At 44.1% G+C, this 72,089-nt stretch overlaps 2 protein-coding genes across 2 annotated transcripts in view; both read right to left on the reverse strand.

Annotated features, from left to right (window-relative positions):
* Positions 1-9,303: 9,303 nt before the first annotated feature.
* Positions 9,304-55,506, reverse strand: hs2st1b (heparan sulfate 2-O-sulfotransferase 1b). Its single transcript, XM_062556241.1, has 7 exons — positions 55,130-55,506; positions 16,657-16,898; positions 12,616-12,701; positions 11,952-12,090; positions 10,427-10,524; positions 9,841-9,998; positions 9,304-9,554 (listed from the first exon to the last, which is right to left on the reverse strand). Exons 1-7 carry the CDS (start codon positions 55,251-55,253, stop codon positions 9,328-9,330), a joined length of 1,074 nt encoding a protein of 357 aa, XP_062412225.1. The 5' UTR covers positions 55,254-55,506; the 3' UTR covers positions 9,304-9,327.
* A 13,367-nt stretch (positions 55,507-68,873) lies between these two features.
* Positions 68,874-72,089, reverse strand: part of ano8b (anoctamin 8b) — a 29,562-nt gene continuing 26,346 nt past the window's right edge. The window contains exon 19 of the mRNA XM_062556460.1: positions 68,874-72,089. This exon is cut by the window's right edge and continues 744 nt beyond it. Within this exon, the coding sequence (XP_062412444.1) occupies positions 72,078-72,089 (12 nt within the window). The 3' untranslated portion in view covers positions 68,874-72,077.

Below are 72,089 nucleotides of genomic sequence, written 5' to 3' on the forward strand. Positions count from 1 at the left end.
GGTCTGGTCTGGTTGTTTCGTCTGGTGTGGTATGACCTCTGAACAAAAAAAAAGAAAATACATGTGAGCAAAAGGGTGGTAAAAAACAGCACTAATTGGAAAAAAGAACACTACAATGTTTTAAAAGTGGTGGGCGATGTGGGCCATCAACCTGCACCTCGCTAACCGCCAAACAAAGGAAAGAGGCAACAATAATGAAAAAAGGGAGAGAGGGAAGAGAGGATGGGAGGTGGGGGAGAGCGAGAGAGCGAGAGAAGTGGTAGATAAATAATTTACTCTATTATCTGCTCCACAAAGCTCATCAGTGAAACCCCACAATGGCCACGATTGAATTGCTGATTGTGTCTCTCCCCCCTTCTCTAAACTTCAGCCCACTAAGCTGAAAAGCATGCTATCAAAAAAAAAGGCGGTTCTGCCAAGGTCGAACTGCCATATACAGATCTAATTAAGTGTGTCATAGGGCTGCCGGTTGTCTGAGGGTCAAACTGGTTGTGTTGCCAGGCCTGTGTGTCGTGGTCACTGATTGGACTCGTGTCCAGCGAGGGATGATTAAAATTGATTTTTCTTTGGTCTTCCTTTGGACAGGCTCATCCTCTTTACAGAACCATGAACCAAACGAAGAAACTTCCAGGGCTCATAAAAGGTGGCACATAGAGTAATAACACAATGACTTTAATTGCAATGCTTTTTCTAATGATCTGTGCTGTGTAGTGCTGCAGTTTACCTTGAGCGGTTCAGCACAAGGGGGGACAAATGATTGCAAAGCGGTGAAGGCTGAAGTATGTGTTTAGCTTTTGTTGGTCATGACTTACACTTCCGCCAAGGCTATTTCTGTCTCTCTTGGTCAGGGTATCTGGATAGCCCCAAGTATGGAAATAACATGCAAGTTTTCCTTGGCTTACCCTTGTGTTTGAACTTGGGGAGTCATTTTCTGTCTCTATTTTTTTTCTAAAAACAAAAGAAAAACAAGGCCCTTCCGTATTTAGATCAGTAGATTTCCATGGGCATTTAGGTTTTTGTGGTGGCGAAAGTGACGGCCCTTTGGCCAACAGCTCTGAGGTCCTGCCTTCTGTCTGAGGGAGTGGGGGGTCACTGCGTCTCTGGTCTGCTCTGTTTATTTTATGGAGCACAGGTTTGATCGCTCTGAAGCCTCTGTAGTGTGCACAAATGTGAAGGTCTGTGTAGGCTGGTGTGTGTGTGTGTGTGTGTGTGTGTGTGTGTGTGTGTGTGTGTGTGTGTGTGTAAATTGGTCTGTAGCCGACCAATCCTATGGTCCAGAAGGGGGGGAAGTAGCGAGAAAGAAAGAGGGAAAAAAATGTGCCTGCCCTAACTCCACAGGGTTATGGTTGTTAAAGTCCGCCAGCATTCATTAGTTAAATGAGGTCATTATTTTTTCTGTGATTCAAGGGCTATTTCTGTGGGCCTGTGTACTCCCAGATGTAATTGCAGCTAGAGCTACTGGACCACAAGACAGAAACAGTTGTGTAAGTCCAAGTGAAGTTCCTCCTGAGACAGCAGGCGACAGACAGCCTTCAAAGGACGCTGCCTATTTCAGTTTCCAAAGATGCTTGTTTGTCAGAGGGCATGTTCCCCTGCATGACAAATGGGGATACATCTTAGACCTCCACCATTAACATCTTTATTAGGCTACCTAGCTGCGACACCATTGTCTGGTAGACCCAGGAGGGAGAACATGCTCCTTTGAGAGCAGGGCAAGGTGTGCTTAAAATCACCTTTCTTTTTCTATGCCCCAAGCATGCATTGTTAACACCCCTGTTAGCATGAAGACCAACATGGCGGGGGTGCCATTTACGCTCCGCGAATTAAACAGTCAGGGTCATTATGCAAGTGCAGGGAGAGTGTGGCACAAATTGTCCCGGGCCGGGTAAAAAGCCTTATTTATAGCCGACAGAAGGGCTCAGAGCCAGGCGGCTCTAATAGTGCAATCTGTATTCCTAATGGTCCTGCCCCGCATCGCTGTTCCATTTGGCTTGGTACAGGTGCATTAATGGGGCCTTGTTTTAGTGTTACGCTCGATCTACTGCCCAGACCAGGCTTTGACATGCAGAGGTAGCGCAAGAACGCTCTCTACTGGACATAACGGGTAGGAAAAGTTCATGTCGGGGGTATTCTATTATAGCTAGAATTACTTGAACTGATGACAAATAATATCCTTGGTTGTGGGATGAAGTTCTTTCTGTGGTTAATTTTTCTTTGATTGAGCATCATACACAAACATACGACATAAGATGAATTTCTCTCATTGAGTAAATTATTGGTTCAAAGACACTTCAGTCTGACATCAGTGCAACTAATCTGGGGGACACGTCCATGGGAGGGCCCACGTTTGGAATGTCCATGGCACAGATCTGTCTTTTCCACGGCAAACAAACAGTGACATTGCTGGGGGAAGGAAAGAAAAACTGTTGTTCATTAAAGCGGCTGTTCCAGAATGTTCTGCTCCCAATTAACCTTCAAGCTCATCAGTCACAATCAATATGGAGTGCAGCCTTGTTTTTTTTTTTGAGAAGTGGTAATTATCAGGCTGTATTCATCTAGTTAATGAAACAATGTTCCAATATGCCTGCAGCTAAAAAGTTAATTGAGTTCTATTTTCTGAGACAGGCAGGACTCTCCTTGTGGCCAATGCCAGAACGTCAGATTGGGCCTGGGCCCGTGTGGTGTCCCTGAGCTGTGCTAGCCATGGGTGGCATGAGCTAGTGCGGATTGGAACCTCTCCATCTCCCACACCCTATTGTGGTAGGACGAGCTTATGATAGAATTCAGCCTTGCATTACGGTCCTTGCTGTTGGCACATTTCTCTGGTGTCTTATCTGTCTTGTTAATTAATACAGCTATCGATCAGTTCACGCTGATTTTGAACTACAGTAGGCAGGAGACCTGTTTAGTTCCCTTTCTCTTGCTAAAGCCTACAGAATTGTGATTTTACAGTGTGTGAAGCAGTGTCTCTATAACATCGGCCTTTTGCAATTCCAAATGATTTATTAATATGTTACAATATCAACAATGTCAATAATACCGATGTGGCAAAGGTTATATGCATCTTGCCTAATCATACCTGATGTTATACCTTACTGTAAGACGACATACTCTGTAGTACCTGCATTGATATTTAGCACAGTGTTGTACAAGCAATCAAGATAATTTCACTTGAAAACGTTCACTTCATTGATACAGGCCATCATAAGTTTCACAATATGTCATGTTGATCAACAATTTGATCATTACAAGTCAGCAACTTTGGGAATTTTGAGGAATTTTCACATATGTGGAAATATGAGGCTTCAGTCTAATTGCAGTCCAGTCAGATGTTGATGAGCTAGTAATATGCATTCAGATATGTATAGGAACATATGCATTGACACCATTACACCTATAAATGTGCATTATTCTCATAGTCATTGTTCTCGACCATAAAATTATCTGAAGGTCTGAATGGAAATGGGAAAAAGATAGATTTGAGATATATTAGGCTGTTAGAAAAGCTAGGAAAGACTTTGCACCGAAATCCAATCACCACAATAGGCCCCGGGACTTCAGTCGTTTTCTTAACCTTTCTACTGGGTGCACAGCTTCAGTATTGACATCAGAATCCATGTATTATGGTTGGATAGAGGAATTCAGCTGTTATGTGTTCTTTCACATCCCTGCTGAAAAAGAAATCAGCCTGACCAGCTTAAAGAGAAACTGCAGGTATGGTGATTTCTTCTGTGTTTTCTCATTTTAATTCTGCTCCAGCATATTCACATCCTCTGACTCTTTAAGGTCTGGCAAGGGCTTTAGCTTTTAGGCTTTTATTGTTTTCTCATAAATACATTTTCAAATCAAAGTGTGAGATTTTAGTGTTATTGAACCAAAATTATGGAAGTCTTCCATTTATGTGAGATCAGCTGGACACTTTTACAACCAGATTGCAAACTTACTTTTATACGCTGGTTTTCTGTGGATTATAACTGGTGATATTGTTTTGCTGCATTTCGTCAGTCTAAAGTTATTCACTGCAACAAGATAGCACTTATTGCAGGTATAAGTGTTGCTTTCAAATATGCTTTATCAATATTTGTGACTTGACTTCAAATTGTAGTATTTATTTAGTTGCCGCTTGAAGTTCAGCCTTTTTGTGTGCAAGTCATTTTATCAGTTGGTAATGCTATCAATAACCTCTCTTTCTACAAATTCCACCTTCAGTCTCTCCTCCTGTGCATGATGGAAAATCTCCTCGCTGACAGAAGCCATCTGCAGGATGAAAACTCGCTCAACGGCTCAAGTTTATTTATGGACGTGCTTTCGCCAAAGACATTTGTCACTTCACATCCAAAACACTGCTTTTAAAACCATTGTGAGGGACTCCATCTCAGCTGTACAAAAGAGGCTATGCTCACATTCAGACAATTCAGATTTAGAATAGAATAGAATAGGAGAATAGAATATATACTTTTTTGATCCCGTGAGGAAAATTCGTTTCTCTGCATTTAACCCAATTTAACCGAATTAGTGAACACACACAGCACACAGTGAGGTAAATCACACACTAACCCAGAGCAGTGAGCTGCCTGCCCAACCAGCGGCGCTCGGGGAGCAGTGAGGGGTTAGGTGCCTTGCTCAAGGGCACTTCAGCCGTGGTGGACTGGTCGGGGATCGAATCGGCAACCCTCCGGTTACAAGCCCGTAGCCCTAACCAGTACACCACGGCTGCCACAATTTAAGCCGTATTGGTCATGCTAAAAGGGTAATATCTTTTGCCAGCCGGTCTAGTCGCAAGAACTGGTCCACCAATGGTAATTACAATTCATTGGTAACAAAGTCTTTGCCACTTTCCAGGTGAAACAGGTCAAATTGGTCAAAGTAGCTGGTCAAACACCTCTATGAAGGGGTACAGACTTTTGGGGGTTAGCTACATCACATTAGTCTTTTTTTTTTCTTTTCTCACACTTAGGGTAGCTCACATATTCATGGATTTTGTTGTCTGTGATCACTAGTGGCTCTCAAACAATCTCCTCGATCCTCGGTCCTCGAGGGGCGTTCCCACTGATGTACAGTATAACTAACATTGGATAGACTATCCCATTGAAGGGAGGGTGTATAAAACACCAAATGAGAGGCACCCATGGTGAGCCCATTCATGTCATGTCGGGTCAAATTGGTGCCATGGACAGGATCAAATGGAATGCAACAGAACAGGGGTAAGGATGTTTTTATGAGGTCTAATGGTATGAGTACACTAGCTATGTTAGCTGACGTAAAGGAGAGAGAAGTTAAAGTTTAAAGTGGACTGGTTCGAGCCCGACTACTCCTGACCCAGTAGAAGTGACACTGTGCAGACACTGAACCCCAAAGGGGTACCATCAGTGTATGAATGTATGTGTGTGTGTGTGTGTGTGTGTGTGTGTGTGTGTGTGAATGCCAAACTTATATATGAAACCTAACATCACCATGCATGCATTGCCAAAAGCTGAATGCTGTGGACAAGTTTACCTACCTTGGCAGAACTCTCTCCCGTAACATCATCATTGACGATGTAGTGAGTGCCAGGATTGCAAAACCAAGCACTGCCTTCGGTAAGCGATATCAAATAGTGTGGAACCAAGCAGGTATCACCCTGCAAACACAACGTAAAGTACACAGGGCCGTCATTATTCTCACACTCCTCCATGCCTGTGGCCTCTAAAAATACCAACATCTAACAAAGGTCCTAAACATCAAGTGGCAAAACAAGATCTTCCCTGACACAGAAGTTCTTTCCAGAGGTCCTTCTTGCAGTTCTTGCAGATCACCCAAGCATTCATCCCAGACACAGCTTCACTAGGCAGGCCATGTAGTCTGCATGCCAGACCATTGTCTTCCCAAGCAACTCCTTTTTGGAGTTACTCCAGGAGAAACGTCGTAAGGGAGGGCAAAAAGATGTTTCAAAGACTCCCCAAAATCCCACCTGAAAAACTTTAACATCAACCCTGAGAGACCACTGCCCGTATACTACGGTGATAGTCACTTCAAATAGGAGCAGCAGCCTATGAAGTGGCCAGGTCAGAGGTCGCAGAAAAGCGAAGAAAAGCCGAGAGAGCGCATCAACAATCCTTTCCCCTAATACTCATGCCATCCTCTGCTCTCACTGCTCCAGGACCTTCCGAGCTCAAACTGGACTAATCAGTTACCTTCGCACCCACCATTAGCCCCAACATCCAAACCTCCTGTGATGGACAAAATAAGAGTGTGTGTGAATAGGTGAAATTGACACATGAAATTGTAAGGCGCTTTGAGTGGTTGCAGTAGTAGAAAAGCCCTATTTAAATGCAGGTCATAGGTTCCTGACCCCTGCTATAGAACAATAAGAAGTATACTGTACTAGCATAAGGAACCGGATGTACTCAATTTGTGAGTGTGCTCACTCTAAAAAGTGCCCTTAAGAGTGTTAGAGAGTTAATGCATTATGAATGTTGCTTCTGTTCCAAATCAGGCATTGGGTCAATGCACTCACATATACAAACTTGATTCAAAGCTTACGCTTAGAGATTCATCAGGAGATTTGAGTTTGTTTTACTTTCTCATGTCACATTAACATCTTGCCAGCTTCCAAGTCTCCATCCATCCTAATCTGGGTCTTGCTCAACATGGTGAGGCCAGGGCCAGGATAAATGAAACATTTCGCCACCTCAGGTCTCGCCAACATTATAGTCTACAAACCCTCATAAATATGGTGCTTGGCCTCGAAGATTTCCCATTGGTTCAATTAATTAAAGTGGAAATGTCCAAACTGTCTACATAAGTCACAGAAGTTGGTCACAAACCTTATTTGAGCCTCTTCAGTAATGAGCTTTGGGAAACGTAGCTCTTCACCTCCAGTGGTGCTGGACTGTAACCCTGTTCAACTTTGATCAGTGCATGACAACATCCTTGGAGTGGTAATTGTCCTGTCTGGACAATCAGTGGCCTATGGCATGTGGCTGATCCTATTAGTATGGTTTTTTTTATTATTATTATTTTTTTTAACAAACCTCATTCACAACTTCACCAACATCAAAACTGATGACAATTGAGAATGTGAAAGTCAGTCATCTAGTGATGCTAGAGGCTGCTGATTTGCCTCTGATCACACAGTGGGAGCTATAGGACAATTGAATAGTACAGACCAACCCAGAAGTCCTAAGAGTTTAACATTTATTTGAAATTTCTCAGACCATTTGGAACAAGAAAAAAAGGAATACAACAATTCCAACAGAACATAAAAGCTGGTGGCATAAAATAATGATAAAAAGGTAAAAGCAAGAGTTAAACATTTTGGCTAAACATTTCGAGGTGATGGAAACAAGATGTCAAGATTACCATGACTGCTGTACTATGAAGGCACTATCAAGTATTGAGCTAATGTATGCCATCTCCTTGCTCCTTGTACTTTTACAATGTCTCTCAAAACACAACCCTGTGACCTAGAAACACATTCAGACAACTGTTTTTGCAGATTCAAACCCTAACCATGATTGTGTGTCATGCTATGACGTCTTGGATGACTTCATGTTGTGTGAAAATATCGGTCTTCGTTACCAACACAGCGTGACCGGTTCTTCTTCAGTTGAAAAGTAGTTAACAAAGCATTGGTTTGAACAGTGGTTAGGGCTGGAACTACAGGACCCACGCACAAATGACACAATCTTTGTCTCCATGTTGGGATGAGTCTGGTCCGATGAGCAAGAAGTGGAAAGCGCCCGCCTTGATCCTCGATCGTCATAGCTATGATGACTTGTCCAAATCAGTCTGTGGAGTTTCCTTATTCATGCCATCAAGGATTGTTGCCAGGCTAATAATGCTAACACTGTTGTAGTCACCGAAGTAAGTTGTCCATGCACCGAGGGGTTATAAAGGAAACCAAATATTTTAACAAAATGCTATTTTTGCAATGGGGCTAAAATGTGAGTGATTTATGGAAATACTGTCTAAATATCTTTAAAAACATTAATCCTGTTTTTTTTCTCAAATGTCATACAAATAGTATCTGACTGTTCACTCCAGCTGGTTGGATAGTGTTCTATATTCATCTTCAACAGTATGTGTTCTTTTCTTACAACCCATTTGGTCCAAATACATAAAATATGTATTGTATGTGTAGATACAATATGTACAGATTTGGATTTGAGTTCACTGTTACTTTCATATGTATTTGCCCCTTTCTAAGCCCCAGTCTACATCTGTAAACACTGTACAATGCATTCTAGCAAGAAAGAAAAATATATTACATATACACTAAATGCAAAACCGAGAAAAATCACAAACGCAGAGTCCCGGTCATTAGTAAAAAGAGTTGCTACTTTTTCATGATAGCATTTCTCTGGCACCCTGGTCATGTCCTTCCCTTCAGAGTACTGTAGTCTTAGTAAGTTGTATGTAGTATGATGTCGTTTTTTTTTTTTTTTTTTTTTTTTCAAACTCCGTCTGGAGAAGCAAGCTTCTCTCTCTCTCTCTCTCTCTCTCTCTCTTAGAACCTCTGATATACATAACAGCTTTCACACACATGATAACATTACCCTCTAGAGATGCTTAATTACAAAAAAATACAAATAAAAATGAAAATAAAAAAAGAAAAGAAAAATCAATTCAAACAAGAGAAAATGGTTATGGACTCATCTTCAAACGCTCTAAACCGTTCTTCCTCTCCAATGTACCAGTCGCTTCAGATCTGAAGTCCCGAAGCCAGATCTGAAGTCTGTGAGATCAGAAACCACAGTGCAAGTCAAGAAAGAGGAGGGCGTGGGTGGATGGGCTCTGGCCTACATCTGCTGAGCGAGGCCACCGCACAGGAAGTCTGCTCCGCTGGCCTTGAACCAGCAGTGGGAAAGCTACAGTATGAGCGCATGGGGGAGCTGACGGAGCTGGCGATGGATGACCTTACACCTCGACACCTGCACCCCACCCACCTACCCACCCACCCACCCTGGCCCCAAAACTGAGCTCTAACCATTCGAGTGACTGACGTGGGGTCACTCGAATGAATTATGGGGTTTTTATGTGAACAAAGCAAAAGGCAGACATACAAACAATTGCTCCCATACCCGAGCCTTCAAAGTTGGCAGTTGGCTCCAGACCATGTCGAGTGCGTACCCTCATAGAATTGTCCTCCCTCTGTCCTCTCAATCTGTCCTCTCTCGCTCCCAGTGTATATGACAAAACAAAACGACCCCATCCCCCCAAAAAAAAGACAGTATGGAGGCCAGGAGAGGACTAGTGGATTAGGGTCCATGTTGCCCTCTGTAACCACCTCTCCTCCCACCCTCCCCACCCACTCAACTTGTGTCTCTGGGTGCAGTGCCGTCGGGCTTAGTTCACTTTGGGGTAAATCTTCTCGTAGAAGTAGTTCTGGGCCAGAATGTACAGCTCGCCGTCCTTCTCCCGAACGCCGTGGGCGCGCACAAACTGGAACTGCTCCAGGGCAAACTCGTAGAACTCGTTCTCCATCTTCCAGATGTCTGACTGCTGAAGTTTGCCGATGGAGTCCTTGGTGGGTGGCTTCTTCTCAGTGGTCTTCCTCAGGTGAGACTTCTTACCTGTGAGTGAGGGAGACCAAATTAGAGGCAAAGACGTAATGAAAGAAGCCTCTGATATTAAGAATACACAAAATATATGCTTTTGAAATTGCTAAATGTAAAAAATATATTAATTGTGCTATTAATAACAGCACCACATCAAGTGTTCTTTTAAGAACAAGCAAAACGCTGAACCCTCATCACATTTTTGTCTACCACAATCCTAATCTGCATCCAAAAAAGGAGTTGCCCACTGCTCCTACGGTAGGTCCTAGAAGTAGCACCGTCTGCTGAGAGCGAGTCCTACCTGTGCGGTAGAGGTCCGTGGCCCCCTTGAAGAAGCGTGGTAGTGCAGCCTCCAGCATCATGATGAAGTCCTCCAACTCCTCCGTCACCCCCACAAGCAGGTACTCGTTCACCAGGTTGTACTTGGCCTGCTCCAGTGCCCAACGGCTACCCACGTTCCTGCAGGAAGACAAGACGACGCTCACTCACTAAAGCTATTTCAACAACATTCCCAGAATCTTAGCATGTCATAAAACCAGAATCTAAACATTCTACAACATGAAATGACGAAAATGTAAGATTGTTTTTTTTAATTTTCAGGTCGTAAAAAAAAGGAACGTTGGTCATGACACAGAGGTTTAAGTAGGTCTTCACATTTAACAGATTAACTCAATTATGATGGGGAAGACACATAACAGAAGGTGTACACAGAAAGAAAGGATGCAATGGAGAATGAGAAAGAAAGAGTACAGAGTAATCCAGTCAGTGGAAAGAGGTGGTTGCATCAGGCCAAGAGGAGACACAGAGGTGCCTGTGAGAGACAGACATTGCACAAGCTGTCTGAGAGACTCATTAGGTTACAGTAGATGCAAGTCAGTAGAACCCACCAGCACTCAGAGTAGTGGCCGCAGAAGAAGGGAATCTGTAGCCAGAGCTTTTCTGGAGCGCAGTCGGAGCCGCCTGACGACACACACTCATCAAAAGTCTGAAAAACACACAAACAAATGTATAATTCAACATTATTCTTTTAAAATAGACAATAGTGCTAATGCCCTTGTGTTTTAATGATCGTAACAGTTTCTACTGTATGTCGGTCCATGTACAATATGCATTTCTCTTGATGCACCTGCTTCAGCGGTGTGTTCAAATTCCCAAACATAGGCGAACGTTTGCGTACGTTTGCAAACAGTTTTCCGCTATCCTTAAGTTTCTGGCGAACGTTTGCGAACAATTGCAAACAGTCTGAGGCGGTAGTGCTCCGCGAACATACAGTGGAACTGGACGTGAGTTTGACGAAGGCAACAATGCAATTAGCGTTAGAATGGAATGTTAGCACCAATCCTTCAAATTGAACTGTTCAAAGAAAACATGTTCACCACGAACGTTTGCCACCGTTTGCCACATTTGAACGCACCTCAGGTGTACCCCTTTGCAGGTTCTCTCTATAGTCAGTCCAAATCTCTGCACACAATGTAGGACTAATCATTAAAAGTTATCAGACTGGGTTTGTCATTTTCGATCCACTCGCTTTATCAGCCATGTCTTCCAAAATACCTCTGCCACTGCCAAATTTAACTCCCACTTAGGGATAAAGGGGACCCTTCCTGCAGACAACTTGGGTCAGTTTAGTCCCAATGATGAAATGCCACAGTAACTCTAAAGCTTCACCCCATTATCATGAGAGGTGGAACTTGATTAACACTTGGTTCTAAATGGTGCCATGGTGCCAGTATCGCTCACTGCTAAAATTCTAAAACGAGCTCATGAATGGGCAGGAAGTGGTACTGCTGACCAGAGGGGCCCAGACATCCCGATGTCTCCTCTCTCATGTACTGTATCAACTACTTTAGCAGGCAGTAGATAGACAAGAGCATGGTTGCTTACCATGTACGGTGGACTTGTTACTGCTGGTTGAGGCAACAGATTATAAATCCTCTTACAGGAACATTCTAATGATCCTTAGACCTTAAATCCTTCCCTAATTACTCCTAACCCAAACAACTACACTAGTAGTAAACAACCACCTGTCTAGTTACTGTACCCGTCACTGTGTTTCAATGTGCAGTGACTTCCTGGTGACCATGTTCTCATATCAGACCTATGATCTACATACATCCACACCTGATACAGATTTACAGTATAAGACCACCATGGCATCAGGCACTTATTATATATGTAAAAGCGTCTTAGTTGGTTAGCTTCGCTAAATTGCAGCGCAAATTCCCTCTGGTAGTGCCAACATGATCATAGTTTTTACAGGCACAACCAGAGCATTTCCAGTGCCTGTAAAAAGTATGCTCATGTTGGCACCACCAGAAGGAACTTGCGACGCCATTTTTCGTACCCGTCCTCACATTACTCACATCTAACTCAAACTACATGTATGACAAAGCCCACTGATGTGAGTCTGACCTTTTTGTCGCCTTGCTTTCGCCGTCTGAGGCCAGGCCTGTAGTCATCGCCGAAGCGTAGGAAGTAGTAGTAGGACACCAGCCTCTCGATAGGGTCCCGCACCACGTTAATGTAGATGGGCTTCCCCTTCACACCGAACCTGCAGGGAGAGGGCGGACATGCTCAGAGAGGAGGCCGACTTCCACTTTTTGCAGTTGAGATGTCAGGAAATGAATACGCTGAGAATTCTGCTCAGTGTACTTTTTAACACCATCATATACAATGTAGATCTCACTTCTATTCCCCCAAATTTGAATGAAAAGCTACAAATTATACCTATACACGTATACATTAGGGCTTTATATTACCATATTAACCAGTACTGAACTGAAGGACTGTCAGTGAGGACTTCTTTATTTTAACTACAAACATACAACATAAAAATGCATTACACAGATGCTGCAGTTCCGCTGATAACCACAAGGTGTCAGCGGAATCATAAGAAGTCACTGATGGCAAAATGTCTCTCCCGATATCTCTAAATATTTCAAATTCACAGACACGGTCTTTTCTCTCAGTCTCTCTTGCTCCATGGTTCATTTAGTAGCAGTGAGCTATCTCATCCATCCTGGGAGGCGATGTGTCGAGGTGTGCAGTAAAGTGGGCTTCTGTTTGAGCGGCTTACTTGGAGAAGTCCAGGAAGGCCACATGGCCATGGTAGAAGCCAGGCTTCATCTCCCTCCAGGTGGTGACGTTCCTCACAAACCGCACCTATAGAGTGAGAGTGAGAGAGTGAGAGAGAGAGAGAAAGAGAGAGAGAGAGAGAGAGAGAGAGAGAGAAAGAGAGAGAGAGAGAGACGACTGCTGAGTCACAGATTCATCACTCACATTCTCTTGCTCAGCTACCTAACACACCACACACACCTTCAAGCCTGTATGCCCGACCACGTCACACAAATCCACCGAAATTCCCCTCAATTGACAGACAAGTGCTGCTGCACCACCTTTGACAAATCTGTGATGGTAGGCAAATACATCAGGCAGAAATTTCCCAGTGACACACACACACACACATAAACACATAAACAAGTACCCTCTTAAGCAAGCAGTTGCTTGTGAATAAGGCAGACAAGTGAAGGGCTGCTGCATTGCTGTGTCTCTCCGTCATCAGTATTCCTGTGTGTTCAGAGGTCTGACCACAGATATGGTCATCTGAAGCCAAGCTTTCAGACACACCTGGGAGCACAGTCTGGACTGACTGTGTGGGCCAGGTAACCTCACAATAGGGTAGAGCGAGGGAAGGAGACAGATGGGGAGATAGAGAGGGGGGAGGACAAGAGAGAACAAGAAAGAGAGGAAAGAGAAAGAAACAGAGAGGGGGGGGCACCTAGTCGGTGTGAAATAATGAGAGTGCAAACGCACAGAGATAGAAGAAACAAAAGTACAAACCATTTGAGACAGCAAAAGTTCGCGCCAGAGATAAAGACAGCGAGACAATGGGCGAATGGGAGCGCGTGTGGAGAGACAGAGTGCAAGAGAGAGAGAGAGAGAGAGAGTGCAAGAGAGAGAGAGGGAGAGAGTGCAAGAGAGAGAGAGAGAGAGAGAGAGAGAGAGAAGAGAAAAGGACGGAAGGATGGCGAGACTGATGCAGGGCAGACTAGTGGGCTACAGCGTGAGTGCGCAGGCCCAGTGAGCGCGGAGCAGACAGGATGCCAGTGTGGCGCGGGCAGGCAGGCGTGCGGGTAGGCGGGCAGACAGAAGCACTAGTCAGCCCTGCGCCAGCCCAGCGCACGCTCACACGGGCACTCACCTCCTCACGCTGCCAGCCTGCTGTGACAGGAATACCAAGCAGAGGAGAGGACAGGCACTGCTTCCCCACCGACAGACACAGACACACACACACACACACGCAAACTGATGTGGTGCTGGTAGTGTGCCATTTAGAGACTCAGACACAGACACACACACACACACTCACATTCAAAGTGACATTCAAAATGCAGCTTCACACTGAGCGCCATTGGTGCAGAGTTGATGGGGAACAAATCACCTCTCCAGCCACGTCCCCTCCCGTCACCTGTTCTCTCCTGTTCGCAGCTCTATCTCCCGTCCTCTGCTCTAAAATGGTACTGGAGCACAACAGAATTCCAATCTGCCTCCCAAGTCAAAGAATGGCAACCCCCCCACCCCACCCCCCTGCCCTTATCTGCACCTGAGTCTGCTTTTCCTCTTTCTCTCTCCCCACCCCCCTTCATTTTCCTCAACTTTCTTGCTGTGCTTCTTGTCCTTGGGTCCAATTTTCAAGTCCTCTGATGCATGATGTCATTCTTAGCCAAAGGGCCGAAGTGCATTTCAACAGAGACGGCTTTGCGCAGCATGGACATGAATTGTGCGCAATAATATCTCCAACGTTGATCTAATTTTGCGTCCTTACACAACATGTCTGTCGCTGCACACCCTCAATCAACATCACAGCAAACTCACAATCTACAACAAAGGTTTGTTTATTATAGATCTTTAGTTCTTTTCGGTTTACTCCTTTATCTAAATAGCAATCGGTACCTAAAAATACACTTGCTGCTAATCTAAATCAGCTACAATGAGCGGAAGCATGAAATAAACAAAACACTCATTTTATCAGCTTTCCCGTTTTATTCCCAGGGAGTAATGAAAATGATTTCCATCTGTACAGCGAATCGCTTTGCACACAAGTGCCTGCTAGACGAGTAGCATAAAGAGGTTGGGTTTTCTCTAACACTAAATCAGTACCTGAAAAAGTGAATGGACATGCACCACTTTGAAACTACACGGACCGTCCGAAATGTGCCCTGTGAAACTATGGGCGGTTCATGTCCATGCGGGAATATCATTTTGCCCCAAGATAGAACACATTTGGCCATGTCCAAGGAACCATAGAGCGGAGCCCTGATCCCATCTTATTAAATCCTTACTCATCTCTCCTCAATTTCAGCTCTGCACCCTTACCCCCTTACTGCATATGCAGTCTTGGCTACCATCCATCACCTGTTTCTTTCTCCCTTTCTCTACCTCCCTCTCTCCTCTCCTCTCCTCTCCTCTCCTCCATTGAGAGGGAAAGGGAGCACCGAGCACTGCAGTTCCTTCCTCATTAAACCACTACCACCTGCTGCTTGCTGTCTGTATGTTTGCCTGTTTTTAAACACTATAAAGGAGAAAGCTTATTAAGCAGGCTTCCAGTTCATTTGAGGCTCCATTCTCTCTGCTCAGGACCTTCAGAGTGGGAGTGGGAATGGCTTTCTGTGTGGAGCAAAAGTTGAATAATGTATGTGGGTCTGTTAGACGAACTGGCTTGTTAGGAGTGCCAACGTCGTCAGGCATGATCTCTTTAGCAGAGACTAGCAATGAGCGATCTTCTGACTTATACACACACACACACACACACAAAACTGCCACTCCTCACATACATACAAAGGCAGAGATAGACACCCCATACAATTATGCACTCAAGTAAAAAGTGTGTGCACTTACGTGAAAGTACGCTTTTAGAAATTATTAATGACTTAGGTCCATAAATTAAATCAGCAGAATAAATAACTCCTGCACTCTAAGCACTTCATATTGATATGAAGGGATCTCTGTTATCAGACTCCCAACATTGGGTCACTCCCATGTCAGAGAACAGACATTCAGCACTTGTGCCCACTCCAGTTATCCCCTCACGACTACCATGTCTTAAAAAAATAATAGCTTTTTTTAGGGTGAGGGTTATAAAAGATTATGAATAGAGCACTGAAGAGTCCTCATTAGGGCCTCTGGAAAGCTGTAAGTGCAAGCACTACAAATTAAGCATAAGTTTCAAAAAACTAATGAGCACCATACTTCTCAACACAACTCACTGACACTGTTTTGTGTTCTGTATAGAAAATAAAGCATCTTTACAAATCTCTATTGGTCTCAAATTCACGTACCCTGTGATATATTATTACAAGGTACTATCACACAAATATCTCCTCGACCAGTATAATTGACACCTGGCCTCTGGGACTTCAGCAAGGGTGAGGGTGGAAGGAAGCAAACCTCAAACTAAGACAGTGTTGAGTTGGGGGCCCCATCAGTGCTCCAAAAGGTTTGTAACACAAGTGACAGTGATGGCCTGAAGAGGAAGTAAGAGTGTGTGTGTGTGTGTGTGTGTGTGTGTGTGTGTGTGGGTGTGGGTGTGTGTGTTGGGGGGTGAGGGCTAGGGTTGCAGGGGCTAAGAAGGTGTTGACAGTGTCTTTCACAGTTGCTCCTTAAACTCATTAGCTAAAAAAAGTGTTACTCCAGTTGGCATCATTCTGTAAAACCAGTAGTTACGAGTCTCTGCTCTGTAGACAACAACAACTGACAGCAAGTCCTCAGAGCCGTACAAACCTCTTACTCTTGGAGGGCAAAAGCTCAGCAATCAAGGCGTTATGAGTGGGATGGTTGGTGTGTTTATTGATGCGCATGAGGATGCAAGGATTGAACCATAGCCAAGAGCTAACTTAAGAGGCTCTTAACAGAGATGTGCCCATTTATAATACTGAAAAACCATGAGGCACATACCAAGAAACTCATTAGCAAGACATTAAAATACAACTACCAAAGTCTACATCATAACCCTAGTGCTAAAAATAAAACCCTGGAACTGGAACAACTCGATCAACATTACATTTATCGCTCTATAACCTCCTCCCTTTCTCCATCCTTCTTCATCCCTCCATCTCACCTGGTCCTGCAGGGACATGACGGGGTTGTTCTTAGTGGTGTTGATGTGCAGCACGTGGTAGTGGTTTTTGGAGCACAGGTCGTAGGCGATGTTGGTGAAGGACGTGCTGGCCGTCTTGGGCACGCGGTTGTAGATGATGACCACGTCCTCCGTGTCGCCGAGCGGCGTCCAGTCCCGGGCATTCCCTTCCTGCATGTGCCGCTGCTCCACCTCCCGGACCTCATGCCTGGCGATGGTGCGCTCTGCAAGGCAAAGAAGCAACTTGTCAGTTTAGCAGATCAAAATGAGAAAGGAGAAAACTACTTATTGACCGGGTTTGGAAAAGAAAAATGCCATCCCTAAATGTCATGTGTGTCTCAAAGCGGCTTTCCTTAAACCCTGAGGGGGTGTGAGGTGTTTCAGAGCTAGACAGCCAACTGTGTTCTGAGAGGGTTGGCAATGTGGGGCGGAAACGACGTCTACGGCAATGGTAGTCCAGGCCACGGAGAACCACATACCTCAATGGACTGTGTATTGACCTTTCAACATTCAGGTATGCATAGATAACATATTATCAGGGGTAAAGTGGTAAAATAATAGGTGGGCAAACTATGAATTTCTGTGATCACGTTAAGGTGGACCGTGTCATGTGGAAAAAGATTTTTTTTTTTTTTTAAACAAAACAGACTGTGGAGGTTATTGTCCATTTTTTTAATCACAATACCAGTTGTATTAAATGGTTCCTAGTGTGTTGGTGAGTGCACATATTGTGAATGTGGACATTACCATGTTATTTTCAACTTTAAAAGTTGCAGTTGATGATTTGAACTCTTTCGAGAGGTGGATAAAATGCATTTAGCCTCCACTAGCCCTGCATGTCACATGCTGTAGAGTGCTCTTCACTGAACAAAAGCACCATGTGTTCAAGATGCTTGCATCTTCAAAACACTGTAGATCGTGAGCAGCTCTGATCTGCAAAAGGCATCAATACAGGCCCTCTTTTCAAAAATACGGCTGCTGAGCCGCATGTTTACTTGGATGTGTATTTGAGCTCTCTTGTGTGCACGCGTGTGTGTGCGCACTTGCCTCCATGTGGGCATGTGTGTATGTCAATAACCCTTTGTGTTTTCGATTGTTTTTCTCTCCCAAACAGATCAATATTTGCTCATCGAGATGAAGAACAACAGCTCGGGTGAATCATTGGTTCAGCCACTTTGAAAATACTTCTCTCAGGTCCAGCACCATCAATAACAGCACAACCAGTGCCTCACCACCTGAGACAGAGACGATAATGACGACAACAATGATGCATTTCTTACATCTATGACTAATACAAAGCTGGATACAGAAAATACACCTGTGGGGTATACTAAGAATCTCGCTGAACATAACCAGGCTTTCCTTGGATAACCTGGATGGACAAATACGATAGTCGCAATCAGAGTTGAGTGGTTTCACGAAACTAACTCACGGATGAATTTATCAAACTAGGGTTTCAGCTCAGATCTGTGCGCGTTCTCGTGGTTTAGGTGACTTTGGCCAAACGTGGAGATGCACAAGACTGCCTATATTTTTAAAAAGATTACTTCCGCATTTATGAGCGGCAGCGTAATCTATGGTGATCATTTTTAGTGTCTAACCTATAATGTCAAAAACACCTACATTTAAGCTACGTAAAAACTTGCAGTGATTTCATACAAAGCCCTCCAACTGCTTGATCGAACAGGCTGTCTATAGACCACAGGAGAAGCACTTTGTTGCTGGGGCCGCTTCAAGGTTTTCTGGTCAGACATGAGTGCGGCAGCCTCCGCTCCTGATTCCATTGTTTTCAACACAACCTCGCACACCAGCGCCGAACCTTTTAGCTACCACTGTGTAGATTACAATTCAGTTCTATTCATGGGCTTCATCAGGTCCCTTTCCACAGATGTATTAATCAAAAACCATGCAGTCTGATTTCATAATCTAGGTGCTTGTACACCTGTTGAAAGGGACTTGATGAAACCCATGAATATCTGTTGGAGCCACTCAAGTAATTTGCATTATTTATCAAATGCTTGTTGATTGAACTTTTCCGCACAGGTGACAGTGTTGCTGCACTCATGTCGGTACCAAGATGCTGTGCCCTTTATTCAGCCAAAGGCCACTGACAGGCATAGGCTCCAATTTTTTGTAAGTTAAAAGAAAACATGTGTGGCCTGGCAGATGGTATAACTGCCCCTGAAAGATCTCAATCTTCCTAAAATTGGATGAAGCTAAACTTGTTGGTGGGCTACATGCCATATTTTATAAGCCTCTTTACAAAACTGCAAGTGCCAGTGCTGAGCTTATGGATCTACAGTTGCCGCCACCAGACAATTGCTGCAATGTGTCCTTCAAAGCCCGCGCCTGTTTGAAGAGCAGTGATGTATGTATGTGCATTAGAGGCCATGGTGAAACAAGATATTGTATGTTATATCACTACGGTATCACAGGCTCAACTGGAACTAAACAGACGAATAACAAACAAAGTTCAAAAGGATACAACGGTCACATACCGGTCTGTTTACTGAGAACATAACATCTGAAAGGGTTTTGACTGTGACCGAATTGCAATGCCCCTTTGTTGACTTCCCTCACAAAAAATTTGGCTCAAAATTAGATCCAACAGTCGCTTTGGGATCTATTAACTGAACTTGAAGAAACCTCTGGATTTAGTTCTGCTTTTTTCGTACACAGCCATTAACTTCTCTCTGCCAGGAGTGGCATGGGAGATGACATTTCTCTGTAGAGGCTTCAACCATTCCTTACCTGATGCTTTAAACAAATTCTAGCTTAATTCTCAATGGAGCTATCTTTCCTTTTCATGAACATCCAAGTCCACCAAGTGTAGTAATTTACACCAGGAGTTTGTACTGAAGTCAGGGTCAGGGGCACGAATCGCCTAGCAACGGGGACGCTGGCTGCTCTAGCCGCTCCGTTAGACTTGTTTTTGTTCGGATTTTATCTTTATTATTTTATTCGCCATTATTTTTTCCATTAATCTTGTTTATTTGTTTACTTAGCTGTTCAGTTATATAGCCTATAGCCTTTTTTATTTTAATTATTTGTTTTGCGTTCCCTTTTCTGCATCCTGGCGTCTGTGCTCTGCCTCTCCGCTCAACCTTCGCTGTTTTTCGGATCAGCGTTCTCTTGCCGTCTGCGATCGATGGGGCACCTGTGACTGGTGCTGCCGGTGTTGCTGGACTGTGGTTCCAGGGTCGAGGAGCTCCTTTCTGCTGATGGCTGGACTATTTCAACTCAGCGCGGCCTGCTGCGGACTCTGTGGCTGTTTCGGTCGGTTGACTGTCAGCTACTGTAGGACATCGATGGCGGGTAATGGTCGGTGGACTGTCGGCTGGTCTGGCACAGGAGAGGGACGCGACTTCGGGAGAGCACCAGAGCAGAGGATCCTCCTGTGTCGCTCTGGTAGCAGGCCTACTACAGCGCCTAAACACATTTGGTGCCTGTCGGGTGAACGCAATTTGCCAACGGACTATCATGTCAACTAGCCTACGGGCCATATCGTCTGCTGAGGTTCACCCCCAGTGATTGCAAGACAGCGCACTGACGCTTGCTTGGATGCGGTTCGTTGGACTAAGTTGGCGTGGACTTTTCTGTTTGTTTGTTTGTTTGTTTGTTTTAATATTTATTTGACTTTTGTTTATTTGTCTGTCTTGTATGTCTGTGGTGTCAAGGGTAGCCTTACGCCGCTCTGTTCGACATGCCAATTTTGCCTAGTGTTGCAAGTGTTTTTGTTAATCTATGTTGTTTTATTATATGTTGATTGTTGTTTGGTGTCTGTCTTTGTATGTCTTTGTATGTCTTGGTGTCCGTCGGGTACGCAGGCGATTACGCCGCTCCGTCCGGCATCTTTTGTCTTGTGTCTTGTTATTTTGTAAATTTGTTTGTTCTTTGTTGCCACGGGTACGTTGGCGATTACGCCACTCCGTTCGGCACTGTCTGTGTATGGGTTCTGTGCACGTGAAATGCACTATGTTTGTCTAATGTCTGTCTTGATGTCTCTACAGGAACGCTGTGCGAATACGCCGCTCTGTCTGGCACCTGCCTATTTTGTGTCAGTTTAATTATTTGCTTTTTGTATCTTTTTCTTATTCTTGTTTTATTATTTTGATTATTGTTGTTATATGTTTTGTGACTCAGGGCATTGCTGTAAAAGAGCTTGATGCTCAGTCAATTTTCCCTGAATAAAAAACGGTTGATGATGATGATGATATGTAGATGGGTGGACTGACAATGCCAACCAACTATGTACAGAAGGTGCTTTTACGGATATACAAGCAAGGTCTTCTCGAACTGAGCATGTGCCAGAATGTAAGTCTGATGCATTATTTAACATACACCACTCTCACTGGAAGAAAGCATGCCGGCAGAGATGATACTTTGCCTGCTGTACACACACACACACAGTACACCAGGCGAGCGTAACACGCAATTACAGAGGGCCCACGGCACAAACAGGGCCCAACTCTTCTTCAGCCTCAGGCCACCGGTGCAGAAAAACACTGCCTTCAAATATTGATTAAGGGTTTTAACAAGGCCCCTAAGGTCCAACAGTTCAGCGTGTGGAGGTGTGTCGGTGTCATTCGATGCCCAGGGAATGTGGCCTGGCATGGGTCTATTCCCCAGGGGGAAAGTGGAGATGAAACTAAACTCCCAACCCTCGTGCTACTGTCGGAAAGGTTATTCATCAGCCCCAACCAATTGACCACCCCGTTGCCTGTGTGGCAGCCATATGCTGGCACGCTTAGGGGTCACGTGGAAGATCCAGTCTCTGGAGTCAAACTGGGGCAAGAGAGAACAAGGCTCAAAGAGAAACTGGACCAATCAGAGCTCGACAAGATGATCCAGCAAGAGCAAGGAGAGGAGAGGTGATGCCTTTGAGGTGCATCATATGCTGCTCAATTTACATGATGCCGTAGGGTGTGCATACGCAGTGCGCTCATCTACAGTGCGACTCCCCGCCAGTGTGTGCTTACACACACCTCGTCTTGGCTTAATTCGAGGGTTCAGACAGAGACAGAAAGTTGTTGAATGTTGTTGGGGGAGGATTCTGGATTTCTGGACAGGTCTGCTTGCACTCCATCTCGGTCTAAAAATAAAACATGGAGGGTACAGGAAGCAAGATCTGGAGGCGAGGAGGAGACCCGAGGAGAGGAGATGAAGAAAGGAGGAATGGAATCTGGTACATCTAGCCGGCGCACTCAGCTGTGTGCGAGGCGGCTTAATTAGCTAGACAAGCTGCTCCTTCTCCCGACATACAAACACGTTTCCAGGTGATTAAGCCTTTGATGATGATATTGAGGAGCCAGGGCATAATTAGCATCACCGTATTTCTTCTCCCCTCTCAGTCTCTCCCTCCTTCCATCGTTCTTCCTCTCTCTCTCTCTCCCTTTCTCCGTCCTTCGGTGACAGTCTGATGGGAGCTAATTATAGCCCATGAAGCGCCTCTCACAGCCCTGCTCCGTGGCACAGCGGAGGTTTGGTGTCCTGCTGTTAGCCGCACCCCCTGATTGACAAGCTCCCAGGGGGTGGTAGGGTGAGAGGGGTGAGAGGGGCAAAAGAGGGACCCCCCCACCTCTTCCATTCAGAGCCCACACCTTAACACCCATCAGACTGCAAAAATGTTGGCCCATTCCTATCCACACACTTTGACCAAAGTGGCCATAACATGCATGTACAAGCCACAGGGAGGACAGCACCATCGCTTATCAGTGATGTGAGGCTACGATAAATTGTGCGAGGAGATGGCGGCATAAATCTATGTATTGGAAAAACAGGCCATCACCAGGGCCATCATAAATTAGCCGTTGATAAGGAGGGCAGAGGAAAGAAGGGTGGGGCCGTGAGGGCATGGAAAGGGAAGAATAGGGTGCCAGACCTTGTCTGAAATAAGACTGATGAGGACAAACGGGCAGCATTGTAGGGACAATCACCCTGGATTTTCCGCAAAACCCCACTTGAAATTCCCCTTGGGGATCAATAGAGTATCTATCTATCTATCACTAGTAAAAAAGTGTTGCGGTACAGAGGGTTTTGACTTATGAACAACTGGTACAAAAAGAAGCCCTGTGAGAAAAGAAAGGGAAGCTCGTCAATGTGTTGATAACTTTCCAAGATGAAACACACTGAGGTGTGCCCCACCCCCATGTGCAGCACGGCACCAGCTGCTTGCGCTTTGGCACCTCTTCCGCAGAGTGTGGTGTCAGACATGTAACACTGACAGCATTTTGCCACAGTTAATAAAAACGGTGCGTGTAGTAGCACAAGAACCTGGAGCCTCTGTCTTCAGGGAGACGGTGGGTGATTGAGGAAAGGGGAGCAGAGAGGGGGGGGGGGCAGAGAGAGAGAGAGAGAGAGAGAGAGAGACAGTGAGAGAGAGATCAGTTTCGGTTTATTTATGGTGGGAGTGATCTTTCCTTTCAAATCACCCTGCCCATCTTTACGCCACCATCAAAGCACCGAGATTTAAGTGCTTGTGGGTGACAGAATGTCTTTACCGAGCTGTGAAAGCTTTTATGAAAGCACTACACCGTAGCACACAGGAAGCAGGAAGCAGGAAGCTAGGGGGTCTTCATCTCTCCAGTAGCTGAATACCATAGCACTGACCAGGGCAGAGGGAAAGCGTTCGAGGCCAACAGCGGGTAAGGGCCGGTGCCAAGTGCTGAAGGCTGATCGGTGTCATGTAGTGGTCCTCTGTTGACCCTTCCGCACAGATCTCAAGTTTCCCCGGTTCATTTTACAGTTCTTTTCCGCTGTAAACAGTGGCAATTTATATCAGTCTCACTCGATGTCGCCACTTCAGCGAGACATATGAACACTTCGTCTTTGAATGGACTCATTACCCTGACATTACAAACGGTCTTCATCTCGAGACACTGAATATCACCAACTGACCTTTAAAAAGTGTCTAGCCTACCTTTCTACGGGCACACGCCAGGATTACTGCAGAGCCAGACACAGCAGAAATTACATTGTAATAATGACAAATTGGTGCTTTCAGGCTCACGAATTGCCACCCTATGGAAACTTTACACCTACAGAGCGCCGTCTCTGGCATCGTTGACCTTTCCTTGTCTAATAATATAGTTAACTGGGAAGGCTGTTCTCTGTGTAATGCTTCCTGTAAACTCAGTGATGGGAGAGGGGGAGGGGGGGGGGGGGGGGTGTCAGACAATAAGAGCTTTCTGCTAACAAGTCCCAAGACTAAATCTTGACTTCAGTGGATAAAGTTCAGAAAGTTTCAGTTCTACAAGTACAAATTGTAAAACAAAGAGGATGAATTATTTTATTTTATTTTTTTTTTACATTTTAAAAAATTCTATGATGCTTTACAATATTGATTTAGTAAAACGTTAGGGCATGATAGGAATCCAGTGGTCACAACATGACTTCATAGCTGATTAAGAGCTGAAGCTGTCTCTTTAGGGCACTGCTAAGGTGGATTATTTTATGCCACAGATACTAATAACAAATGAAAGGATGAAAGGCATTGTAAATACAATATAAGAGTCAACCTGAACAAATTACTACTGCAAGGAGGCAAGACACTAGTACTGCACTGAGTCAAGATCAAGAATACCAGTCCTAAACAATACTGATGAACCATTAACTTGTCAACAGCACACTTAACCTATTTACCTGTGCCTGTATGCAAGTCTGCATTATGGAGGCATAGGCAGGCAAGCAGGCATACCCAAACAACTTCACACAGTGTCAATGTTGCTGTCATTACCAGGTTCAATTATTCATCACTACCTCCTCAGAGGGTGAACAAGTGCCACTATCCAGCAGGGAGTGCTCATTCTGCCGTGACATTGAGGCTTTCCCCCCTGCAGTCAATTCACTTCTACCGCTGTTCACACACTAACTTCTGTGGAAGTCTAGCCCAGCACAAGACTCTAGGCTTGCTGCAATTAGACCAGAGAGAAGGCACTGATACCATCTACAGTAGCAAATAAAGAAGTATTTGGTAGGTGATATCTGTGCTTCTGTGACAGGAATGGGCCAATGGACAAAGGCAACACGACATTCCTCTCCCTTTCTTAATGAATAAGATAAGTTATATTTTGATTAGCTTCATCTTATTTATTTCTAATATTACAGGGATTTTCATGGGATCAAGTTGAGCTGCAGGATTGATGAATATATTAAGGGGTCTCAGCCAGAGTGCACAAAAATGGAGGATGGATTTATTGCCGAGTAATAAAATAAATTATATTGACCATCATGGGGTTTCACTGCACACATGCTCATATGCCAATCCGATAGACATCACCCAACCTTACTCTGAACGTGCATGAGTTTTGAGTGAGTGAGAATATAAGATGAGAAAAGATGAGGCTCATTGACCAATCTGAATAATATCTGATGCCTTCATTAGATAGAACAGTAAAGAGAGGACATTATGTGAGTGGGAGAGAGAGAACAGGTTCGAGGAAAAGACAGAAGATTGGGCTCAAACCTGGGTACCTGCGGGCATTGAGCATGTGTATGGTATGAGACGCAGACACTACAACTGCGCTACAGATTCGACAATGGATCAGTTTTATATAAACCAGACACTTCAGGCAACTCTTCAATCAGAGAGCATACAGTATGAAGAGTAAACACGTCCTCCATTGCAAATAATAAATCTTCAGACAAAAAACACCTGAAATGTAAACTGTAGAATTGATGTTTAATTGCACACATCACTCCATTCGATAGCCATCACCCTGAAGCGGTAAGAAATCAACTAGGCTAGCTCTACTATAAGCACCTCCAGGTATTACCTTTGAGGTCCACCGCAAGCCTGGCATGTCCCCAAGCCTGGCATCAATTTGAGGCCTGTGGCCTTCCTCAGCCAACACACTGGCACTCGAGGATTCCACCATAGCACTAGTGACAAGAGGTAGAGCGAAGATCTCAAAAACGGGATTGTGGCAGGGTAAATCTGCCAGACCCATGATGGTGTACTCTGCTCCACCTGCACAATAATCCCTGCAGCGACAATCAACGCGGCCTCCCCTCTAAACGATTTCCCTAAGTGCCGACGATAAACAGTGGCAGTGACAACCTTAATGGCCGCGTTCCCCCTCCCGCAGACACTCCACTTCCGTGGGACGTAATTTAGGGAGACAAACTGGACAGAGCCCATCAGCTGGAGGAGAGAAACGAGGGGATGAGGGATGGGGACGAATGAAGAATGAAGGTCACTCCGCCAGCCACAACTCCAAGTGACTGTCTAAACGGTGCTGCCATGGCGAGCCATAAGTTGAAGATCGCTACCGCCACCTGCTCGGGAACTCTGGGAGATCTGATGAGGTTGGCAGCAACACACTCAAAACATACACTCCACCCTACCAGACCATAGCAAAACAAGACTAACTATTTCAGCTAGCTAGTCACGGACAAAAGAGTACAAACTAGATACTTTTGACAAGTTCTCACTCGTAAAACTTTCCAACACTCATCCATAAAAGGTGATGATGTTAAACCTCACTGTCTACACAGCTCCCTGCAACTCTGCTTCGAGCCAACAGACCAACCTTAACGAGTGCGGAGGAGAGAATCGAATCGATTGTTTCGTCTCCATTTCATCATGCACCTGCAGGTACAGTTGGGGGAAGTGGCGGGTGGGGCTAACGATGAACAGCCGCTCATCTGCTCAGCAGCAGCTTGAGTAAGGAAGCCTTCCTGTGGGTGAACTCTGGCTGAACCTACTCACGCCGCTCCTCTGCTCGGCTCTCCAGCTCAGGCTCTGGAGTAGGTGCTCCTCTTAAACCCCATGTTTTATTCAGGCTCTGCCCCGCAGACAACCTCAGGAAGTTCTACGTTGTCCCGGGATATTTGATAACAGAAGGTAAACCGTCCGGGTGTTCTATGGGGAACAGGTGATCCATTAGCCTCTGTGTATGCTGTGAGCGCGTAGACTAAACTAGCCCAGAGAGCCAAGCTCCATCTCTGGGGACCCAGACTCACAGTAATCTAAACACAGATACAGAGACGTGTAAGTGTACAGTACTGTAGGGCAAGAAAGGCCCATCAAGTGGCAGTTTAAAACAATCTCTGTCCTCTGTGTCCTTCTACTCCATTAAATACAATAACACAGCTCTGCACGTTTCTCTGATGCAGTGCTGTTTTACAGTCTCGGTGTGAGCTTAATAAACTGTTAACCGGTGCATCATGGGAGTAAAATAGCATGCAGGGCTTCTGCTCTTTCATGAGGTGTTCCTTTCCTTTTGGGATTTTATGTCTACAGCGTAAGCAGAGGGGAGAGGGAGAGGAAGAGACAAGAAAGAAAGAGAGAGAGAAAGAGAGAAAGAGGAAGGAGGTGGTGTGGTGAGAGAGATAGTTGAGTATTGTTCCCACTCCGCCGAGCTTGTTAAGTTTCCATCACAGGGATGGCTTTGAACTACTGCAGTCACAGAGCCGCTAATGCCCCTGTATCTTTAGTGGGCTCACTCTAAAAGCATTCCAGAGCGACCAGGGCCCAAGAGGAGGCCCTACGATGCCTGACGGCACTAAGAGGAAGGACACCCCGCTGGTACCCACACCTGTCATCCAGCCACCTGCTTCAACCACATCCCTCAGCAAGCCCTTCACCACTAATGTCAGGGAACCACCGCAGCGCTGAAGCAATGTGGGAGCTTTGGACAGACTGTCAGAGAAGGTTAAGACGAACCAAGAGCAAAGTCTGTAAGCTCAGTCACAACAGGACTTGAAACGTGACTCCAAGGGAGCGGTTCTACTTGAGTGAGCATGGTTAGCAAGCGAAGCATCAGCAAATAATATACAGATTTATCTCCATTCAGAAAGGAACAGAATGCGAGCTGACAAGAAGGAACAAAAAAGCTGGGCATGTTTGGCACTTAATGAGTGGTTATATTGAGCACAGTGTTTCCTCTACAATGTTCTCAGCAGTGGCGCAGCACCAAGGCTGGATTTTCAGCACCACTGCAACATCTTCACATGACCAGTAATGTCACCACAATTAGGCCTACTTCCACATTCTAAAAGCACAACAGTCAACGTCATCGTTGAAATGGGGGTACTTCACAGACCCTAGCACCACTGCTGGAAAAAATTCTAGGGGAAACACTGCTGAGCATCATTAGTTACAGACAGAAATGGAGTTGGGCAGAAATCGGGGTCTTCGCAGAAAATTAGGCTCTCGTTCCCATTCTCCCTTCCTTTTCATTTCTCCCAGCAAACATCCTCCTGTTACAATGAATCCCAATGCTCTGACAGCTGTTGGAGTCACTCACACTGGACTTGGCATAGGGGTGGTCTTTGGACTGATTTGAAGAGTGGGGGGAGGGGGCCAACATCCCTGCTGGGCGGAGAGGGTGACGCCCCTGCCAATTCAAGCAGCATGGCAGCTAGTGACCTGTCTAATTCTCTGTGGTGAGCTGAGTAGGAGATAGAGGGCTTAATACAATTACGACAGTAAGGCAAAAGCCTGGAAATACATTAGAGAGGGAGAAAAGATCTGCCCATCATGTTGCCATGACCTGCTTTCCACCTTGTTCTATAAACTAATGGCCGAAAAGGTGAAAGGAAAAGAAGGAACTGGTTTGTGTCTATGTGTGTGTGTGTGTGTGTGTGTGTGTGTGTGTGTGTGTGTGTGTGTGTGTGTGTGTGTGTGTGTGTGTCATGGCAAAAATGAGGGAAAGGACACAGACTCTAGTATTAAAGACATAAAAGAATCATATTTGTCCTTGCCATTAAAAAATTCAAAAGACTTGAAAATCGCTTATCGAAGCACCCTTCATGTCAATGAGAAAACTGATACCCAGGGAAGGTGAGGAAACAAGGTGGTAAAAGCTTTGTTTCAAAGAAATGCGACACCACCTTTGCCCCTCTGTCCTTCCCTCCCACCTGTCCTCCCTCTCTCTCCCCAACTTCAGCTCTCATCGGTGATGCACAAATACCTGGGCCTTGTCCTTTCCGTTCAGCATCTGGGTCCTGCTGTCACTGTTCACCCTCAGGTCAGATGATGCGTGGCGCGTGTGTGTGTGTGTCACCCCTGAGAAAGCAGGTGGGACTGGGCTGAGCCGACATGCTTGGGAGCCCAAGACAAGGATGACAGCAGACAACTCTGAGCAGAGACTGGACTCGGCGCGGAGACTGCAAAACAGCTCTCTTAGGAGTCTCTTCCTCTTCCCAACCCTCCCTCTGCCCTCCCTCCCTGTCAGTCTCTCTTCAGTCTCTCTCAGCATCGCCAAACTGCTGCCACTCAGACGTAAGGCCCTCGAATGCAGAGGACTGGGAAAGACATGACTTCACTAGCAGCAGCACCCTGCCCTTCCTCGAGTTCAGTCAGGGTGACTACCCTCCGACAGGCTTTCAATGATGCAGGAGCTGCTTCCCGGGCTCTTTCAGCACATAGCTGCTACATCGATATGACACTGCTCATCTCCCCTGCCACTTGAGGCCGACAACAAGCCACGAGAGGAAGTGGAGCAGACAAAGGGACTACAAAAAAGGAACATAATGATCTTTTGAAGTTCAAGGACAGACCTCTGACCCATTCGATTTTTTTTTTTTTTTTCAGTACTTTGATCTGGATGATAAACACCCTGTAGTCCATGTAAGGGCAGAGGCCTTTTTTTTTTACCAGTCATGCATGTCCAACAGAGAGGGCGATTAGCTGAATTCAGCTGGGGAAAGGTCAGAGAGGGGTGAGTCAGACATTAGAGAAGGGCTTCCGGGATATTCCAAGAAAAGTAAAATCTTGGACATCTTACAGTCAACACTGGGATGAAGCTTTCTTTTTAAGAAGAAACACAAATAATGAAATACATTGAAAACATTAAAACCAATCGGCACAATGACTGAACCATTGGAATGCTTTCTAGAGCCACAGACTATGATCTAGGCTACTAACCAAAGTCTCTATTAGAGTAACAAATAAGATCCTGATGGTACCACTTTTCAAAAACTGACCTCACAGCCTTACTGAAAAGCTGAGGTCACCATATTCAGAAAGTTCCTGGAAATTAGACTTTTGAGGTCACAAACTTTACAATACAATACATGACATCGCGATTTGACAACCCTGATCATATCTATTGGGGCTTTTCCACTGCATGGAATCAGCTCAACTTGCGAGCTACCAGTAGCTCCCACCTGTTTCTAAGTAGCTCCCCAAAAGGTTTGAGGAAGACAATAAATCGAATAAACCCAGTCACTTGGGAAATAAGCTGAAATTCCTATGAAATCAAATTCACAGTCTACAAAGAGAGAAGGTGAATCAGTTGAAAGGAACCTTTAAAAAGCATACAAATCTTATTCAGCGGTTTTGGGTACTAACATAAAAGCTCCCGGCCATGTGTCCATTTTGGCAAGGTAACTCTCGGAGGAAAAATGTTGGAGATCCCGGCTATAGATCCGTTCAATCGGTTCCTATAGGGCTTCTGGTTGAAACGTTCAAAATCAATACAGATGCTTTAAAAAAAATAATAATAAAAAATAAATAAATTGTTATGCTTGTCGCCAAGTTCGCTCAATATTGTTTTTGCCACCGGAAATTCATCAGGAACTCATGTGTTAAATGCAGTTGAAAGGGTCTATACGGCTCTGGTGTTAGCCACCAAGGGTCATTGTTGCAGTTTCAGTTCTTTTCAAAATCTGAAAAGCATGTGAAAGCATGCTGAAAAGATAGATGATCTTAAGAAGCAGAAAAGAAAGAGAGTGCAAAACCCATGTCCCAGTGGTAGTTCCCACAGCAGCATAAGGCCTGCCAACAGAAAGTGTGTGTGTGTGTGTGTGTGTGTGTGTATGCATGCAAGTGCCGCATAGGATGCCTGCTGCTGAGTCAGGACACCAAGGGGCCTCTCACAGGAGTCTCAAAACGCTGACCACAGACTGACCCAATACTACACTTCTGTGTGTGTGTGTGTCTTAGTATGTATGCATGGAGGTATGCACACGAGTGAGTGAGCATAAAAAGGTCTGCCGAGTTCAGACAATACTAATTTTAATCTGACAGTTGTTAATAGTCTTACTACAACAGCATCGACAGATTTGAGCCAGTAGGACGCAATAATTGTTATTTCCAAACCACCTCTTAAAACGATCACATAAAACAATTGCAAACCATTAAATGCAAATGAGCATGGAAAAAAAACAGATCAAAAGTTTGAAAATATTGAGAGGAATAAGAAGACAAAATTACTCATCTTGAGAGCAGACACTCTTGCTGAAGCAGAAGATTATTAAATTTTAATTTCATGTGAGATTTTCTAGGTTGAGAGATCATTATAAAATTAATTCTACAAGTAATGGACTTCACTTCTTACAGGAAATGATTCAACCCTTTTACAAGGAAGGTCGTTTCTCATCTCCATCCCAACATTTAAAGGATATTCAGGACTTTCTGACCTGAGCTGTTGGGCCCCATTTTTACATCTTTTTAGATCCGAGACTGGTCCAGTATTCAGTTAGCCGGTTAAAGTGTTCTAACTCAATATTGGACCAATTTTGCCACAAGACCAAAAGTCTGGTCACAAAAAATGCAGCCCATGTCTAATAAAATCCTGAGATTCACTGAGAATCACTTTGGGTTTTGACAGTCTCAGGAATGCATTCATCCCCTGGTTAAAACTGCACAGGACCACAATGCTAGAGGATGATTTTATACCAGAAGAGTACAATATTATGAGACAACTTGTCCAAATTCCAGAACTGAACTGCTGAATGAGCAAACAAACAAGGCTGGCTTCCGTCCAAAACCCTGTCTACAACTTTGCTAGGTGTACCCCAAATTGGCAGTACAAATTCAAGCGGAACACTGCAATGTGTTAGATTGGTTTAGATTGTGTTGAAAGCCCGAAACAAGCAGATCGTTCCACCTCACACACTGTATTCTCTCACTGCACTCAAACATGTATTGTAAATCACGCATGCCTCTGATGAGACTACGGCCAAGCTAGTCTGGATGTGGTGCAAATCCAGGTGAAAACAGAGGTTTACTTAGCGTCACAAAGCCCAGAGACCAAGTCCAGGGTCCTAGATGATCAACATAATACTTTCCTCTGTGGTCCAAAAAGTTCAGCTAACCTACATCTAGAGTCCTGACCATTCCCTGATGTGGTTCTTTTTAATTAAGAGACGAAGCCTAGTGTTACCACATTAATCTTCTCTCCCCACATGACAAGCCTTTTGTGAGGAAAGATTTCACTCGTCCAGTCATTTTCAAGCTCAACCTCGAAGCCTTGTCTGTAGTCTGCTGGTAACAGAGGACAGTTTGATTAGTGAGCCAGCTGCTCAGTGGAAGGCTGCCTTTTAACAGTCAAATTAAAACAACAAAAGATGGAGAGGGTTGGCATATGCAGAGATAATAACATAACGCAAAATATTAATTAGAAAATTAATTTGCAAGTAATTTTTCTATTCAGTGGACCAGATATGGTAGATGAGGCATTAAGAATATAGGCTAGGGCATGATTTGAGTCTCGGACTAGGCCATTCCTTATCCTTGTCAATTACATATAGTCATTTCAGGACAATCAACAGCAAATGAACCAAGCTCTTCAGCTGGCTAGAGTGCCTGGTCTGAGCGTGCGCAGCACACTTGGTGAGATGCTACAGTAGGCCTGCATACATTTAATATCAACATATTGGTCAGACAGACAATCACTTTTCTTCTCTTAAGGGCCAGTAAGCCTGACTAGAATTGGGTCTCCGTATTCTTGAGCTGAAAACCAAAACACAACCACATCCTTTAACTGGCATTGTGCATATTAGATGTGGTCACAGCTTACCCACTCAAACCATTTGCTCAGGCTCCATCTAACTAATGAAAACTCAAAAGAATTATGGGACAGAAATATAGGCACAGCTGACACTTTCCTCCTCGGGTCGAATGATAAAAGACCAATCGGGCATTATCAAACCACAGGCTTATTAAACCATGGATATAACAGTATCCCAGCAGCAACAGGACAGGAAAAGATCAGCTGAGCTTTAGCATGACTTTGGAGAAATACAGAGGCGCCCCCATCATCACTCAAGGGGCAATATAACCCCCATCTGAACATGCGAAATGAGTGCATGAGAGCTGGGAGAGCAGGGAGCGATAAACGAGGGCCTGACACAGGCTGCATTTATGATCATTATGGATTTCAGCGGGGGTGTGAGGTGGGGCTGCCAGTGAGCTGGTCCATGAGTCTCACTTGAGTGACGCGGGATTGAGAGATCACCGGAGGATGAAGGGGAGAAAGGGAGAGGGAAAAAAAGAGATGGAGTGAGAGAGTAAAAAGTGTGTGTGTGTGTGTGTGTGTGTGTGTGTGTGTGTGTGTGTGTGTAAAAAGATAGTGAGAGGCAGCGGTTGTCAATGCTGGAAATCGAGACATGTGGCTTCAGTGGGCCACCTCCCCTGCAGACTCCTCGGGGGACCAATTAGAGGCCTGGCATTTAAGACTCCCCTGGAATTGCCCTGCAGGCCGCCTCCCCCATTTGTTTACCCGGGCACTTCCATCAGCCACTGCAGCAGCAGCAGCAGCAGCACACATTTGGCTGCAGTGGACCGGTGGGATGAAAATACAAAAACAGGCCATAAAAATGTCATTTGGGGAGAGTTTAAAGCCTCCCTGACTGATTCCTTCTTGATTGTGTTGGATGCCGCTTGATGGCATCACTTGCTTTAACAATCCCAAATCATTGGCTGCCACGTCCCCGAGGGACCCTGTCCCTAAAGTGCCCTTATGTCTCAAACAGGTCGGTCATTTCACAATGAGACACGGCACCGCTAAGTAAGATGTCTACCAACACACGGACAACAAAATGATACCTTAGATCTTGGATTATAAAAACATTCTTGAACTGGCTCCAGGAAGATATTAAAGATTCCACTGGAACGTTACATAAGGTTTTCACATTGCTCCGACCTGAATCCTTTGAGCAGAATAACAGTAAGCCAGGTCAATAAGCTCAGCTGTCTGCGAGGAAGTGCAGTATGGAATGGGACAGATGGGGAGAGCAGGCACCCTGCATTTTGGAGTCACAGCTGGGGCTGTTTGATGTCACTGACAAAGGTACAGACAATTCAAGTGAGAGCATTGCTGTCACTCCAAGTGTTCTCCTCTGTGACGGAGTGAACTTTTCTGGAGAGACTTCAGAGATAAATGCATAGAGGCAGGCAGAGAGACACACTCAAACACACTTGTTCAGGGCCTCTTTAAAAATCTGCCATCTCTGAAGCCTTCAACACACAACTTCAACTCTGAAGATATTCCCAAATGTGAATTTAAAGAGGAAAGAAAACATCAAGTGTCGGATCAGGAAAAGGAGCAAAAGCTTGATACACCTGATGAAAAACACACCTCTGAGCATCTAAAGACTTGTGAAATGTGCAATGCAGCCCTTCACGTCAATGTGTCAGTGCAGAATTAAAAGGCTTCACAGAGCCCCCTTGCTTCAGCTCACAGGCACATGGTGAATTATTGATGGATGGACCCCACCTTTACTGGTTCTTAGGTTACAAACCACACTGGAGTTACCCCTTTCATACACTGCCAGCTCTACCCAACACCTTCCCACACATATGAAGACCCGTGTGTGTGCACACCCACACACACAGACAGGCTGTGAGCCAGTGCTTCTGCACTGGACATGTGGGCCTCCATCAGGACATCATTTTCCGGCACGTTACACCACAGGGGTTCTGGTCTATGCCATCAGGCACCAGTTCCAGAGGGTTGCGGAGGACATCCAACTGATGATTCCATTAGGACACTCATCTGCAAGGTTATTCCGAGTAGTTGGAGTCGCAAAACAGATTTTATGAAAACAAAACGGCATATGTTGATGCAGACATGCAGAAAACACTTCTGATCTAAGCAGAATTATAATGTTGTGGCATGGCACTATTATCTCGCTGTATGATGTTAGGCTTCTTACAAGTTGTTTTGTGTTTAATGCAACACAATAGTTATTTTACCTTGAAATAAAAGTCTTCAAAAATCACTCATGCTACACTGAGTTATGGAGCATGAAGTCTCTGGCATTACCAATGCATGCCCCGAATGCTTGAAACTGCACTATTGTAACGTTTTTGATCGGGTAGGGGCAATTTTTGACTACTTGGGTGTCGTCTTAGTGCCAATGGTGTTGAATTTTGACGCCAAGGAAGATATCAATTCTTCCATTGTGTTCCTTTAAGACAAATCAGCTTGCAATACTGTAAACTTGAAACCATAATGTCTTGGTCTTTGTACCTGCATGGACAGAATTACAAGCAATCGACTTAGTGTGAAAAAAAGATACTCTAGTCTAGGTGAAAGCCACAGAAAGGTGCAATACTGGGGCGACAATGATTCCTGCTCACCAAAGAAGTAACAAGATAGCTCTGGGATATCTGGGTGTGAACTTGCAAGGACGTGTTCAAGGTTGTGAAGTTGGAAGAAGGCCATAGTGTGCATTACTTTGAAACATCTGGGAGGGAAAAGGAGCATCTGAGGCAAAGCTGTGAGTCAGACTCCAAAACAATATGCCTATATGTATTGTATATGTATGTATTGTATGTATATGTATGTATTTAGTGATGCCACAGCTTCAGGGACACAAATCTCAAATTTATTGTCTGGGCAGGGCTCAACAATAATTTATCAGAGTAGAAACACTTAAATCCACTTGCTGGTATCGGTCTCATCTCCTTTGCAAAAAAGAAAGAAAAAAAAAACTTTAACATTCAACAACACCCCGCCCTCCTTAAAGTTCATTATTGTTGAGAATCAATGGATTCATCTGCAATGATGATTCATTCCATCCAAGTTGGCTGCCGTCCCTGAGATGCTTTAGAACTGGCCACTGCCACAAAGTACCGTAGTGCCGATATAGACATTCTGTGCGACGCCGACATGGCATTTGCTTGGCTTGCAGTTATGTCCGGAGTCCTGACAGCTCAGTGGACAACTGTTCCATCAGCTGGGAGCCTGTGCTAACCTCTGCCCTCAGATATTGACGTCTTTTGGCTGAGTACCGAGGAAGATTCATAAGCATGCTAGTGACTGACAGCTGGAAGTTTGGGAGATTGTAAGGGTGTTGGTTTTTCAGAGCAAGGTCTTGGACCTAAAGGTCCATCATTCCAGTGATGGACAGAACAACTCACCCTTGCCTTGCTTATTGACTACAGGAGATCAGCTTGTCGATATACAGGAATAGCCACCGATGGCTACATCATGCTCAATCAATTAAGTCTGCGGTTTCTCAGCGGCTGATTGTGCATTCCACCTGAGACGTATTCCAGAATGGCGCCCTGTGCTGGAGTCAATCCTATTTGATGCACTGCTTTAAAGCAATCCCATGGAAGGAGAGAGAGAGAGAGAGAGAGAGAGAGAGAGAGAGAGAGTGAAAAAGCGAGACAGCGAGTGAGAGAGAGAGAGAGAGTGAGTGAGGGAGGCAGAGTGAAAGGAGGTGGTGTGGTTAGAAGGAGGGGGTGGCAGCATGAAAGCAGCCTGAGTAAATAACAACCACATGTGTATAGCACATAATCCATTTGCCCAGGCACCACACTGACACCACCATTTCACAGAAAAACAATCTTGCTTAGTGGAGCTGCATAAAAGAGAAATACGGCACCCAATAAAGATAATACATGAGTGGATGGTGAGGCTCACTGCAGTCGGCCCAACAGGAGGGCTGCCTGGACCACCAGAGAAAGGGATGAGAAGAGGAAGAGCAACGGAGAGAGAGAAAAATAATCATGTCAGTAACATGATGAGCAAGGGACAGGCCAGCTGCATCAGGAAGCCTTTTGTTTTAGCTCAAATTACCATTATCATTCTAAACTTCTGATATCCAAACAATTAATGTGGTTCTGTTCCTCACTTCCCCCATGATGCAAATTACAAGGATGATGGGTGATGAAAAGTCTGAAAAGACAGAAAAAGGTTTGATGGTAGAGAAGGACCAGACAAACAGTCAAGAGAGCACTCACTGTGCATGTGCGTTGTTAAGTGCAGCACTCAGTCAATCACCCCCCCTACTGTACCTTAGTTCAAGGTCCTAACCCTCGATAGACCGTTAGCTGTTAACACACACCCCGACACATCCACTCTGACACCCTCCGGCCGGGCCTCCTGTGAGACGTGGCACACGCCCAAAGTCGGCCGTTCTCCATTTGGGGCCCTCCAGGCAGCGCTGGGTACGGCGCTTTAATTGGTCTATCGATTTCATGCCGTGAGGTGAGCCTTCTGGCACAGGAATGAGGGCTGTGTATCATCAGAAGTGGACAACAGATGCCTGATAAGACTATTAAATCTTTCACCCAGATGAAGGACATGGCATTAACTACAGGTGCCAAGCGATATCTCATCGTCGTCATCAACACATCCTCTTAGGCCATTATCATTAAAGTTGAGGGGAAAAAAGATATTAAGACAGGGAACGGAAGGAAAGGTGAAGTCTTTCATTTTTCTTGCATTCTCCTTTAGATGTCAGCTGTCAGCTGTATTAGATGAAATATTCAAAGAAATCTCAACTTTGAACCATAAGTTATTAGACATCATAACGGGGAGATTAAGGTGCAGTCCAGACTTTACTTAATGAGAAGCAGGAGTCATTTATTAGCCCACTTTAAATAAATTACACTTTGAAACAATGCATTCCAGTTCTTTTGTGATGAGATTCACTTAAGAACTGGAAATCAAATAAGTGTGAACATGGAAAGGCAACACCATTACGGTGATGGCCCTAAATCTAGACAAACTGTACGTGATCAATCACAGGTTAAGACAACCTTTTGAACAAAGCCAAAACGCAGATGAATATCCCTGACAAAATAAAAGGCTTTGTGAATGGTGTGAGACCAAAAAAATCAAATACAGATACATTATTCCTACCATGAGCCTACACTTTTGTGCACTACCTATTCATTAAAATATGATAAGGATACTGTGGTAAAAGTATAGTAAGTCATCACTAATCACAAACCGTGGCATATCTGGAGGCCTTAGTTTTGAAGTCTGAGCCACAACATTCCTATAAATAACAAAATACTCCAGGCAAAGTCGGGAGCTTTCAAATAAAAACAAGGCATCCGTTCTCCTGCAAGAATTACCATACGGAAATTGTACCGTTAACAAGAATTTTTAAATGCCCAGCATGATGTAGCCTTGCCAGCTGTGATTATTATAATAACCTTACAGAGTCCAACTCAACCCCAATAAGACCCACATTACCACACTGAAGCAAGTGTTTCCTATATGAATTATGGATGAGAAGAACTTCCAGCCAACCATGGCCTAGGTCTATTTTTCTGTAAATTGCAATTTCATGTGCTAGAGGTTAAACTGCTATCTAGTGTGGTACATTATAAATGAACTATGTGATTTCAGACCATGGATGGGATAAAGCCCACTTGCCCTGCATTGGTTCAGAAGCCAAAGGAGACAGCAGTCAAAAGCAAAAAATAATAAAAATCCCCCTACATTTTCCCATGAAGACACTGAATTCTTACAACTCCCTCAAGTCCCAAACAAAAAATACTTTCTATTGACCCCCTGATGCCATGGTCTTCGTGTGCTAATCTCAAGTGGCCAGTGGTTCTTTTGAAAACAAACAGCAGATGTCCTAGTCAACAAGGTGCGCCGGAGGAACTCAAGACCAACAGGATCAAGAGATACTGAGCTTTGAGGTGGCCAGAGAGCACGAGCAGTTGGGGTGGGTGGCAGTTTCTTAAAGCAAACTTTGCTTTTGCAGTGTCTAGCCTACTTCACTTTTCCTCACCCCATCAACCCAGCATGGGTTCTTGTACAAAGTTTCACAGTAAAATACTGTCTAATATGCCCTCCCTCTAAAAACTCTCTGAAGACATTGAGAGAGGGGAAAAAAGCTTTCAAAGGTTTCACATCATGACGCACTTAAAGTCAATCTCCAATATCTGAGGAGGTTGTTGGGCAGGCTCTAACTCAAAATGGAGAAAACACCAAAATGTGTGTAGCATATGGAATAAATAAACCAGTTCATTATTAACTAAGTAAACACTCATAGCATGGCAAAAATCACTAGTATCCCCAATGGTTGGGTCTGACTCTGGTCAGGACCATTTTGATGGCAATCCCTTAGAATAAAGCGAACTGTGCCCGACTTAGTCACCCTGTGTCTGTCGGTGGCTTGTTCATGACTAATTCATTAGCTGTCCAAAAATATATCAGTGGAATAAGGCCTGGCTGATGACCTTTAGCAGCCTTGCGTTTCTAAGGCAGGAGATAAAAATGTGCAGCGAGGCATTGGGGAGAGGATAAACAGACTTATATAAGTGAAGAGAATTTCACAACGGGAGCCCTATTACTCTGCCAACAGTGATAAAATGCATCCGAAATGGGAGGGGAATCATTTTCGTTAAGTGCTGTCTCAGGGCAGAACAGACAGAAAACTTCCTTGAGTCGACTTCATTTTTTTTTTTAGTTTTTTTCCTTCTTTCAGTTGTTTTTCAGGTGTTCAGCAACACTGCTGTTCTACTGCCTACTGACACTTCAATGACGCCTATCCGATGATGTGATGAACCCATCAGTGTGGAAATATAGGCTATCTCTGGATGGAAATAGATCCTATTCTCCAGATTATCATAGCTAACCTCTTGGGCATTGACAAATAAGGAAGAAAAAGGTAATGTCCGCAACACTGATAATTGCTCCCGGTTTAATGAAAAAAATAAAACCGGGAGCAATTATCAGTGTTGCGGACATTACCTTTTTCTTCCATATTACTCTACATTTGTCCTGCACCTGCAAGGTGGGATGTGCACACAGGTACTCTCCTTGAACATTGACAAATAACTAACAGCCTCCATGTCCAACTCATGCTTCATAAAGTTGGAAAAAAATGACCTTTAATTGACCTAAGTGAAAACTGACTATTTATTTTTAAATGTCCTGAAAAAAAAACAGATTCAGCTAAAGGGAAGAGCTGAAGTTTCTGGACTTGAGAGCCACAGGGGAATTCTGTAAGGAGCCAGAATGCAAACTTCAAAGGCTGACTATGCATGAACAAAAGCCTCTGTTGTGTGTGTGTGTGTGTGTGTGTATATATGTGTGTGTGTGTGTGTGTGTATCAGGAGGTATTGAGGATCAAAGAGGAAACATTTCTCAAAGATGAAAGGAGTCCATCTGCACAGTGGGACTAAAGTTTCCTCTGAATTATGAATTCTCTGAAGTATGATTTTGGTCAATCACTCCATCTCTACCTGTCTGGACTGATATGGTGAACCTGACATAAAAACAGCCACGTATGTGCTCAAAAAAATGGCTGATATTTCTGAATGCTTTCCACTAAATGAAGGACAAAGTTTACCAGCAAGGTCTTCTACAGTATAGCGATTTCTATTGAGGGTAGAGGGTTTAAAAGGCAGAAAAGGGAAAGTGCTTCGGAGGATCATAACTGAGGCAAACATCCCCAGGTAGAGTCACCTTTGGGTGAATGCACACCGCTCTGATTCTGTGCAGATTTAACAAATCCTGCCAGCCATGCAGATTTTCCGCCAGCTCTCTTTCTCGCCGTCCCTCTCCCACCCTGCCATCCCCCCCACCCTCCCTTTCCCAGCTCTCTCATCCTCTGCCTTGTTCGACGTCGACATCTACATTCTCTTCTGCCTTGTGTAGTGCACAGAAGGAAAGCAGCGAGTTCTGGCAACGGCTGTCTGACCTAGAGGCACCATGCACACATCCAATCCCTGCAAAATGAAAAAGGGTAAGACGATCGCAAAAAGAAAATCAGCACCCTTGCAGACCCCCAAACAAACACTCTAGCTGTGTGACCTCCCTAGAGCAGTGATGTGTGATGGTAGCATCTCAACAAGAGACACACTAAAAGCAAGGAAGAAATCTGTGCTGGTTTCCTGGTCAACAAGATCAGGTCCAGGGTTGATAGACAGGACATTATCGGTGCCTGAAATGATCAAATACATTCAAAGAAAAGACAATATAGAAAAGAGCCTTTCTGGACATCGTACATGGCCGAGCTCAAGCCTGAATTCGGGCACCACGCCTGAACTCTACCAGGCCTGCAGGTCAATGAAAAAGCACGGTGCTGCTGGCCACATGTCAACTCAGAAGCAGACTTTACGTGAGGAGATGGAATCTCGACTGCTCTCCTGCTGGGTGCGGTAGCGTACTCTTCGTGCAGGCCTCCGAGTCCCTGGGGTCTCTTTCTGAAGGAAACCAAAGCAGGAAACAGCTTCCATTGTAAGGGATGAATCCTCTTTGATCAGCGTTTCCCCCATAGATTTTCCAGTGAATTATTCATCTAGCCCATACTCCAACAAAAAAAAAAAGCAGAGGAAAAGTATCTACGCTAAATCCTGATTTTTCCCCCCCCCTTGCTTTCATTTAATCTCCACAGCAATGCACTTCGCCATGAATCAGTTACTCAGCTTGATGATTAAAATGTTTCTTCTGAAAGAAGAAGAGAGGAGGGAGAGAGGAGAAAAAGGAGGCACTGTTTAAGCGGGCTGAGGACACACAATAAACGAGATGAACAGCAGCAAGCACTTGGCTTGAGCTTGGGCTCACACGCTCCGGCATGAATAATTCAAAATGAAAAGTGAACTGCATTACCAACATACAAAGTTGACTCGCTATAAGGAAGTAGAAGTGGAACAGGGATCTCAGGGATTGCAAAGCTATTACCCTCCGACATGCACAAAACGTTTAGGGCCCAACAGAAAAAAAAAGAAGTGTAGTGTAGCCTAACTTTGAAAGCGTATGATTAAACCTCCATTCAAATAGCATCCATCAGATCATATCGCATTTGCCTGTCGAGATCGATGCACAGACAAAAGGCTGACTCTAATTAACAGCGCCGGTTTGTTGCCGAAGTAACGCTGAGATGCTCAGATATCACATTGAGAGTGTTTATGTGGGAGGAGGAGTGAGTGCCCTGTCAGATAGATCCTCCCCTGTTATCCAAAAGGGTCGTTGGTGCGGCACCTCAATCCTGACACTAAATTCCAGATAAAAATGTGTCAGCACACGCATTCATTGTACTGACAGTAGAGGGCAGGTAGAGCGATGGAGAGGTCAGAACAGCACTGTCTGGGCCTCGTGCATCATGGTCAAGCTGTCAGCCAGGTTGATGTGATGCACTCTGGCTCCCCACCAGCCCCAGATGCCCAGAAGAGTCTCTAGGCAGGCCAGTTGAGAGAGAGGCCCTGAGGCCAGCCAGAGGGCCACAGAGAGTCAGAGTCAAAGGAGAGAGAGAGGGGGGGGGGGGCATTTTTACAGATTTCCTCTTTTTTGATAGCCTGGGCGCCACGGATGTCTATCAAATGCGTCTGTACATACAGTAGCTCATCATCGTCTTGCTTTCCCCCTGTTGTGTGATTGGTCCCCTATCTGAGGCAAAAATTAGGGCGGTAGTTTCCAGGCTGCCTTAGCAGTGTGAATCAAATCGCGCGCAAGGCAGCATGGGAACAGCCAGGCTACTTTTTTGACACACTGATTACAACATTTTCCTTCTGCACTGCTGCCAACTTCTGATGAGTTCCAATCCAAAGTTGTTGAAATGCAGTATAAATCTGAGCGGCCTGAATTGTCTCTAACGCCTTGGAGGAGACAAAAGACACTGAGCTCCATTTTTCCATTTTTTTTTTCTTTCTTGAGGACACATGGTCAGCCCCAGACCCAGAATAGACACATGGAGCCATTGCCCCAGTCACGTCTGCCCCTGCAGACAACCACCATCGCCTGTAGCAACAGCAACGATTCAGAGCCGCCAGTCAAGCACCACAAAGTGACAGGTGCCAGGAGTGACTCCACTGTGGCTAAAATAAGCCTGGCGCGCTGCAACTAAAATACACAGACACTAGAAACTCAAGAAATCCAGCAACACTGGCAAAGCAGGACTAGCACTGACGGAAGGGAGACAGGGAGGAGAGTTGGCAGTGATTGAGGAAGTGTGCAAGAGAGAGATCTAGCAGGGGAGTCAACATCACATTTATAGCACGGGACCACAAAACAGACTCAGCGGAATGGCGGGAATGATTCTACTGCAGTGCATAGAAATAATGTGTGCTCCTTGTCAACGTGTTGGTTGCAGAAAATAACAAATATGACATTACTGTTGGAAAAAGAATCAAACCAACCTCTGAATGAAATCTGCATTATTGGAAAATCATTGAATGAACACAATGAAGGCAAATGGTGAATGAAATTACCTGCAATATGCAGGTTAAAAATCAATACAATGTGCTTTATAAGTTGCTCTTCACGAGCACAGTTGAAATGGCTGCTCTACAGTATGCTGCATGAGAATTCACACATTGGCAGCATGTGCCAGTTACTGCTGCTCCTGCCTCTGTGCCTGGCGCAGTTATGGGATGCCTGCCAGCATCCCACTGGGAGCCACAAGACACTGCTAGCCCATGCTGCTGGGGGCATCACCTTGTCAAACATCTGGGTGAAAAGCCTTCATGAAATCTAAACCTATTCACCACCTAGCTGCTTACCAGACATGACTCCATATGCCACTGCTGTACACATTTTTAAGAGATTGAGAATAAGGAGAAAGCAGGTTTGGCAGAGCACTGTTCATTAACATGTCAACCACCCCAGTGTGACCCGGGAACACAAACTCCACTTTTTTGGCCAGTTTTGGCTGACTTGACATGTAGAGTCGGCCAGTGGCCGTCGGTCTCAATTACCAATCTGATTGGTTGAGTCCTAACCCTTCGTAACATCTAGGTAGCAGAGGACTTTGTTTAAAAACTAACCATTAGCCCTACATGCAGCGATGTAGGCTTCGAACCCATTTTGATAAACCTTCCTAGCATATTTTTTGCTAAAACTAAGTTTCTGAACGTGTGTTATTTCAGGTTATTTCCCATTCACTTTTCGTTTACTGTGCTAATATTAGCTAGCAAGCTAGGCGAAAAGTTATTTATTCCGTGCCCAAGAGAGTGTTTCGTTGGCCTCACTCACAAGCAATGGCAATAAAATAATACACACCATATAATTATATATCTTCTTATTGCTTAATCAAAGAAGTCCGAAAACTAGTGGCAATTGGTTCCGTGAATCCTGCATGATATCTCCTCGGCTCGGCTGACTCTGAAGCCTGCAGTTATGGGTAATGTATCACAGTTCACGCACGCGCAGAACATACAATCGGCGTCGGCGTCGCTTCGGTGTGTTCAGTCAGTGGCACTTTTTTGACCGACCAGGGGAGACGAGAGCCCGATTGATAGTCCGACTGCTTTTCTGCCGACGATCGGCCGGTCGGGTTGGTGTGTTCAGGCCTTTAGAGAGCAGCACAGAGGCAACACAAGGGGCAACATCTGACTGACTCGCATCATTTGGCGGATGGAGACTGCCGAGGAGATAAGCCAACTGGGCATGGAGAGCGAAACAGCTCGTTATCAGAGAGGCAGAAAGACTGCCTGCGAGGCATCTGGGCTCACCTGAGGTGCCCTACAGCCCACTGAAAATGAATTAAAGAGAATCCACACAGGAGCCCTGAGGAAACCGGAGACGGGCCCAGCGCTGTAATTGTATCCGAGGATTAGCCAGAGAAGTCACAATCTTGGCTAAACACTCAGACCTGCAACAATTTCAATCTGACCGGATAATCACACAGGCGACACACATACACGGTTCGCTCACATGCACGCGCTCACATGCACGGACATGCGCAAACGCACACACCCACAGTCCAGTGACAACACATGACGACTGAAGGGGGCAGCAATTCAAAAGCCACAGCAGAAGTGGTCTTGCAATTGTTCTCCTCTCAAAGCCCCAGGCTGGAAGCTGCCTGCTAATTGCGGTCTTCATTCCAGTAGTGCTGCAACATGTTCCTTTTGAAACAGACCGCTAGCCAAGAACAAACCAGATTTCGAGACAAGAGCACTAGGCTTTTATTATAATCATGCACTGCAATATGGCTTTCACGCTTAACCTTCTAACCTGTAATTTTGAGGTTCAGTCAGTGAACACAAATGGTCAATTTACAAAAACATACTAACCTTTTGCTTCCTATGAAAAGGGGTGTAGCAATTTGTCTTAACATTTGATAGGGAGGTTTAGGAAACAATTTCCTTTTTAAAAATTCCAGTTGGATCAGTTTATAGTGGTGAAATGAAAACTTCCCTTCCTGGTGAACTCATACAAGACAGAACACATCCCTAGCGGTTTTACTGCAGATATATTTTCAGTATGTCACAGAGGACATTCAGAAAGAGGGGGAAATCTTTCATAATGAGATTTAGCAGGACATACAAGTCGCCTTAACAGAGGAACAAAGAGCTACCTGTTGCCCAAATACCATGAGCCACAGCCTATATATACACGAGACAGCCATTAATCAGAACAACACACAGGCCTTTCTATCTCTGCCTACTTACACTAATTGTGTTTGCCAGCATGCTAGCACTGCATCTCATTCAGACAAAGAGAGAGCGCGAGAGAGTGCGTGGGAGAGGGATGAGAGAAGGGAGACGCCGGGGACGTGCTTATCTGGTCAATCTGCCACACTGCCCTCTTATCATGGGCATCAGTTTGGGAGATCGATGACACCACATTGGGCGACGTTGTGGTAGGTACATTCACTGCTCACCAAAGGACATGTTTTCAGCCACCCCCCCATCGCTGTTGGCTCTTTTGAGAGGATCAAAATGCACATTCCTGCATTAGCCTGATTTAAGACTTGAATAGGACCAACCTTGATGTATGCAACATATGTTAGGTTAGGCTACCTCTACGCCATTTAGGGGCCCTCTCTGGACAGATCATATGCATAACTGTTCCTTCTGCACTGATTTGTTTTCCGCTATCAGCTGAAGAAAACCTACAACCCACTACTCTGCTGGGGGGGAGGGGGGGGGTGGGATGTTGACCAAGTGCCAGTACAGACTGTAGGATTTCATCACATCAGGGAAGATTAACTGAAATCCTGTCATGTTACTGTGTCACAATAATTTTCAATTTCAATTTCTCACACTGATGCAAAGCAAAATGCATTTACAATTATACTAGCAACCTACGTCATTCTACAAGAGCAGCATGAAATTAGTACAGCAAAAGACTTGGGGATTTCTGAGGTGCAACCCAAATCCTATCTGACATGTTGTCAGGCAATCAATAAAAAATACCAACATGGCAAAGAAATGTAGACCTCCACATGCTTGATTCAAGAGATTTCCCAGTGAGCATTTTCTTAAATGTAACAAAGTAAAAACAACAACGACAAAAATGTAACAAAAAACAAAAGAATTTGCAGCTTTTTGATACAATACCTTAGGGTGTATTTATTCACACTATACCATCAGTATCGTACCCCATTACATTTGACCACCCAAGTCCGGTTCATTTGACCAGAGTGATCGCAGTGTGATCGGTAGAAGGGAACCATGCCCAATGGGAGTCCAGAGTTCTCTCGCATTATAGGTCGACTAACACTGCATACTATCAAACTGTTCGCAGGCAAGGTTGAGCTGCAGTGCTCTAGAATCTTTGCATAGGTGTGACCATAAGCCCAACCATACTGTGTCCTCCTCTAGCAGATCAGGGGATAAGCATACCATAGCTAAGCCTTCAAGCTAATGATTGCTATAGGGCTACTGATACTAACATGTCCTGTCTAGAATGAATGATGTGTGTTGAAAAGACCTTCCCTTGAATTTCATGGTGCCCACCATGGCGTGCCTCTTTTGGAAAGTAAGCTGCATTGGTAATAAGAGTGGTTGAGATTTTAAAATGCAAGCTTTAAATCTATCTGTATTGAGTCAACTCTGTTCAAAATAAACCTCATCACCTTAGTCAGCTGCTTCAACAGCTGACAGGGAGGACAAACTCTGATTCAAGCCTGGCAGCTGAGGGTTTCTGGTCTATAACCGAGCAGTGATGATTAATGCAGAGCTAAGGGAGCGAGGATACTGAAGCTCTGAATTTCCTCAGCACCTCGGCTGCTGCCAGAACAAGGACAGCCAGCTATACAACAGTTTTCATTAGAGAAGACTGCAGCATACATCACATTTGGTACCAACAGTTAACAAGGACAACCTGACAAAGCGCAGTTGTGTGTGTGCTGTGTGCATTCAGAGCTAGACACCACCATCAGCTCACCCTGTAGCAGAGTGCCTGGGAGCATTAGAACACAAATCAAGATGATGGAGGATATTCTCATTCCAAAACTGGGCATTTTCTGAGCATCCACCAGTTTAAATTGGAAAAATGTAGGTAAATCCATTTTTTGTCTTCAAAACTATATAGTCTGATCTTTTATTTTTTTTACTGACCAGCAAACATGAGCCTCAGGTCTCGCAGCCACACACAAAACTGACCATGTTACTTCATGTTGTTCAGTACCTTGACCTCTAAAATGGAATTTCAACTCGATTACACTCGCGTACCCAAAACGCAGGTAAACACATCCAATGAAAGAAAACTCATCCGACATCCCCCCGCCTCCCCTTTCCTTACAGGAGCTGCATTACTCATCCCACCATCTTGGCTCTGAGCAGTCAGCTGTGGCCGACGGATTCATCAGTTACCGTCCGCGCCGCCTAGACTTCGCACCGCTCGGCCCAGAGTCAGCAGACCGCTGGGGAGAGCCTTCGGGAGGAGGACCCTCACCCCTACCAGTATGCTAACCCGGTGTGCGGTCTGGATAACACTGGTCCAGCACCATTTCGCGGTTCGAGTGGATCGTTCATCAAAGCCTAGCATGATTAATACAAAAGGCGAGGCTCCCGGGAGGAGATTAATAGAGAAACACTGAGGGAGGTACAACGCGCCGCAGTCAAATAAATCACTTCCTGCCTGGAATCTATTCATCACTCCACTGCCCGGCACTGACGAACACACATGCTGCCAATCTAGCGCCGCGAGCTCAGCCTGCGCCCGAGGAGCAGAGATGGTTCGGACGGGAAGAGAGAGCGAGGCTACACATTTATCCTTGCAGATACGCAGACGTAATGAGCGCTAATTAGCACATTTACATCGAAGGATTTCCACACGGTGCTCTATAGGCGGCTAAAAAAAGATTCAATCTCAATTTGGAATCTGTGAAATCAACTGTATTACTTGTTATTTAGTCAGACTATTAGACATGTCAATATACATGACATTCAAAGGATGACCCTTTGACCAATGACCATAATTGCACTGGATTGCAACTGGACATTGCATTGGCTGTATAATAAAACAGTCCATCATGCCACATGACACTGAGTTCTACCGCAAAAAAAAAAAATAGGAGTGTTGAAATGATCAGCAATTAATTTCTCTCCTGGACTAGGCTCGACAGGTTGGAGTACATTAAAAACAATAACAGAAAAACACACACTGCAGAGAGGGATAACAGAACCGCAAAGAGAGAGGAACCCATTTTCGCTAAACACCTCCCCTGTCCTCACACCATGGAATTAGAGGGTGTACGGACGTGATTTGCACCCTCATCAGTGACGACTTCCAGGCTGCGCAGAAAAAGGCTGGGCTCTTTGTGATAAGAGCCAGCAGAGAGCCGAGGTGCACAAAAGAACAAGAGCTTATCCGCGTTCAGAGAGGCGGCTGTCAATCTCTTCCTCAAACATCCCCTTCTCTCCCAGTGCCTTCACCAAGGAAACTAGCTGGCTGTCAAAGAGAATCTAAGCCATATAAGAAAAGAGGTGGAAAAAAAGAGAAACATGTCCTAGTGTTCTACTAAAGGAAAGTAGCAATGGGAAGGAACCAGGGTGCATTGAGAAGTTCTACTGTTCCCACACCAGTCTCAGTGGGTTTCCCATTCCCCCCTTTCTCCCTTTTCTCCATCCTCTTCAGGCCACACAGCCTTCTTCAAAAAGTGCTCTGCACCAGGGGAAGAGAGAGGGGGCCAGCAAGCTCAGCGCAGATGCTTTGTTTCACAGTGGACCAGCAATCATTAACAGTTCAATGGAATGAACGCCATATCTGTAGCTGGTGCACAAGAACATGGCACGATCTGACCCATATTTTCTTAAGGGAATAAACACGTTTGATTAAAAGTAGTGTGGGATTTGAGGTAAATTATTTTTTATCACCTAAGAAAGAACGGCTCTCGTCAATTTTGGGCTTATATCAGGGACAGGTTTTCACGGCTCAGGCAAAAAAAAAAAAAAATTAAACACAAGCTACATCTCCACTGTTTTGTGAAAAGCTTCCGATAAGAAGCTTATACATAGGCCTACATGATAAATGTCTATGAACAATACTAAAGCACAGGACACAAGAGGCAGATATAGCTTGGCTTTCCATTCTAAATCCGTCTCTCTATACGCGATGCAAATAATTGAGGTCACCATCCACAAAAAGCCTGGTCATCCATCACGACGAGTGTGACCGTGAGTGTACTGTGGCAACATTAATGACGGATTAATGCCACTAATAACAGGGGATTTGGGCGGGATCGATTGGGGCGCTTGACCACGTTGACAGATGTGACAAATGAAGGGTCACAGGTTTAAAGAGTCAAGAAGTTTTTCTGATCGAGATTTTTATCCTGCATGTCGTGCCCCATCACCGGCACAAAAGCCACAATTCTGCATGTAGCCATTGATCCGACAGAGGAAGAGAGATGGGGGTGTGAAGGTAAGAACTGAGGAGGTTTGACAGCATCTCGGCATACATGGCTCAATGTCAGGGCTTCCAGGTCCTCGTAGTTAGTCCTGCCTGAGCAATCTAAACGTTCACACTGGCTTTGTAGCAACATAAAAAAAAAAGAAATAGCTTTTGACTTTGAAATTATCCTTCAACTGCTGCAAACTGAAGAAAAAACAGGAACTAAGGGGACAGGGGGCAGAAAAATCAGGAAGCCAAAGATCATTTGGAATCAATAACCCATCAACTGTGATCATCTAGGACAACCGATTGCCTTGCGGCGGCTTTCCTCTCCTGTCCTTTTCAGATAAGAACGCGCTGACATTGTTTCTGTGGTGGCATTGCCTCTGGATTGTCCGAACAAAAGACACCATCACGGATGCGCCTGAGGGGTGGCTAGCATGCAGCACCATGTGCCTTGAGCTGGCAGCACCCTGCTATTCAAAATGGCCTGTCCCTTTTCCGAGGTGAGCCTCCATAACCGCAAGCCAGACAATCCAAACAGCTCTCCTGACAGCCCATCATTCACAATTAAGATTCACTTACCGCCTCCTCTCTCCCACTTTCACAATCCCCCTCACACTCTCACCTCATTCCTCTACAAAAAGTCCTGCTCTTCTGACCCAAGTCATGGAATTAGTTGCCAAGAGGAATACTTTCAATCACGCAGCACTGCCCTGACTGCCAATGGCATATACAATATGATTCAATGTCACTGCTATGAAAAGCTGGCTTGGTCTATATTGTAACAAAGATATAATAACAGAAAAAGGATCCAGTTTTGGGTTCCTTCCTCAAGGAAGATTTAAAGGGTAAACTAAACCTGTTTCACATTTGGGCTTACCAACAACAGCATCATTTGTTACATCGCAGAGGACAGCAAAATGGATCTCTTTGCCGTTCTTCTCCACTTCCCCATCCCCCCGCCTTAGTGCTGGTGCAAACAAGAGCGCCAGAAAAGAATGCTTCCCCTTCAGGCACTAGTGAAGAGGATTGAAAGAACGAGGAGTCTGGTTGAATCGGAAGAAGAGGAAGAGGGGGTGGAGGGCATGGGGTACCTCTCCTCACACACCTACAACTGCCAATGAGGCTTTCTGCCTCAGTGACCCATCCGCTGGTCACTGTGGTTCACTGACTGCGACTGAAAGGAGATTGGGAAGAAAATAGGCAACTGTGTCTAGGGAGAAATGGCAGTCTGTGCAAGGATGTATCCTGAGTGTAAACAGAGTCATGATGCAAGACCGATGTCAAGGTTGAATTCTGCTTAGGTTTTTGTTTTTAATAAAACATCAAAACCACCACAAACCACAAAACACTTTATCTTTGAAGTCTAGTTGTGTACGCAAGACTTCAATTTCTAATACAAAAATGAGACCTCTTGTTATACCATGCTTAATACAGGATCATAACCACTTGGAAGGCAATTACAAAGATTTATAGTCAATATAAAAGAGATAAACAGACTTCAGTTAAAGTAATTTTCAATAGTAGGACATCTGCTGTATTTTTGTCAGGTCTGTAAAACGAAGCCCCTCTAACAAATCATAATGAAGAACATGACCCTGAACATAATTGTTTGACAGGCTCTACATTTTTACTTTCCCCCCCTTTACTCAAAGACATCTCTGGAGGTCTGTGTTTATAATAAACATAGACAAGTCTATCTAGCCTACATCTCAAAGTCAAACTATGTGAGATTCAACAAAGGTGGCAGTGGCGCACTGCTTCTCAGCAGGCCCTCACAAGTTGTGCAGCAAGGCACATATACCTAACAAGGGAACAAAGCAACGACAGGTGTATTTATTACAAGGCCTTCAGTTCGGCCCCTGCCCACTGCAAAAAAAAAAAGCATCTCTCTGGTCCAAGCATTTAAATTCCCTCCCGAGTTATAACTGCAACCTAGGCACGGAGCAGCAAGGTGGCGGGCCACTGACAGACAGAATAAATCACTCTATTTAGGAGTCATCAGAGCAAGGTCCCCCCGTTAAGCACGGTGCGCAAAAGGCAGCACACACTGGCCGTCTCCTCCTGAGGTCTCCAGGCTTAAAGTTTGTTTCCCCTTTCCTGCTCTTCTTCTTCCCAGCGTGTCCTAGGGGAGCCCGCTGCTTACTAACAAGAATGTCCTCACCCTTGGATGGACAACGGTCATGGCTCTTTCACCACCGCAGCAAAATGCTTTGGAATTTCTAGGAATGTGGTCTGGTATCATTATGCTATTGCTTGAACCAATCTCTTATATGCAAAAAAAAAAAAAAAAGCATTTCACAACAGCTCTTTTCAGGAAAAAAAAACATATCTAATGATAAAATATACTCTTGAAATTTCAATTAACAACGGCATGATCATTTCAGAGAGAGTGAGGGTGACAAAATGTTTACACTGTATGTCTCCTCCAAACACTTTTTCTAATGTGACCCATTTGACTACAAAGGCCTGACAGTAGTATTTGGACACCTTTGATGTCTCCCTTTGAGCGAGCCTCTTTTCTCCCCCAGACACTGCAGCTTCATAGCAACACACAAAAACATTTACACATGAACCAGGCAGAATATTATACCATATCAGGACAGCTTCTGCTTGAATTTAAATTATGTTTATGGGTTTTACCAGGCATCTTTGTTCAAAGTTACTCACAATTACATCAATAAGCATTATATAAACATTCAAATAAACAGCAGGTAGGCCAGATAACAGTGCATTGCAATAGTCCAGTTGGTTGGGAAAGAACCATGGCCTTCAAAGTAAATGTGGTATAGCATACTGTGTTATATAAGGTCAAATCATTAGAATGTTCTGTTGGATAAACCTACATGAAATGAATTTGTATCTTATCAATAAAAACCATCAGTGAAGTTAGTGTTGGATCCAGTAAGCAGCATCTGTCAGTCAATATTTTTCCTAAACAAACAGTGCATGAAAGTTTTTCTGAATCAGTAGTATTTTGTCACTGTTAGAATTCAAATCAACTAGATGAAAATACACTTCATAGCAGGAAATCTCAAAGTAGTTTCAAACCATTAAGAGACAAACTAAATGATCATACACCAAATTTGAAGTTGCAGATTAGCCCAATTGGTTATCTGAGAAATCACTGATTTAGAGAGCAACTCACTCAAATACGTAAACAGTTAAGTATCTAACGATGGTAAATAGGCTTGATTGTTCATTGACCAGACCACTGTGAAAAATCCCCTACCCATAGTACTAGGAATTCAAAATAAATATATTTGTGTGTAGATCTGAAAAATAAATAACTTTACTGTTTAATTCAACTTTTGCCCAGTCAGGCAACAGAATATTGACCGGATAAGAGTTGTCTGTCTCAACTCTTAAACAAACCAAAGTTTGGCATCTATCTTGTGTTTCACGATCCGCAGTGCTCATCCCTCGCCCCAAACCTCTTCTACAAACTGCTCCACTTAATCACTTTTAGCTAATTATCTTGGGTCTTACTAGATGCAAGATTAATCTCACCTAATGCATGACTACTTAAACAGTTCAGCAAAAGGATAGCCTAGTTAACCTGGCCATTTGTGTTGTATGTCGCTAAAATGCATTCAAAAGGCTTCCTAAAGCGACTTGACAGTTGGGCCAGCAAGTAAGAGCTGTTCATGCCCTAGCTAAAAGGTTGCATTCACATTGCATCGATATTTTCCTTTGAGGAAGACAGAATACGGAGTTAAGGAAGGAGAGCCACTTTATTTTAGAATGATATCAAATTCAGAGATCACCACACCAGAGATCAATCAACAAAAGTATCTACATCAAAAGACATCTTGAACAACAGCATCCCAATTAAGACTCACCACAGCTAACATTACATCCTTTTGTGCTAAAAATGTAGGTCACCAGCAACATCAATCCATCTACAAATCTATAAATCTATAAATGCAAGGAACGTCTGTCTGTGTGTCACTCTGTCTGTCTGTTCCACGCATTCTCGAACCACTCATCCGACTGCTTTCAAATTTGGTGGGTGTCATCCTAATGGCATGAGTGTGTGCAGTGCCAAATATCATATTATACAAACAAAAAAATTCCACATCTACGGGCTCTGCACTAGTTTTTTAGATGTTGGTGCTCCCACCCATTGGACTTGGAGGCCCACATCCACTCAGTTGCATCATTTGAACACGGCCTAACAGATGCACCCTGAAAACATTAGGCCAGGAGCACAGAAAGAAAACACCCTTAAGTGTCAGGTTTGAATGTGAATCCCCACCTGAACATAAGCCTACCACTTGTGAGTATATGTAATTCAACCAAATCCATATGCTTAGATTTCTTTTGAGTCAGTAAGACTGAAAGGTTAGCACATGGGTCATCATCTGAGCTTCGTTTTTGAAAGTGAGTGTGTGGGGTGTTGCCAATGTCAGTCTGGGGGGGGGGGGGGGGGGGGGAGGCTAAACTACTTGCAGTCTTTTTTATTTCAGCAACCGCAACTGAAATCCGACTTCCAAGAACTCTGGTGTACCTAATGAGGTTTTCCACTGTGTTAAGTGCTCACTGAATTCCACATCATCACCCTGACCGGACCAGTCTCTGTAACAATTTATTCTGCGTTGGGCAGACTGGGCTTGTTTCAGCAGCTCTGCACGGCTGTATGCGCAGCACCTGCGCCGCGAATACTTTCCCCTCACACGGGTCATTAGAGGCAGTGGGAAGTGAGCCATTACGAAACAGTTACATCCGAATGAAGGGACAAACAAGACAGTGTCTCTTCTCTTAGTGCAAAAGCAAGCCCTTCGTGTTATCAGGCACGCCGAACCATTTCAAGTTACAGCACTGTTACCTTTCGTACAAACTAGGCTGGAGATAACCAGCGTTAGTTTTGGGAAATATGTAAATAAAAAGCCGCAGTGGGGTTACAAGAAGCACCCACTGGAAATTCGGTCAGTCTACCTTCAGAGAGATTCAAAAAACGGTGTAAGGTACGTGTTAACTGTAACGTTACAAAATAGTGAAAGTCCGAGAAAAGTCCAAACGGATGCGTGCTGATCTCTAGGAGAGCCATGCTATTAGGCTACATTAGAACGAGGGGGACATTAGTTGCCTGGCTAATTTACGTATCAAAATGTATTTTGCATCCTGGATTAATGCTATGTCTCTGGTTATGTCCTATGTGGTCTAGCATTGGGTGTTGCTGGGGGGGATAACCTACCTAACGTTCCCTACCTAGTTCTGTGTACCAAGTCTGCCAAGCACATTAAAACCATGCAAAAATACCAACACACGACAGTTAACGATGTTGGTACAGAAAAGCTCGGTAAAAAATCAGGTTGACGAATTCATACTGAGAAAACTGAAGGGGTATCTACGGCACCGTTAACTTACATACCTACACAAGCATTGCACTGATGCTACCAGTTAGCTTCAAAACACTACATCAGAAACCCTCAGAGGCAGATTGGTTCCATGAGTTGAACTTGGCCAGCTACCTGGCCAGCTGCATGCAAAACATGAACGTTACGCATGCTAGGAACATCATGCTATTGTGCTATCTATGGATGAAATCGATGAAAAGAAAAGCAATTTCACTGCTATTTGAGTCAGAGTTTGTTACAGCAAATAGAAGCAGCTGTGGTAAGGCTGTTAATGTTAGCTGATTAAGTTAGCCACGATAGCTAGATCTGCTCAAATCTTACAGTGATGTTAACTTAACATCCCTGCTTTAACAGTATACAATTCTAGTATAGGAGTAGTAAGCTGTGATATGCCATATATGGTTAATGACTGTGATGATGACGAAATAAGCTAGTTGTCTCGATGAAAATGTAACAGTGACGTTAGTTAGCGAGCTAGAGCAGCTAGCCAGCTAACGTGGCTAGCGATGGGTAGTTATGCTGGCGACCTGTACACAGAAGCTGTAAACGTGACCAACATAAAAAAAAATGTTGTCTTCAGTCAGGAGCATGACTTACCTAGCTTCGTTCGAGATTCCTCCAGTTTCTGGATTTGGTTTTCGATAAACATCATGGCAATTCCAAAAGCCATAACAGCCAAAAGCTGGAACTTGGGCGGCATCATAATCCTTAGAAGCCCCATCAAACTACCAGATGATTACATGTCATGCCGTGAATACAAAATGATAAAACCGACTGAGGACAAGCCAAAACTATTATTATGCCCCAGTTACTGACTATTTACGGCCAGCGTGTTGTCCTGCAAAATATGACGATATAATTTAAAATCGGTTATAGGTGAGACAAATGCTGGCATTTCAGTTTGGAGTCCCAAATCAGTTCAGGGTGCTTGTTCTCTGCCCCTGTCGATGGAGAAGGCTTGCTCACACTCGAGTTCTCCAATCGCCTGTGTGCATGCCCCTCCTATCGGTCAGTGTTTATCTGCGCCAGGCAACAGCCAGTTCTCAGTTTTAGTGGAATGACGATCTAAGAGAAACGTAGAACTGCCCCCTATAGGTCTGGAGTAGAACAGGAGGAGACACGTGTGTAGAACAAACCAAGAGGAGCGAACCATCCACCTGAAATCTTTGATGAATTCACATTCAGCCTTTGGCAAGCATATCGTTTACATGTACAGTTAGAAAACAGAATGATCTGCCCCTCAGCCATCCCCTCGGTAGCCTACAGAGAATCACAAAAAGATCAGAGAAGGGTGTAAGACTCTTGGCCTGTTTCTGTTGCTCGAAGGGGCCATAATTATCATAATTTTTCTGCATTTCAGATTTATTGTCTGATGATAAAGCCTACCCACTACACCCAATATGAGTAAACAAGTAGGCCTACCAATCATGTAGGCCTACTGCTGTCATATGCTCTTTCTTTCTTGAAATACCCTACCACCCATGTCAATGTTGTTGTTGTGTTGTTTGTTTGCATTTTTTAATTATTATCATTGTTATTTTTTTTATTCCTACCCAAGACACCTGAGTGGGGCCATTTGAAACCTGCTGGCAGGCCAGTGTAGCCCCCGGGCCTTAGGCTATCTTTGACACCCTGAATGTAGACCATTTTTGTTCCTGTAAAATAGCGTCAGTGTAACATTACTTTTTTTTTTAGTCACTCTGAACTATAGAGACCCAACTTTCTAGCCCAAAGAAGAACTTTATTAAGAACCTTTTAAGAATGATATGGTCTAAATTGAAAAGAGAATAGACATGGACATTTCAGACCTTCAATTGACTAATTTAACTTCTTATGATTCATGTTATAATGTCTAAAAACATAGGACTTACTACAGAATGGTACAACAGTGCAGAATCTCCAAAATTATGTTCCATGCTGTACAAAAATAATTGCCATCTTCATCCCTATTAATCACAGACAACATCAAGCTGCTTTAAAGAAGACCATCACTTGTGCTGATTTCCACAGGTTGCCCCATTGGAATGCCTCTATGTGAAATAATTTGGGATGGCAGGGAATCTTAGTGGTTGTGTCCTGATTGTTTATGGAGCTGGAATGTTGGTACTGATATTTGAGGACCCAGAGATTCTCAGAGACAAATGTGTTTCCAGATAACAAAAGCACATAACTGTTTCTCACCTGAAGAAGCTAAATCATGCTCACTCTTTAAGCATATTATTATATGTGACATGCCATTTTTTATACATTGTTGCCATTTTCCTGAGCATTGTTCAGTAAGAGTTTTTGCCCTTTGAAAAAGTTGAGATTTAAAAGAAGCTGTTTATAAATATTTAGTTACCACACTCCCTTGGTTTTTGTTGACTATAAACAAATATCATAGAGGAACAATTCTCACAGCATTCAGATATCCTGTTGCCTATAAAAGGAGAAAATTCACACTTGGGTGCATCTCAGTTCCCCATATGGAAACACCCAGCAAATCACCCACTGTTAAAGCTATTTTCTCTCATCTTCCAGTGCACAGAATGCGAAGTATATCTGTAATGAATAGCGAGGAGTCCCAACAGAGGTTTGTCCCTGGCATGCGAGTCCCCAATCCCCTTTAAGCGCTGCTACCACATAAAGCGCAAAGGGATGAGAGGGAGGCGAGCCCAACTGTGCATGAAATTACAGCAGATAAAAATCAGGGACATTTTTTTTTGCTTCCGAAAATAGCCATTTTGCCTTCCAGCACAAGCTAGGTGTGAAGCAGAGGGACACAAAGAGCTGTTTCGCTCCCACACCCCACCTCCACCACCACGAAGACATTCACTACCATCCTAAAACCCTTTTCATCAAATGACTATGTCAAACAAGACCTTGAGTCTGAGAATGTATGTTTATGCCCAAGTCTTTATGGGGAACTATGTGGAAACTCTGTCAATGAGACTGCAAAGCAGGACATCATCCTCAGGGATTAGTAATCAATGCAGGCTGAAGATGGAAGAAGTGGATGAATCTCTTACTAAAACTATCCTTGGATTTCACATCCAATGGCAAAAGGCCATCTCTGAAAAAAACTTTAGCGGTGGTTGTCACCTTCACACTTTCTTACTTTGAGTATAGTGCATTTAGCAGAATTTGAAATAGTTTAGAATGTGTCAAAATTCAAATGCACCAAAATATTATCATCCACAAATTCCTCTAGGCATGATCACAGTCATGTGTTGACATACTGTACATCATGATGCACAGTAATATAACTGGGTGACTAGCAACCTTGACCATCAGAAAGCACTGGAGTAGCATGGCAAAAACATTCTATAATGTATAATGTTATCAGCATAATTTGAAAGGTAGGATGATGCTTGCATACTTCTTGGTGTATATAACCAAGATGGAGTTGGAGTTTGGAGTATGGAGTTTAGTCTATATTATAGTTTCATAATATGCCATTGTAAACGTCCTAAATCCATGACTTTTATTTCAGACTTTTTATTTTCTTTATTTTAGAGAAACAGAAACATAACATGCATTAACATCTGTATTATATCTGGCCCTACTGTATATGAGCAATATATTATCGCAGACTTTAAGACTCAAGAAGTACACACAATGATGGAACTTCTTCTATCTCTGGCTTGAGAATTTTTGAATTAATTATCACTTGACGTCAATCCTAAATGCGGTCTTGCACCCCTTTCCCAAAGACCAGTCTGTCTGAATACTTCAGTTATAGATGATCTAATCAAGTCGACAGACACTGTTTTATTCACAAAAAGAGTAGAATGTGTGCAATTATGAAGTGAACAAGGGTTATAGTATGAAAAAGGCCGAACCTACGATACAAGCGGGTACTTTGTGTATCACAACATGCACCCTGTCACATGAGCATGATGCTCTTGTTCTCCCATAGTAATCGAGTCCAATTGAAAGCAACACAACGAAGACCTTTACAAACCCATAATGACTCATGAGCTCTTTTTCTACTTTGCCTTAGTGGGCATTTTTGTTTAAAGTTTGGCATCAACCCACCACATTGGTCAGATGAGTCCTTCCACTGACTTGTGGCAACCAGAGCATCACTTCTTTCACAATCCATCTGCGAGAGTGAGATTTAAATGAAAAGTTCAAATCAAATGTGCAGACACACTCAAGTTCTACAGTACATGTAAGGCTTATTTCATTCAAGCCACATTTCTTCAAGGTGACTTTACAGATTTCAAGCAGACCACCTACTTGCTCTATGATTGATTTCATGCTCTATTTGTTCTCTCAATAATGCGCCACCCCTGAGTGTTTCTTTTACCCCAATCTCTGCTGTGTTTTCTAGAATTGTCTTAGAGTGGGAGGTAGAGGCAGTGATGAACAATTGCTCCATTTAATTATCCTAATCACAACAAAATAGCCACTGGAGATCCCCCCTTTGACCTCTGCTGTGCACTATCAAAATGTGAGGTGTCTCTCGTTCTATTCACTGCAGCATTCTTACTTGTTCTCACCCGTTTTCTTGCCTTGTTTTTTCAGCATATCACTCAGAACTTGCAATCTTCCTGATTTCACCTCTTGATATTCTCTCCTCTTATCCACTACCCCCATTCCCTTGCCATGGGTGAGCAGAGGAGGGGGGGGGGGGGGGGGGGGCATGGTAGGATCGATCAGGCAGCAGCCAGAGACTGCTTGTTTGCTTTGACAGCTTTATAGCTTTCAGAATTTTTTCCTCTCTCTATTGGAAAATCTTTCTCTTCAAGGCCTTTGATGTCTCATCGTTTTTCTTTACCCTTTTCTGTCTCTCTAAAGACCTCTTAATGAAAGCTCTTTCGTTCCAGCCTCTCCCTGGACAAGTCACCACAGGATCTGCAGCAGCACAGTCGAGTCCCCGCCCAAACAAAGGTTTTTACAAGCCCTCAGCTAAATAATCCATCTGAAATTTGCAACGATATGACTCAATCTCTGAAAACAGTCTCTGGTAGCAGTGACCTACAGCTTTGAGTTAAGGCTGCCATTCAGCCAACTGAATCACGTGATGATGTAGAAGACAACCTATTTTGTGGAATGATGGATCACTTTGAAATTTGCAACGATATGACCCAAAACAATATCCCACGCTTTGTCTGCCACTCTACACTCGAACCATTTAGGGGTGCCATATATGAAGCATGCATTTTAGTTTAGTCCTTTTTTTTTTTTTTTTTTTTTTCCCAAATGTTTTTTATTACTTTTTTTACATGTATTCATTACATACAGTTGAATATTTTAACACAGAAGGATTAGTTTAGTCCTTTTTGTAGTCTGTAGCTTTACATGTGTGCTTTCTGAAACATTGTTTTTTTATTTAAAGTCTAAAGTTCAAAGTACCCTGGGCTGTTTGAAGTATCTGTTTATTGCACATGGTTTTTACACCATTTTGAAAAGTCACTGCAGAGTTTGCTGGCATGTGGCAAAATCCGTGGAATTATTTTATGCAAGAAAACCGCATACAGAAATATTCTTTATTGTTGAGGTCAGACATGATAATCATCCAAACCAAACATGACTTTCTATGCGTGCTATGCCGTGATGCTGCCAAAACGTCAGTCCTCTCTGTCTCTGGTTCTGCACTGTGCTGTGTGAGAAGGGGAGGGGGAAGTGGCTAGAGTGGCAAAAGCCAACGTGACCTTCTTTTACCCATATATTTAACGATACATTTTGCATTTCTCATCCAAAGGACATCAAACTTGCCACTGCACTTACTCATGCCCGAGATACACCTGGCAAGTTTGAAATTAGTTGGACGAACAGTTCTACAGATATGCGAATAGCAAACACACACACACACAGAGAGAGACAGAAATACATTTTTGTAATTTATAGATTTACGTCTTAAGTCTTTCTGTATGGGTTGTTATACTTTATACATCAAAATTGTATTTTGTATGCTTACGCATTCTTGTTGAATGACTCAAGAATACTTATTTTTTTCTATAAGCTGATTCAGTGAAACCCAGATACTGTATATCTGTATGTACTGTAAGCAACCTAAATCAATGGGAAATTGGGGCAAATTGTTCAGCAAATCTGGTCATTTAGAGTCAGAGGCTCATTTGAATAAGTTGCTAATGTATTCAGAGGCATCATTCACAGCCCTGCAGGCAATTTGGGGCGTTTGTGAGAAGCTTATCAACAGCCAAGCATTCGTTCATTCTTCATACATGCTCTTGTGTATGCACAGCTAATCAGCTGCTAATTCATTAATCATACCCGTGAATCGATTAAGCCCTGGTGCGCTAACAAGAAAACAGACATTAATAATAAATGCTCTGTCCTAAATGCCATTTTGTTGCCAGACGTAGTGTCTGCACTGAGTTTGAGCAGTTAGGTAGCTAACTACAGCACAAGGCTTTAAAGGTTTTACATAATTGATTGCTCGCTCATCGAAGGGCCTCAAGTGGCTCCTGCAGGCTTCTTCTGGTTTATCTGGTCTGTCCCAGAAAAGAGAATGGGCCGATTTCAGATCACAGTTACTGGCAGTCGTAAAATATAACATTCCGGCCTTCTCTTTGTTCATCAAAGTATTTCTTTTGGTTAATACTGGCCCTGAACTGTATGATTGGTTATCGGACAGGCAAATCCCATAATCTATATGGAACAAACTGGATGATCCTGTGTTGAGACAAAGAAATGCCATCTGTGACATGATCCGATATTGACAGGGCGCTGTGAGTGTGATCCCAGCAGTATGTGCCCAGAGGGATTTGAAAGTGATATGCTAGACGTTGTCAATATCTGGCACAAAGGCCACCTGACTTCATTACATTGGCTGTCTATCAGCTCATACTCATTACAAAACAACACCCTGGGTGGGATTGAGAATCCTGACATCTTCCGGCATAATTATAAATTGCCATTTGTTTTGTGCCTTCAAATCAGCCCAAATCAACCCATATATATAGACATTTCAGGATAGGAATGTGGTGTGAAATATATGGATATGAGTCATGGCATATAAGCCAAGCCATACTGCTGTGTATAGTGTGTAAGCCGCCTGGCACAAGGGAGTCTTCAGCACTCGTGAAAGAGAGAGAGAGAGAGAGAGAGAGAGAGAGAGAGAGAGAGAGAGAGAGAGAGAGAGAGAGAGAGAGAGCGAGCTGACAGCACCCATACACACCATCACTCCTCAGGCAGACCAGCCAGCTCATTAAACAGACAGTGAGAAATGGGGCCGGTTCTCCAGAATTGGATGAGGCAGACAGGCAGAGAGAGAGACAGACAGAGAGAGAGAGAGAGAGAGAGATTGAGAGAGAGCGAGAGAGCACTTACTGACGGATTTATTTAAACATCCAGAGAAGGTGAGAGTGCTCCTGCTGTGGGCTGCACTTCTCGCCGGCTGAATAAATGTTGAGAAAAACAAGAAAATTCCCACAACAGTCTTTTTTTTTGGTTGTGGTTGCGTGCTCTTTCGCCCAGTTATCAGCTCACACTGGCCAGTGCCCCTTTCTCAAGGATGCAGTCAGTGGACGCCATCACTGAGGCATTCATTTAAACAAGGTTATCTAAGAACTCTGCCTGTTCTTGCAGGCCAAATACAAAGGGAAAAGAGACCTATATCATGCAACTCTAGTAGAGGGAGAATTCCACCGCCATATTTCTAGGCCCCTCCTACTTAGACAGAGAGACATATTTGTTGTTTATCATGTGTCCTCATTGTAAGTAGTGCAGCATGAAGAGCTTTTCCATGGCGGTTAGTGCACTCTTTAGGGCAATTATCCTCTCTCACAGACTGTCTCCCCTTTCTTGAAGATGCTGATTAACTTTCTTGTAAAACTGGCAGCAAACACGGGGCTGCTTTTAGAGTTTGGCAGGCCTGCTGTCTGTCCCCTCAATGCCTGCCGGAGTGAATTAGGAACATTTTTTGTGAAAGAGACAAAGCCATGAAACATGCTCCACACATCCAGTTTTCTTTTTAGTCATTCTGAAGAAACTCGGAGAGCTGAAAAGGTAGCCAGTGCTAGTAGGAACTGATCAGGAAATTACAGAATAATTATCTAACTTGTCACTATTTTGCTAATAGCAAGCTGCTCTATCTGAAAAGTGTCTGTGCCAAAGGTTATTAGCACCCTCTGGTGGCTTTAAAATATGTCATACTGGCTGTTTTAATTTTTTTTTTTTTTTTTATCCCTTTGCATATATTTTTGCATGGCTGTGGTCCCAGACCACCAACACAAGGCAACACAAGCTTCTCAAAATATACTGGTAAGTAAACAAACAAATAGAATGAGCATCTTTTAAGGTATTTCCTAACCAGAAGCATTGATTACATTCATAAATTGTGGTGTAGGCTTACGCCCTCTGCTGGAGAGTCCTCTCATTGCAAGCATTGATACAGAATGTCAACACCTTCTACAGTTCCATACAGTGTGGAGCACCAAGATTACATATTTTGTGTACCTGCAGAATATAATCTAACAGATCAGATCAAATTAAGACACATTCTAGTGTCCTATATGCCAAGATGAGAGTTTTAAACTTAATTTTGGCCACTAAAGGAAGCCAATGAGGAGTAAGTCCTGATTAGTTTCCTGCTTATTTAATTGAAGATATCGTGTTTGTTTTGTTCTTTGCTTGTCCATTGTGTATGTTTGTCACACTGCCTTGTGTCCTTGTGTTGTTTGTGATTTTGTGTAATTAAACTTTTTTGGGATTTGGTGCCCCTTGCCTTGCATTTGGGACCTAACCTCACTTTGCATTGTGACAGCGATTCATTATGCCGTTACAAGCTAACAAGTGAACTTCTCTCATCCATGACAGTTTATAGTAATTTGAAATAAGTAAATAAGAAACAAGCACAAAATAAGTTTGTGATTCATTGTGGCTGCCCACCTTGAATTTCAAATGAATGAAATTCAAGCGTTTTCAAGCGTTTTCCCTTATTGCGATAAAAAAAAAACTGCCTTGCTAATTAACCTACTACTATACTGTATTTCACAGGAGAAACACTAACCACTCACCCACCTCTTGCAGCTGCACCAAACAAGCAACTTGGTAGTGAAGAGGGAGAAAATCAAGCGGAGTGGAAGACACGGAGGATGAAGGAAAGGAGTCAACTCTGTCTGACCCGGCAGCCATTCTCAGAGCACATGGGACAGCAGCAGCCCCTTGATGAGAAGCAGAAGGAAGCAACTGCAAGACAAGAACAGTGGTTTAAAACAATGTCAGATGCTGCAGTTAGATGTACAAGCCTGGACACCCCCACTGCCAGAACCTCCATCAACAGATGCTGATGCTAATCCAGATCTGGAGGCTTTTCCACCCAGCCGACCACATTCCTAAACTCTAATAGAGCCCACTGCCATGATTAATCCAATTACAATGGCAGCAGGTCACATCCATCCACATCATGAGCCTATAGATTAGAACAATTTACCTACAATGACGATATAGAACACTAGTGCACAGGAAATTTGTACCTCTGTCCAGCCAGCTCCGGTGGACGGCCCAGGTGCCGGACAGAGCAACGGAACCACTCGGGAGGGCGGCCACGCCGCAGGGCAGAGCGTCGGGTCGGCTCAGGACTCGGAGGCGCTGGAGAGTGTGGGGACTTGGGACTCGGAGGCGCTGGAGAGTGTGGGGACTTGGGACTCGGAGGCGCTGGAGAGCACGGGACTGGAAATGGCGGAGCAGAGCGCGGGGCTGAAACCGGCAGTACTGGAGAGTGCGGGGCTGGAACCGGCGGAGCAGAGCGTGGGGCTGGAACCGGCGGCGCTGGAGAGCACGGGACTGGAAATGGCGGAGCAGAGCGCGGGGCTGGAACCGGCGGCACTGGAGGGCGAGGAGCCGGAACAGGAGGCGCTGGAGAACGCGGGGCTGGAACCGGAGGAGCAGAGCGTGGAGCTGGAACCGGAGGAGCCAGGACTGGAGAAAACTCATCCTCCACCGACCACTCGTCCTCAGTCCACCACTCCTCCTCGGTCGACCACTCGTCCTCGGCCAGGGGGATCTTCCTCCAGCGGTCCTTGGGAGGTCGCCATCCCTGAAAGGGATCCCAAGGATCCCTCCCAAGGATCCCTCTCGGGGCTGGCAAAGCTGAAGACCTCCCACGGTTGCTCCAGAGAATGTCTGCCTGCTGGGTCTTGCAATGGCCTCGTCATTCTGTCAGGGTTGTCCATCAAACCCAGACCCAAATGCAGGACAGGAGACGAAACTTGTGTAAACTGACTTTACTTTGACTATAGCACCAGGAACACTAACAACCGTGACATAGATACAACAATGACGAGGCAAAGACTGAGGGAAGACAGAGGGCTTAAATACACAAGGGAACAAGACACAGGTAAACTTAACAAGGGATTAACAGGACTAATAATTGGAGACAGGTGAGGGGCGGAGACAAGAACAAACCAGAGCACATGGAACAGGACACAGGAAGTAAACAAAGCAAACAGGAAGACACAAGACACTATACAAACTAAGGGCGTACTCACACTAGGCAATTCGTACCGTACCCGAGTACACTTGGCCCCTAAAGTCCGGTTCGTTTGACCAGTGTGATCACTTCGTTCCGTACCGGGGTACGGTACGCTAGTACGCTTGGAGGAGGTGGACTCTGGTACGGTACGCATGGAAGCACGACGTCATTAATGATGAAATAAACAATTAACAATCACACGTTGCATAAAGATTCTAGAACACAGCAACTCAATCGTACCCAAGTACGGTTTGATTATATGCAGTGAGAGTGCAGACCAGGGACTAGAGGCAACCGTGCTCCAGTACGGTACGGGTGAAACGTACCTAGTGTGAGTGCGCCCTAAGTCCAAAAACCCAAAACCCAATCCCCAAACCATGACACCAACTAATATTAGCCTATCAGCACCAGAGATGTCATGTTGTGTGCATGGTGATGAGAAGAGTTAGTCAACCGCTGATATGAAAGTTGACAAACATATCCCTTGATAAATTGCCTTATCCTGTTGTGCTAGGACAAGACCTCTCAGTACAAATTACATCTGCTAGCCTTTCCTCCAGAGCTGCACTTCAACACCTCCCCAACATTGCATTGAACACCTAGAATGGACATTGTTGGTCCTGATGAGAAGAATAAAGCTGTGAACCGTTAGATGGTCATAACAGTTTATGCCACCAAGCCTCCACTGGTTTCTCTGGTTTCTCTCCCTTAGAACTTCTCTATGAGCATGTCAGAGTTCCTCTATCTCTGCTGAGAGTTAGTGTTGTTGTTTGTAATGAACTTTGAAGTAGAATCCTATGTTGTGCAGATGAGAGACCGATTGGAGAAAATAATTGAGCTTATCCAGTCACACATGGCAGAGTCCTAGAAACAGTTGAAGCCCTGGTGCGATCAGTCATCTCACCAGAGATCCTTCAGCCCTGGACAGAAGGTGCTAGTGCTTCTCCCCAGTGATGCCAACAAGCTTTTGACAAAGTGGCAACGACCAATGAGGTCCTTGCTAGAAGAATCTTGGGCGTACCATCTACCGGATATCGACTGCAGGTCAGTCGCGTTCCAATAAAGAACTCCTGAAGGGATGGGTGCAACAACCTGAACAGAACACAGATTTGATGCTCATCAGAAGCATTCTGGAAGAGGAGGAAGTGGAATAGCAACTCTTCTCAGCCATCTCTCTGAAGACAGACAGCAGCAAGTGAGGGCCATCTCAGGAGCACCTTGGGAGGACTGTAACCTGGAAATCCAGAGTTTTTGCGAGAGCTCAATATGAATAGTCTCTGTGAGACACTCTGGCCATGAGCAATATGATGAGCCCAAGCGAGCCCTAGGGTCTAGATTTTCCAGGCTAGGAGGACTGACCTTGTTGAACATGATATTGTCCTTACAGAAGGTGCTTCTGTGAGACGATTCAGTTACAGGATCCCTGAGTGCCTGCTTACCGCACTGAAGGAGGAGGTGGATCTGATGCTGTCCCAGGGTATCATCGAGGCTTCAAAGAGTGAATGCATGGTCCAACTGGTAGTCCTTGTACTGAAAAAGACAGCGTAAGATTCTGTATTAATTTCAGGTACTTGAACTGAGTTTCTCAGTTTGACTCCTATCCAACACCAAGGATTGATGACCTGCTTGAACGGCTGGGAAAGGCAAAACTCCTGACAACATCAGATCTTAGCAAAGGGTACTGGCAAGTACTACTGACCGAGCAATCCAGAGAGCTGACTGCTTTCCGGAGTCCATGGGGCCTATTTCACTTCACAGTGCTCCCATTTGGTCTTCATGGACCTCCAGCAAAGTTCCACCAGGTACTTCATGATTTCTCTGGATTCACGGCAGTCTATATCAATTATATATTCCTTTACAGTGACATGACTGTGCACTAGAGCACAAAGCAAGGAGTTTGGAAACAGAGTACCGATACTCAGACTTGACCAGAGCTGTCGCAGCTTTCCATGATATCCTGTGGTCAATGAGTAAGCAATCAGTACTCTGTTTCCAAACTGTCATCCATGTCTTTATGTTCCTTGCTTTGTGCACAAGTGCACAGTCATATTGGAACAGTTAGGGATCATAACATTCTGCATAGATATTCATCTGCATAGATATGCATGTCCGATTAATTTAGGTTTGTGTTCCTACATCTATCCACATCCAGGTTTTTCTAGTTGGTACAGCAACATCCTTACTACAAGCATGTCAAGTTTCCAAGCTTTCAGAACTTGAGTTATTAATCTATATCAGTTTATGTCTAAACAATACGGTCAGGATATTTTAGTTGTTTTTTAGTTTTGGGGTGTATAACAATATCTATCAATTCAACAATGCAGTTAACTTTGCAGTAAATTTTTTTACCCAGGAATCCATTTGATATGGGAGACCTTAGAGATGAGGAAAAACATTGTTGTTTAGTTATACTTCCATGAGGGGTATCTTAAAAACTAAAGCACTTTTTGACAGTTTGTCATAGCCTATTTTAGCGTGAGCCTGACACTTGGTCACAGGCAGGCCCGGTTCTCCCTATACGCACACTACGCAAGTTGCGTAGGGCCCCGCAAGTTAATGAAGGCCCCCTCCCCCGTCTCCCCCGAGTCAAGCGACAGGCAGGCTACTGTAGGCTACAGTTATTATAGCGACAATCATCATGAAACCGAATTACAAACAGAGGAAGAAACGTTACGAGAATGAACAGCGGGAACAGCAGTCGGGTAAACTTGTGTTCGTTCCTCGGTTTAATGTCAACAAATAATCTGAGTAGCCAAACTGATCCATTTGTTTGCATCTCTGATGTGCGTGTTGCTGCTGGCCTAACAGGGCAGTGAATCCCATGATCTGTCTGTGGCTTGTTAGCCTTTCCCAGTCAGAGTAATCTCCTTTGCAAAAGTTGTGAAATATAACCACAATTTGCGTTTTTTTGAATGTCGCAGCGACTGGCTACATTTTGAAATAAATAAATAAATAAAGCACTTCAAGAGCGCACACCTCCGCCCAAGTGCGCATTAGGCTACTCCCAAAATGTAATCCTTCCTTGAGTCATTTCAGACCTTTCCTGAATTCGAAATCCTTCCATAACGTTTGGAGTTATCTTGCTAACACACGAAGGTGGAGGTATCCTAATAGCCTAGGCTACTAACCGTATCTTAAATACGTTTATGTGTGCTCGAGATGAAAGTAGGCTACCCTAATCGGTGATTTCACTCTTCCCATACATTTTTAAAACAAGTCAATGCTTTTACTGTTTTACAATATCAGTCAAGCTTTCTTTGGTTTAGATAGCCTTCTTACTTAACATGCAAAATGGAAAGTAGCCTAATGGATTAACTTTGATTTTCTGTGCTGCATACTGGACAATAGATGCACATCGTGAATTAGGCCTAGGGTAGGGCCTATATGAAGTATTAACATGATTGTTTAAATAGTCTATGTTTGAAAAAACGAATATTGAAGGAAATCAGGGGAAGCCAGTTCAGTAGCCTTTGTCTTTGACAAACACAGGTCAGCCTCAGTGAGTAGGCTACTAGCACAATGAAGCAGCCCAGACCCTAAAACCGCTTTTATAGCTGTGAAGGTGATTCAATCACATACAATTATTTTTCTTTCAATTATTTTTACAATTATTTTCTTTCTCCTAGTCCTTTATGGGCAAAACACTATATTTGGTCATTTTTGTTGACAAGATGGGGTGGGATGATTGAATTGGGAACACTGAGGTATCAGGTGCAACTGTAAAAAAAATGGGCAGGTGGAGGGCCCCTTAGCAGGATTTTGCTTAGAGCCCCATGGAGGGCTGAACCGGCACTGGTCACAGGGATGAGATGAAGTTCTGTTCACAAAATAAATGGGTACTTCATCAACTGTGAACCCTGAGGAACTTATGTTCCTTATCACAATAAAATACACAACATGTAGGTAAAGTTCAAATTTAAAATTGTTTTTATTATTCATTTTCAGATCTTACAAAAATATGACAAAATAAATTAAAAGAAATAAATTGTCCCATTTCCTAACATCTTTTTCTTTGAAAAAGAAATGAAATGAAAACATAAGAAGCTTTACAGTGGTGTTGTTGGAAGAGCACGTAAAGAGGCTGAGGCATTTAGTCAGAGCACTGGCTGGGAAGGATTTCTCAGATGTGTTGGTCTTGCTCTCCCACTCACCCTTCCATCTCTCAGGCAAACCTCTAGGGGAACAGTTCACGCTGCGGCACTATAGACCAATTTTAATTTACAGCATGAGAAAAAAAAGAAAAGGAACCTAAGCGTTGAGTGATCATGGTTGATTCACACAGTGTATCCGTACGGCTCTAGAGGCAAATGTGTTCCACCAGATCACATCTGGTTAATTAAAAAGAAAAACACAAGAACCAAAAGTAACTGTCTGAAGACGGTTTTCACTAAATACAAATACGGCATCATTGGTTCAAGGGAATCATTTCTAAAAGATCTATTGGTTCTTGCACCGAATCTAAATATAATTTCTGAATGTGTGTTGTGATATTATTCAACTGTGAAGGCCTTTTTGTTTACTAAACTGTCCCAATGGGATCAGTCTAAGATGTAATGAAAAAAGAAACACAGGTATTTAATCACCTGTTTGTATTTCAGTGTCGTACAGAATGCAATTCATTCTGCAGTTACAAGCTGACAAGTGAACTCAACTCATCCATGACAGTTTGTAGTCATTTTAAATATGTAAATAAGAAACAAGTACAAAAGAAGCTATTATGTGATTCATTGTGGCTGCCCACCTCAAATTTCAAATGAAATCCAAGCAACTTCCCTTATTGCATTACACAACATTGCCTTGCTAATCAATTTACTACTACACACTGTATTTCACAGGAGAAACACTAATCACTCTATACCTCATGGTTGGCCGGGACATTTTCCATCTTAAGAGGCCTGTTACAAGTACACTCTTAGATATCAATGGGGAGAATGATATTCATGAAATTGATCAAACCATATGGCTACATAACACGAGGGTGAATATCCTCAACCTTGTTTGGCGGGCCGGAGATACGTTATAGCATTTAAACAAACCTGCTCACATAGTATGGAGAGAACAGATATATGATTTAAACAACATAAATGCAGTTTGTGTTTTGCTGTCCTGTCCTGTACACTTCTCTCTCCATAGGGGGATCACAGGGGGAAGTGAAAGGACGCACATAAGGTTCAAACAATCAGAGCAGAATGACAGAAAACCACAACCTCATGCCCCGAAGTGAGACATGAATCTGCAGAGTGCAAAGAAAATAAAGAAATACAATCATTAGAGAAAACAATGCCATCAGTCTCCAGTTCACCATATTATTGCAAAATTCATTGATGAATGGCAAATATGGAGTATGAAAGGGAAGTGCATAGATAATGTTAAACCTCTCTCTCTCTCTCTCTCTCTCTCTCTCTCTCTTTCTTTCTCTCTCTCTTTCTCTCTCTTTCTCCCTGAGGGGCACATTCTAATTACTCAGCACAGTTCACATGAACAAAAATGGTGGAATTGACTAATGATTCATTGCTATTATTGGGAGTGCTGCCTGAGCTCAGTGCTGAAATCCCCACTAAGCATTTTTTCCTCCAGACAGCCGAGCCGAGGGTTAACCAAGGACAGATGATACTGTGTTTGGGCGCCACTCTCTGGCAAATGGCTGGAACTGAATTTTCTTCATTTATACAAGAACATAAACCAACGCAACATTTAAAATGTAATTTGACAAACAAGTATGGCTCTCTGTGCAGGCTATATCGAAAACCCTTCCACCATTCTAAAATTGATACAACTTTGGCAAATCAGAAGTACTGGTGAAGAAATTAAGGACATACATATATGATAACAAATCATGATCATGGCTAAAAACCAGCACCAAAAGGAATGAATGGTTAGGTTGACCGTAATGTTGGGTCTACATAGCGGTAAAAAAATCCAGCTTTTGCATATGCTATGAGGCAGGCTGGTGTACTCTCTTTCTGCTAGTAGCTCTTTCACCTTTGCAGGGCAGCAGAATAATAGTGCAAATGTCTTCTCCAGTGTCTGTCCACCATGAGCTGTAAATGGGAATGAATCTTGTCCAGTCCAGGGTTTTTTATGCAGATAAAAAATAAAGGATTCAAAATGTGAATGCCCTCCTCTCCACTCTACATATCAGATCTAGTCCTCACTATGACTTGCGCTCCTTTCCACTTTCCAACGTTGTCTCTAAAGCTTTTGCCCCTGCATCTTTGTCTAATTTGACCCTTGCCTTCAGAAAATGTGGTTTCCAAATACAACTATCAACTCCCTGTTACCTTTGACAGGGAGCCTCAACTTGCCCCAGTGCGTCTCTTCATGTTTAAAATTCAGAGACAGTGGCAAAATACCACTGTATCGCAAAACTCTAGGATATTGCAAAGGTGAAGGTGATATCCACTCTCAACAGTGACTGCAGCCTTTCAGGATACGTCTGAAGGAGATCTGGGTGCATGGATGTCTCTCTGCCTTTTTTATTTATATTGCTCGTTTAAACCCAAGGGATAAATAAGTAAACAAAAAGGACTGGCCTCAAGTCACTCATAGTTTGAGATTTTCTTCTGATATTTGACTCTGGGATTACTGAATATATGTGAACTACAAAAAAAGTATTTCCACTGTGGTGTGTTTCTGAGATGTGACTAAACTAAAATTGAGAAAACCCCGTTACTAAAATCCAAATGCTCTTTGGGAAAAGGCTCCCAAATGTATAAGAAACACAGCTCATGCATTCCTACATGTATTGCAGAAAAGGGTTGGCAGAGCAGTGTGTGTGTGTGTGTGTGTATGTGTGTGTGTGTGTGTGTGTGTGTGTCTGTGTGTCTGAGTGTCTGTGTGTGTGTGGTCTGAGTATGTTTGGGAGGGGGTGTCACGTTTAAAAGCCTGCCTCTCACCCAGACATCTTCCCTGTGCGCCTTTGTCTCGCCCTTAACCTCCTTTAACAGCTTGCAGGGCTAAGTTTACATGAAGAGCTTTACAGAAAAGCACTGACAAACAGAAGACCTTCAGTTAGCTCCCCCTCTGACACCATCCTCCTTTCTCATCTTCTCTCTGATAGTCTATTTATTTTTCCCTTTTTTTCCCTTTTTTTTGTTTTCCTAAAAAGAGGATTCGATCTTAGGGTCTGGA

Source organism: Sardina pilchardus, chromosome 15 (genome assembly GCF_963854185.1).
Source record: "Sardina pilchardus chromosome 15, fSarPil1.1, whole genome shotgun sequence".
Lineage (NCBI taxonomy): Eukaryota > Metazoa > Chordata > Actinopteri > Clupeiformes > Clupeidae > Sardina > Sardina pilchardus.

Coding starts and splice junctions, on each gene's coding strand:
- hs2st1b (XM_062556241.1), bottom strand. CDS start 55,253: ATGGGGCTTCTAAGGATTATGATGCCGCCCAAGTTCCAGCTTTTGGCT. Junction 16,899..55,129: donor GGAATCTCGAACGAAGCTAG/GTAAGTCATGCT, acceptor TTTGCCTTGCAG/AGCGCACCATCGCCAGGCAT. Junction 10,525..11,951: donor GAAAGCAAGGCGACAAAAAG/GTCAGACTCACA, acceptor TGTGTTTTTCAG/ACTTTTGATGAGTGTGTGTC.